General features: G+C 35.3%; 1 protein-coding gene across 4 annotated transcripts; it reads right to left on the bottom strand.

Annotated features, from left to right (window-relative positions):
* Positions 1–21,319: 21,319 nt before the first annotated feature.
* On the bottom strand, positions 21,320–41,806 carry LOC131045469 (exocyst complex component EXO70B1). 4 transcript variants are annotated; one of them, XR_009105813.1, is made up of 3 exons: positions 39,376–41,806; positions 38,883–38,939; positions 38,616–38,763 (listed from the first exon to the last, which is right to left on the bottom strand). XR_009105813.1 is itself a non-coding variant. In XM_057979053.1 (2 exons), exon 1 carries the CDS (start codon positions 41,367–41,369, stop codon positions 39,378–39,380), a length of 1,992 nt encoding a protein of 663 aa, XP_057835036.1. In that variant the 5' UTR covers positions 41,370–41,806; the 3' UTR covers positions 21,320–21,336; positions 39,376–39,377. The 4 variants fall into 4 exon arrangements, 3 of the variants coding, with proteins under 3 accessions (XP_057835036.1, XP_057835037.1, XP_057835035.1); XM_057979053.1 differs by lacking the exons at positions 38,616–38,763; positions 38,883–38,939 and adding an exon at positions 21,320–21,336; XM_057979054.2 differs by lacking the exons at positions 38,616–38,763; positions 38,883–38,939 and adding an exon at positions 38,296–38,313.
* Positions 41,807–72,089: the final 30,283 nt, after the last annotated feature.

Raw genomic sequence — 72,089 nt, 5'->3', positions numbered from 1 at the left:
CTAGTCACATTAATTTTAAGCACACCACCTTCCAAACCCTCGCCATTATTTTGGTCCCATCCAAAATGTCTGGCTTCTACTATTTATCTCATTTTGCACAAAGTAGGCACAATTCATACAAAGAAATACACTAGGGATAGGCTTCTTGGCTTGTGGTTGCAGCTTCATCAGCTACCAAGACATGCTTTATGTGCTCTCCTTTAGTCAGTTTTACAGGGAATATGACATCTATGACACTCTAGATTTTATATGCAGAGACTCATAGTGGTGTTCCAGGCCTGCAACATCCTCACCAAAAAACCCTCAATTGATTCAAATGAAAATATATGAATTTATTCAATACTTCGCCAGATTTGGCATCAAATAAGAGCTTTTCTTAAAATTGGATTAGTTTGTGTAAGATGTTGTAATGGAACTCTCACTCCATGCAGTCAATTACCTGATCTTTTTAGGGATGTTTTCTTTTCTTAATGCATACATTCTAAATTTGTATGTAATCATCATAGTAACTGTAGACACCTAAAAATGGTCAACGCTTGCGGGGATCATACTTTAACATTTGCGCATTGCCTCATTTTAGGTTTTTGCGTCGCATTAACATTTCTCCTATGTCACGCACTTGGTTTTTATCATTTGCGAGCATCGAGTCATTCTTCTACATTCTTCATCTGTCTCGCTTTCGAATTTGGTCTTGTCGATAACAATCTTTAATCATGATTTTGGTCGATCTTGTCAATCTCTTATCAACTTGTCAATCTCATCGTTTTACGATCGATTTGACATCGATCGTCATCCTCTTCAATCATGTCAATTTGGATCAATTTGTCATTGTTCCTCGGTGCATTTATCAATCAAATCATTTATCAATCCAAAATCATGATCGAATCGATATCAAATCAATCTTACATCAAGACCTAATTGTCGTCCTTGCATTTCTAATTCATCTTCCAAGGTTTTATGATTTATTTATTTAATCTTGTTTGGCATTTTCCCTCTAGGTTAAATAATTTATTTATTTATCCTAAGTCTTCTTGTCATAATTAAATGTTTATTTAATTGGCTAATTAATTCCTCCTATTTTTGTAAATTAATTAATGAATGAAAAATTATTAATTAATTTACCTAATTTGCATCAATTTCCTAATTTCCACCTATTTTCTAATTTGTCAAAATCAATTTCCACCTAATTAATTTCTCTCTAGTTCTCCCTATTTTTGTGCTTCGGTGGAAGCATGAATTTCTCATGCGTCATACTTTTGGCATAGCAAGATGTCATAAGCCTCTAGTTCTCTAACCTTTGCATTGGCAATATGTCATAATCAATGACATAGAAGGTGTCATAACCTTCTTTCTTAAACTCAATTTTCCCATTTTGAAATCAATTGCCTTTAATATCAATTTCATGCTAATCTTGTCATCTCTCCAATTTGTCTATAAATTGGATGAATTTCGTCAATCAAATCCCCTTGATTCTTGATCCCTAATCAGATTATTGAATTTCTAATCACTTTGTCAAATCACGCTTCTAGTATTCTTGTGTCAATGTCAATCTTGCTTTCTCAATTAGGTTTATGCACTTGAAGGTGAGATCTACAACAAAACTATTTGGAGAAGAAAGAAGAACAATGGAGCCGCATGAAGGGAACATCTGGTTTGCATAATCTTTTTACATGTTTTATCTTTATGTCTCTATTGAGTGTTGTTTAGGATAGATCATTGCAATTTGCTTTCGTGATTGAGCTAATGGTTAGTTTTTATAATGCTTGTGATGATTTCCGATTTCCTAACGTAAATTAATTGGTGAACCCGATGTGAACACTAACCATCTAACCTCTTTATGGTGTTTTTGAGTGCTTTCAAGTTGATTTGCAGGCCAAAAAACCCAAAAACAGGGTCGTGCAGGGTTTTCTGGAGACTTCTGCGCCTGTGTGAAGCAACCTGCGCCTATGTTGAGCATTATGCGCCTGTGTTGAAGACATTCTGTGCTTGTGTCCTGCATTCTGCGCCTGTGTCCTGAGTTCTGCGCCTGTGTAAAGTCTAGAACAGGGGTAAAAATGCAGTGTTTTACTTGAAATTTGTTTAGTTTTTGCATTCTGTTTTCTGTGCTTTGGATTTTCGTACTAATTATCTGTGCAGAATCTTGGCATACGCATGGCAAAGACAATAAATCAAACTACTAACATGTGTTATGCAGAATCGATAGTCAAAGACAACAAATCAAACTTCTAACTTGGGTTTTGCAGGTTGCCTTGGAGAAACAACTAAACTTGGTGTTTGTCTTTAAATGTTTTAGGCACCTAGTGATTTCTAATAGGTTGGAATGAACATGTTTTTGCTTTGATTGTTGAGTGTGACATTGGAGTAGGAGAGTATGCTCTCATCCTTTTAGGGTGATCAGAAATCCAGATCTTCGATACCATGCTTTTGTCTTTGATTGTGTGTCTCCTTTAGAGGGCCTGCCTTCCCGACCACTTTGCTTTTGCAAGCAAGTGATAATCGTGAGAAGGGAACGACCCAAAGTGAGTATGGCTAGAATTCCTTGGCATTCTAACTCACTATAAAAAAATACCCGATGAGCGAAAGCTTTGAAGGAAGTGTTACGTGGGAATTGCAGTTACTTGGGAAGTGATGACCCTTGAACTCTTTCTCATATCAACATCTAAGTAGGGCCTCTTGGTCTAAATCGTGCTTGCACGACTACATTTGTTTGGTATTTTGATGGGCTTAATGTCTCAATCATGCTTGCGTGACATCAAGGAGTAACGCTTAACAGAAATCCTTACTACACACCTTGTTTTAGAGGCCAAAAACCCTTCTAGTTGCTTGAGAAGGACAAGTTCGGATACTTGGAAGAGATACTAAGTTCGCCATGGGGAGATTTCCATGGGGACTGATGCTTGGCTGCCCTGAGAAGTGAGTGCCGTGGAGGGGAGCCCGTGGGGTCAAGCATCTATGTATTCTCCTTGAATCTCATAATGAGTCTACCTCTCAAGTACCTAATGTCTTTGCCTACCATAAGAAATGTGGAAATGAGCATGATTGTCTTGAGTCTAAGTTGAAATATCTTGTATTCTTTGCTTGTCAAAAGTTGAATTGCATCCCATTTCAAAAAAGCAAAACAAATTGATCCAAAACATAAGATTAAACACAAGAGACATTCATCCAACAAAAGTTTATCAAGATTCAAAACTCATCTTCAAACATGGTTAGCAAACATTGTTCAAAATCTTATCTCAACAAGCATGTCACTTACATTTAGGTTCATCCTAGGTTGCATTTTGCAAGATTCATTATCAAGTACCAAGGTTAGGTTTCACCTAAGTCATACTCTTTTCAATAAAAGTCATCCATTTGCATATGTCCTCTTGCATTAAAGTCATATCATTGTCATACATTGCATACCTTAGGTCTCTTCATTAAGCTTAGGTCATTATCATATCATATTAAGGTCATTTGCATAGTAATTGTCCCTTCGCATTTAGTGTCAAAACTAAGTTTTGCCATACTTGAGTAATCCAAATCTTTGATAAACCCTAAGTCATTGTTAGGAGATCTAGACCTTATTAAATCTTTTGTCCTTTTGTCATCAATATCATTTGGTCAAACCTAGCTTAGTATCCAAGCATATAGGGGAGACTTTGTCATTTTGTCCTTTTGTCACTTAAGTCCTTTTGTCCTTTGAGGTCTAGATATCATTCCAATTTCCTAAGGGTCCCTCTCTTAGATTTGCATTCAAAAAGTTTGTCAAAATCTTCAAAAACAACCAAAAACATAGTTTGCATTTAGTTGCATAGCATATATTATCCTTGAAAAAATTCCAAAAACATTGCATTTGCATAAGTGACATGCCTGTTGAAACAAGATCAAAATCTAAAAAGATGGGCGAACGAATGTATCAACCCATGGACAACATAGCAAATTCACAGTTTCAAACTAGTCAAACAGTACAAATTGAAGGATCATCAAACACATCTCTATCACCATATGGAACGGTTCAACTTGGACCACCTCCATTATATGAACCAGTGTTTGTACCTATGAAACCAGGACATGGGAGTGTTCCACCAACTCCAAGAGGAAGTGCGCCTTTCAATTTGAATCAACCACAACTGCAACATGACATTCAAACTCAAACATTATATGAAGAACAAACTCTCTCACAAGGATTTGGTTCAGATCAAGGCTTTCACCAAGAAACGAATCCAAATATCCAACCAGATTCTTCATCTGATTCCGATACTTCTGATGATGTTGACATGTTCCTTCAAGATCCGAAGATAACAAAAAAGATGGATAAGTTCTTGAACAAGGTCTTTAAGATGTTTCCACAAAAGTATCTTAACATGATGAGTAATGTGACATCTTCAAGTGACCAAATCAATGTGCATGAACAACAAAGCGGGGAGTTGTTAAGTTTTTCCCTGCATCCAAATGAAGAAAATGCACAACAAGCAACTCAACCTACATTGATGTTTAAATGTGCTTCAAAGGCATTGACAGTGACTATTCCTCAAAAGTCACCATTTGAGACAATAAATAATCCACTATTCAACACGACACCTGTAACACAAGATCAAATGAAGAACACCCAAATATTGATAGCTGTCCCTCAACAAGAAGTGGTTCCTTACATGCATAAAGTGGGATCAAAATCTAAGATGCAGGAAAGCTTCACAACTGGAATGCCTAATGTCACCAATGTCCAAAATAATTTCATGATGCAACAAAGTTCTTATGTCCCGTTAAGTTCAATATCTTTGCCGAACACTATTGCGACAAATCCTTCGATAATGGCGACACAAAGAGCTACAGATAGTGGTTTGCACCAACAACAATTGTTGCAACAATTGAGTAATATACAAAAGGTACAATCGAATGTGCAAACAAGTAATGTGCAACAACAACAAGTTCGCATTCGGCAACAAATTGCAGCGCCTTCGGCACCATTACAAGTTAATGCAAACTTGCAACCATCACAATGGATTGGACAAACAACACAGCAAGTTAATGCAAGTGCTATACCCCATCCTAAGGAGAAGCAACGAAAAGCACCTAAACAAAGTTTTTTACAAATGATGGGATATACACCACGACAACAATTGGCACAAAGTCAACAAATTCCAATCCGTCAGCCTCAACACCAACATGTGCCACAATATGTGCCAAGGCAAACAAGCTATCCTACTTTACAACCGCAATTGGCGCCTGTGCAATATCAACAACCTACTCAATTGCAATATCAACCTAGGCTCCAAGAAGCACAACAACAAGGTCAATATCAAGGCATAGCACAACCGCAGCAACAAGCGATGTACCAAGAACTTTATATGCCGGAAACACCAAAAACGGCCATTTCAGAGTATCAACAACCGATCGGAAATGCGATGTATTGACAAAGCATACCAACTGGGATTAATGATGGACCTCTAAATTTTGATACAATTGCGCAACAACTTGAGAAGTTGCAACGAAAAGTTGACGCATTAGAAACTAAAGGAACAAAGAAGTTGTATACAGATCAAGATTTATGTCCTAATCCATTTGACAAGAGTGTACACATGCCTCCATTCCCTAAGCATTTTGAGGCACCTAATTTTGAGAAATATAAAGGGAATGGCAATCCAAAAGATCACATTCGAGCATTTTTCGTGGCATGTACTGAGGTAAGCTATGAAGAGACGTATTTAATGCGCTTATTTGCACGAAGTCTCAGGGGACAAGCTATGGATTGGTATTCACATCTGCCAGGAAATATAAAGACTTGGTCTGAATTGGCTCAAAAGTTTTTATCTCATTTTGCGTTCAACATCGACAGTGATGTGACCATGTCAGATTTATGCAACACCAAGCAAAAGCAAGGTGAATCATTAGTGACTTTCTTGCAACGATGGCGAAGCTTGTATAGTCATTCTTCTCTTGATATACCCGAAGAACAACAAGTGAATCTGTTTATCCAGAATTTGGTCCCATAAATGATGTATGAGCTAAAGTTGAAAATTCCCAGTACTATAGAGAAACTCATGAAGAAGGGAATGAGCATTGAAACGGCTCTGGTAGCTAAAGGAATTATCAAGCTCAATAAAGACAATGACAACACCAATTATTCGGGGGATAGAAACAGATCTTGGTATAAGAACAAGAATGTCACTAATGATGGAGTTGTTGATGCAAGAGCAGTGAATGCAAATCAACCCCCATTCACGATCAAGAAATTGAGTGTTCCTAATATGTCAACTATGGAACAAAATCAAGCACCAATGAGCAATGTTACTCAACAACCGCAATACCAACAACATGCTCAACAACAGCATACTCAACAACAAGGCCAACAACAAGGCCAACAACAAAACCAGCAGCGCAAACCCTTCCGATCGCGGGATGGGCCTCCTCGACAATTTACGCCATTGGGAGAGCCTATTGAATCAGTAATGAGACAATTGATACAAGCAAAATTTATTAAGCTACCAGATATCAAGGTAGAACCAGCGGTAAAATCGCATTGGTGGAATGATAATGCATACTGTGAATATCATCGGTCCAAAGGACACAAAACTGCATCATGTTTTCAATTGAAACACATGATTCAAGATTTATTAGAGCAAGGAGTAATTGAGGTAGATCCACCCCATCCGACCTCTAACACTGATCATACTATTTTCAAAACTCCTTTGCTTGATCATGACAAGGGTAAAGCGTCTTCTTCCAACTCTACCCAAATGGCCAATTATGCAAATACTGGTTATAATAATGTCATTAATTGTTTTCGCGCATCAACTGAGTATGTTTCTACCCTGAGAATAAAGGGACAAGATCCTTCTTGTGCAGTCACCACTCGTCGATCCAAAATAGTCCTGAAAGGAGCTCCTGCAGCTCCTCCCAAGCCAACTCCTGCAAGTCAGTATAATCTTTTGGATCACCTAGGAAAGACACCTGCACAAATATCAATCCTTGAGTTATTGAAAATGTCTCCCATGCATCGTGCAATCCTGGATAAAGCTTTAATTGAGTCCACTGTTCCGACAGATATTGATGTTGACCAGTTTCAAGCCCGGATTGGACATTTAGCCGTTTCCCAAAATGTCGCATTTTCTGACAATGATATCTCACCTGATAAGCTCCCTCACAATGATCCTTTACACCTTGAAGTCTTTGTTCATAACTGCAAAATCCGACGAGTCTTGATAGATGGCGGAGCAAGTCTTAATATTTGTACTTTGAGAGTGGTTATTGGCCTTGGATATACAGAAAATGACATTGATGCTTCTAAAAGAATAACAATCAAAGCATATGATGATGCTGAGCACCCATCCAAAGGGATAATTACATTGCCTATCAGAGTTGGTCCAGTGACAGAAAACACTTTCTTGCAAGTCCTCGACCTTGATCTCCCTTATAATATGATCCTTGGTCGTCCATGGATCCATGCAATGAAAGCAATTCCATCCACCTATCATCAATGTTTAAAATATCCTTACAATGGAATTGAGATAACAATTCCGGGAGATCCTAATCCATTCCAATTTTGTGCTACGCTAAAGGATACCCCTCAGCAGCAAGTCCCAGTCAACAGAGAGGCCAAATCACATAGCTATGTGGATCCTAATCAATTGTTAGATGCTGTCAAAGGAAAATTGAAGATACAAGACCAAGGATGTGGAGAATATTCAATGGATCAGACATTCCTCATCGGGAATTTGCCAATATCTCCAAAATCATATGGCAAACCGCATTTATTGCAAAAGGAACCTAAGGTCATTATTCAATATCAGCCTCCCACTACATTTACAAGATGGGGAGAACTTGACAAAGAAACTGTAGATGATGATGATGTCATAGATTGGCTTTATAAAGATCCAACTGAGACCCCACTTGTCAGATTGCCGGTGGAACGATATGGCAAAGGATTTACTATGCTGCAAAAGAAAGGATATGATGGTTGCAGTGGCTTAGGCCTGAACAACAATGGAAGGCTAGAACCTGTCATACCCAAGAGGCGACCTCCAACTTTAGGGTTAGGTTTTGTGCCGTTGCGAATTGGATCCACATCTACCAAAGTGCTCAAGTGTCGAAAAGGGCGCGATTCTGACGATGACATAACACCTGAGGATACCTGACCCGAGACTGATTCCAATGAATGGGAGTGGAGTTCTTTTTCTTCTAGCTCCTATGCTCTCGACAATATTTTCATTGACCCTGATAATTTGCCTATGGAAGACAAACACGAAATAACTCTGCTTCCTAAAACATGTCCTCATGCTTGGATAGAGACATTTTGGGATCCAAGCTCCGAATTCGATACAAGCAGTTCGGATAGTGACACCACAAATGTTCATATCTTTACCATATCAGCCCTCTCTCTCCTTACAACTGATGATGACATGCCCCTCATCTACCCCCAGCTTATCCAACTTGACCAACAAGAACCGCTCACATTGGATTGTTTTCAAAATGACAAAGCAATTGCAGAATTCCTTGGACTACGGGAAGGCATACCACAAGGTGATCATAAGGCAGGATTTTCTATTGACCTAGATTCCACAGCATATTTTGGGGAGTCAACTCCCTCTTCCAGTCATCAAAATAAAAAAAGAAAAGAAATAGTAAAAAATCAAAAGAATAGATCTTTGGGTGAAAACCGTAAGGCACTCTCTAATCATACAAAAGTCAAAATAAAAGACGTACCTGCGGGTGAAAACCTCTCTGAGGCGCCCAAAGGTGGAAGAGTGGACATACCCCTATCAAGTCAGGACAAATCAACATTGCTTGTGGAAATGACTGAGGAAATCAATTTGGGTACACCTGACAACCCTAAGGTCATTCATTTTGTTGCTTCCTTATCACAACAGGAAAAAATAGATTTTGTCAATTTCTTTCTTGAGAAGAAGATCAGCTTTGCATGGTCCTATGCAGATATGCCTAGCCTCGATCCAGAATTGGTTCTTCATCATTTGCCACTAAAAGCTGATGCCAAGCCTGTCAAACAGAAACTTAGAAAGATGCATCCTCAGGTGGCTCTTTTGGTCAAAGTGGAACTAAAAAAATTGCTAGATGTGGGCTTCATCAGACCCATTGATTATGCAGACTAGATTTCAAATTTAGTACCAGTTAGCAAAGTAACTGGGGGCATCAGAATCTGCACAGATTTTAGGGATCTCAATAAAGCATGCCTTAAAGATGATTTTCCATTGCCAAACATAGACATCATAGTGGACATGACGGCTAGATATGAGATGCTCTCATTAATGGATGGTTTCTCCGGCTATAACCAAATTCGCATTGCTCCTGAAGATCAGCATAAGACAGCATTCACCTATGCTTGGGGTACCTACTATTGGAATGTGATGCCCTTCGGTCTTAAAAATGCAGGCGCAACATATCAAAGAGCAATGACGACAATTTTTCATGATTTCATGCACACTTTGATGGAGGACTATGTTGATGACTTGTTATGCAAATCTGTCACCAGAGATAGTCATCTGGCCATCCTGGGCCCAATCTTTGACCGAATGGAGACCTACAAACTTAGGCTCAATCCAAAGAAGTGTGTCTTTGGTGTCACAACTGGCAAGTTACTAGGATACATTGTTTCTCACCGAGGCATTGAGGTCGACCCTGCCAAAGTCAAAGCAATAATGGATATGCCTCCACCTTCAAATCTCCGGCAATTAAGAAGTCTGCAAGGAAAGCTCCAGTCAATCCGCCGCTTCATAGCTCAGTTGGCCGACAAATGTCATCCATTCTAGCATCTATTGCATAAAGGTGTCGCTTTCAAATGGACTGAGCAATGCCAATCAGCCTTTCAAGCTCTTAAAGAATATTTGCTGTCGCCACCTATTCTAATGCCTCTGATAGACGGAAAGCCATTTTTATTGTATATTTCTGCAACTGAAACGACATTTGGAGTTCTCTTGGCCCAACAAGATGAGAATGGCAAAGAGCAAGCTATTTATTATATCAGTCGGACACTGGTAGGCTATGAGCTAAATTATTCAACTATTGAAAGGGCATGCTTAGCAGTGGTGTTTGCAACGCAAAAACTCTGACATTATATGCTAAGCCACCGCACATTGTTGGTTGCAAAAATTGATCCCTTAAAATATTTGCTTAGCCGAGCAGCTTTGACGGGTCGCCTAGCAAAATGGGTCATGATTCTCAGTGAATTTGACATTGAGTATATGGAGCGAAAGGCCATAAAAGGACAAGTCATAGCAGATCAACTTGCAGAGGCTCCTATTTCTGATGATCATCCCATGTTGACCGATTTTCCAGATGAATCAGTCTTTGCTTTCACATCCTCTAATGAATGGAAGTTATACTTTGATGGGTCTCATACCAAGTTCGGGTCCAGAGCAGGCATCTTGTTTGTCACCCCTCAAGGTGATGCTATTCCAAAGTCTTACAGAATAACTTTCCACTGTACCAATAACATTGCAGAGTATGAAGCACTGGTCACAGGACTCCGAGTAGCAGTCCACTGGAACATCAAGCATTTGCAAGTCTATGGAGATTCTCAATTAGTCACCCGACAAGTAAATAATGACTACGAAACAAAAGATGAAAAGCTTATTCCCTATAAGCATATGGTAGATTTCTTCAAGACCAAATTCACGGCTATCCATTTCAGTCAAGTTCCAAGAATGCAAAACAAGTCGGCAGATGCAATGGCTACGATTGCCTCCATGTTAAATATGCCAAACAATATGGACAAATGTGAATTTTTAGTTGAACAATTGCTGGTTCCTTCTTTTGACATTCCGACGGCGGATGTGATGTGCGTTCTTGTTTGTCCCAACTCCCCATGGTACAATGATGTCTATCAATATTTAAAATCCCAAACCTTACCACCCAACCTTTCCGCTAACCAACGCCGAGCCTTTATTCGACAGATAGCCAAATATGTCATCATCGCCGACACCCTTTACCGTCGTTCCTTTGACCATACCCTCCTCAGGTGTTTGGATTCTGACGAAGCACAAACGGCTTTACACGAGGTTCATGATGGTATATGTGGGGGCCATTTCAATGGTCTAAGCTTAGCCAAAAAGTTGATTCGTGCTGGGTATTATTGGCCCACTCTGGAAAAAGATGTTCATGATTTTGTTAAGAAGTGCTACAAATGCCAGATTCATGGAAACTACATTCATGCACCAACCCAAGGGCTTCATTCTGTCATATCTCCGTGGCCTTTTTCTCAATGGGGATTGGATCTTATTGGCAAGATTCACCCGACCTCTGCAAATGGACACAAGTTCATCATTACAGCCACAGAGTATTTACAAAATGGATCGAGGCTATCCCCATGACCTATATCACGGGTGTCCAAATTTCAAAATTCTTGCTGAATTATATCATATGCCGGTATGGGGTTCCCCTTGCCATAGTCACAGATAATGGTCGTCCCTTCAAGAATAAAGATGTCAAGGAACTTTGTGAAAAATTTCATATCCAACACCGTTTCTCCAGTCCATACTATCCACAGGGGAATGGTCAAGCCGAAGCATCAAATAAAACCATTATCAAGATCTTGAAGAAGGTTGTCAATGACGCTGGTCGAGATTGGCATGTACAGTTGAATCCAGCACTATGGGCCTGTCGCACTTCTATCCGCACACCTACTGGCGCCACACCTTATTCCTTGGTGTATGGTGCGGAAGCTATTTTACCCTTGGAAGTGGAGATTCCTTCCTTGCGTGTTTCCTTGCAACATCTGATTGATGAAGAGACACACAGAGTCTCTCAGCTGCATCAACTTGAGATGTTAGATGAGAAACGTCAGACAGCTCTGACACATTTGCAAGCATATCAAAACCGTCTTCATCGCTCTTATAATAAGAAGGTCAAAGGGCGACACTTCGAAGTGGGAGACCTGGTTTTAAAGGCAAACCCTAAGAATGCACAGTCTACTGACATCATCAAAGGTAAATTTGAACCTAATTGGGTTGGTCCTTTCATAGTAACTGCAGCATATGGCTCGGGGGCATATCAGCTTGCTACCCCGGAAGGTGAACCTCTGTCCGATCCTATAAACAGCATGCATCTTCGCAAGTACTGGGCATAATTTTCTATCAGTACTTTTTCAAATATGATCCTGAAAAAATACAAAAAAATGAAAAAAGAGAAAAAATACAAAAAAAGAGAAAAAGAGAAAAAATACAAAAAAAAAAAAGAGGAAAAAAATAGAGAAAAAAAAAGAAAAAGAGCAAAAAGAGCAAAGAAAAATGATTCGCCCTCTAGTGAAAACCTGGCAAACAGGCGCTTAGGGCAAGTACCTTGGTGAAAACCTGGCAAACAGGCGCCATGTGTAAAATGAGATCGTTGCTCCGTCATCTATCATGACCTCTAAGCTATGCTTTTTCTCGGTCGGTTTCTCACGTCTATCTTTGTCTTGACCCAATGTCCTATTCCAGGCCTGTTATTGGTCAACATCATTGTCTTGCATATTCTGGTTGCTTGTACATATGTTTTGCTCCCAGTCTATGCATGTCCTTCAGATGCGCATTGGGTGTGTTTCCCTTGTCATGATCGCTCACTGGAACTTTTGCATTTAAAAATGTCCTAAAAAAATCTCAAAAACATTTAAAAATGTCCTGAAAAAATCTCAAAAACATTTAAAAATGTCCTGAAAAAATCTCAAAAACATTTTAAAATGTCCTGAAAAAAATCTCAAAAACATTTAAATATGATCCTGAAAAAATCTTCAAAAAAAATCGAATAATGTCCTGAAAGAAAAAAAATTGAAAAATGAAAATCCCTAAAAATCATAAAAAGTCCTGAAAAAATGAACACAAAAACATTTCAAAACATTAAAATCCAAAACCAAGCATTTTGTCAATAAATATACTCTTTTTGTGAATCAGACAGATCACTGAGTATACCTCCAATGACACGCAATCAAACACTACGCTTTTAACTGAAATCGCGCTTAAACAGATGAACTTTTCAATCAAACCAGACATTCAAACTGATCAAAATTGTCTTATCAATTGAACGTTACCATCAATGTCCTTTGACCTTGTCACTACTATCATGGGTCTTATACAGGGTGTGGTATACTCGAAACCAGACTGTGTCCTGTCTTAGACGGGGTATCGCATGTCCTGAAACTAGACAGCATGATCGTCCTATCAGCACTTTCAACTTTTGACAATGAAGATCAAGATGTTTGTTTGATTTGTTGGAATTTGTGCATCTTATCTTTTTATTGATTTATCTTTGGCTTCGATCATGTTCCTATGTTGCTCGATGATGTCACTGAGTGATTTAGAGTGACCGGGATGGTTCATGGTCCTTTTCTTTTTGGTTGTGATTGTTGTTTGTCTGTTGTGTCTGTCTTTTGCAAAAAGGGTTGCATTTCAGCTCTGGCCTTCAATGCCATGATGCTACACATCCATTTTGCCATATCAAATAAAGGTTCTCACCTACTTATGTGCATTTGTGAAAGCAAGTTTTCTTTCATCTCTAACTGTCCTCTGTTTAATTTCTGCTTACTAACATTTCTTCCGTCAGTCTTGTCAATCTATTTGCTCCTATCATTTTCTATCATTCTTATCGATCAATTGGCCTCTTTTCTGGACATTTCCGGCCAATTCCTCGAGGGGGCATGCATATGTCATTATCATTGTCTGGGGCATTTTCATTATTGTTCTTTGAAACAACGCTTAAAATCGCATTGTCTCAAAGAGGGGCAAAATGTAGACACCTAAAAATGGTCAACGCTTGCGGGGATCATACTTTAACATTTGCGCATTGCCTCATTTTAGGTTTTTGCGTCGCATTAACATTTCTCCTATGTCACGCACTTGGTTTTTATCATTTGCGAGCATCGAGTCATTCTTCTACATTCTTCATCTGTCTCGCTTTCGAATTTGGTCTTGTCGATAACAATCTTTAATCATGATTTTGGTCGATCTTGTCAATCTCTTATCAACTTGTCAATCTCATCGTTTTACGATCGATTTGACATCGATCGTCATCCTCTTCAATCATGTCAATTTGGATCAATTTGTCATTGTTCCTCGACGCATTTATCAATCAAATCATTTATCAATCCAAAATCATGATCGAATCGATATCAAATCAATCTTACATCAAGACCTAATTGTCGTCCTTGCATTTCTAATTCATCTTCCAAGGTTTTATGATTTATTTATTTAATCTTGTTTGGCATTTTCCCTCTAGGTTAAATAATTTATTTATTTATCCTAAGTCTTCTTGTCATAATTAAATGTTTATTTAATTGGCTAATTAATTCCTCCTATTTTTGTAAATTAATTAATGAATGAAAAATTATTAATTAATTTACCTAATTTGCATCAATTTCCTAATTTCCACCTATTTTCTAATTTGTCAAAATCAATTTCCACCTAATTAATTTCTCTCTAGTTCTCCCTATTTTTGTGCTTCGGTGGAAGCATGAATTTCTCATGCGTCATACTTTTGGCATAGCAAGATGTCATAAGCCTCTAGTTCTCTAACCTTTGCATTGGCAATATGTCATAATCAATGACATAGAAGGTGTCATAACCTTCTTTCTTAAACTCAATTTTCCCATTTTGAAATCAATTGCCTTTAATATCAATTTCATGCTAATCTTGTCATCTCTCCAATTTGTCTATAAATTGGATGAATTTCTTCAATCAAATCCCCTTGATTCTTGATCCCTAATCAGATTATTGAATTTCTAATCACTTTGTCAAATCACGCTTCTAGTATTCTTGTGTCAATGTCAATCTTGCTTTCTCAATTAGGTTTATGCACTTGAAGGTGAGATCTACAACAAAACTATTTGGAGACGAAAGAAGAACAATGGAGCCGCATGAAGGGAACATCTGGTTTGCATAATCTTTTTACATGTTTTATCTTTATGTCTCTATTGAGTGTTGTTTAGGATAGATCATTGCAATTTGCTTTCGTGATTGAGCTAATGGTTAGTTTTTATAATGCTTGTGATGATTTCCGATTTCCTAACGTACAGTAACTAATGAATGATGGATGTAGCCGGCTGGAATTTGACAAGCTATATGGTGGATCATATATATGACACTTAAAATTATTAATAAATCTTAAAAAATTATAATAGGTAATATATATTGATATATATTATTTTAGGTTGTTTATTATAAATATATGAATTTATTTAGAATATTTTAATATGGTAGGATTAATATATAATTGTTTGTAATTTTATATTATTATATGAATTTTTAGTATGTTTTTTTTAATATAAATTTAGAAACTTTGTCAATTTTTTTTTTAATATTTTTTATAAGATTGTACAAGATTTTTGGGTGTGAATTAAGAAACTTGCAAGTAAATTTAAGATTTTTTAGTGCATTTAAAATTTATCATTGTTTTTTAAAATTTTACATTTTTTCCATGGAATTATTTCTTTTCACTGCAATTGAATTTTACTATTGAAAACAAAAGGCATTAGAATGACTAAACCATCATAAAAAAATCATATGACAGAACCATTATAAAAAATTCATATAACAGGCAGGGTGACGTCAAATTTCAGACCTAACTGTTATAAGTGATGCTTGATGATTCAAAGTTTCTCATAAATCAATCAAGAAATTAGATAGATAATTGGTAGATTTAAAAAGAAATAGCTTAAATGCATATAGATTATCAATCATCCAGTCCTTGAAATGTGTTGAGAAAATAAATCCCAAATATTCGTTCTTCACCTTCAGTTCTTTAAGGCCATGTGAAATCATTGTAGATCGATGCTTCAATTTAGGGCATCTTGATGTCTTGAGAACTATGTCATTGAACGAAGGCTAGGAAATGTAAAGCCTTTGGCTTTTTCTCATCTTAGAAATGAATTTTTATGGATGATTTTCAACCTTAAGAGGAAAAAATTTCACCAATATCAAATTTCACTTAAATTGGATTTCAAAAGCCATTTGAAACAATGCTTTTTTTATTTTAGAAATGAAAAAATGGAATTTCTTTTTTTCACGAATCTACTTACACTTGATTAAGCTATTACTAGTTAATTTCTCTTAAATTGGATTTTAAATATATACTAGATTTGATGGTTTAATATGTATTTTAAGGTACAAAATTTATAAATTTATGTAAAGGTATTAATTTTGTATTTTTTAAATTGTTTTGGGTATTTAAAGAAATCTTTAATCTTCTAAATTTTTATTTTATTAATATATTTAATAAATGTTATGAAATTTTGTTAATAATAAATTTTTAATTATCATGTGTACTAAATTTATTGTTATGTATTTTTTATTGACTAAATTATTAAGGTAATTACTAATATATAATGTTATCCTATTTCTAATAGATATTTAGTTATAAGATATGTAAGTTTTTCTTTTGTCCTTTGAAATGTTAAAATACATTTTATCTAATTAGTCACAAAATAAATAAGTCATCTTTAACTTCATCTATATATATATATATATATATATATATATTACTTCGTTTACATTACAAAGAATTATTGCAAATAAATGCAATTTTTCCATTCTTGATTTTGTACCCTCCAATGTATTATTCAAACTATATTTTACTATAGACATAACCATTGCACCTTTTTAATGCACTACTAGTAATACTTAAATCTAAACAAAGATCTTACTCTCCAAATCTTAATAATCACACCCTAAAAGATGTTCTATATTAATAAATACTTAAATGTTGACTTCACTTGTCATTTAAATTGGACCCATGATGAAGGGAGAACCATTTATGACCTCTAAGCCTACGATGACCCAAATACGAAGGTAAAATGTTGAGGTTCAAAATGGGAATGATAAATTTTTTACACTTAATCATTATGCTTAACCTATAAGTTGTCAAAGCCAAAAGTACTATCTTAACTACAATTTTAAAATGTAATACATGATACAACACCTTGATCAAAACCTGATGCACTCTAGCCAGTCTAAAGGCTTGATCAAATAAATAGAATATAAACGAGAGTAACAATAGATTATGCCATGGCTTCTAATATGTGCTATACACAGACTTGGCTTAGGCACCGAAATGCCAAGAAGATCACAATGTAATTAGTGATGTTAATGATATCATATCTTGGAATTTCAAAGGAAAAGATTTGCACCATGAAATTTTCAATAAGACAAAATGAAATTATGCAAATATCATGAACCACAGTTTGATTTTAGAAAGGAAAAATCTTTAAAAAAAAAAACAATTACATATTTCAGTTGTACAATATTTTTATGATGCGATTATAAATTTGAGTTCATCGGGACATGCATAGAAGCTACAACTATTTGTGAATTTGCAGGGAGTTGGAAAATAGTGCATTTGAGTCAAAGGAAGACAACTGTTTGTTGTAACACTGCTGCAAATACATTCTTTAACCAATGCATACAAATAGATGAATGAATTGTTAAATAAAATTTTCTATGTGCACATCGCAAGGATCTTTCAATTTAAATTAACAAGATAAAAAATTTAAATCTTTTTATTTTGGTTAGGCTTCCATCCAAAGTGAGTATTTTAATGTTATGACAAGTGAATGGTCTATATAATGAGTTTATATCTTTTCTTCTTGTTCATACTTCATATTTTGTGTCTACTTTATCATGGTTTAATTTTATCTATGTTCATGCTAGGATTTTTGTCAATACCATCAATGCATTGTCACACATGGTTTAGTTTTGTGTCTACTTCTTATCTATGTCGAATGCTAAATAGATAAAAAAAAATGTGCATATCACAAGGATCTTTCAATTTAAATTAGCAAGATAAAAAACATTAATTCTATTTTATTTTGATGAGGCTTCCATCCAAGGAGAATGTTTTACTTTTATGAGAAGTGAATGGTTTGTATTCTAAGGTTATATTTTAGCTCAATGCGTCGACTTCATATTTTATGTCTATTTTACCATGGTTTAATTTTGTGTCTACTTCTTGTCTTATATTTTGCACAAATAAATTGTTATTGTGAAGATTTTGATGGTCTATCTCTTAAGAATTGGCTATGAAGGTAGCCAACCTAGATCTAGAGACCAAATGGAAAGCACATAAACAAGAGAGAAAGAATGTGACAAGAATAAACTATGTTCATATCAATGATGCAATAGAATAAAATCAACTCGATTTCATGAATCAGATGAATAATACATAAGAGACCCCTTGGTTGTATAGCCAAGGTGAGAATATAAGAGTGCATAAGATTATGACAAATGTCGTAATCTTATGACATGAGACAAAAAAAAAAACCTATCATGCCACCTAAAGTGGGAAAGTGATCACATGATAATACCACTAAAAGTGGATCACCCACCAAAGGTAGAAAAGTGCACTAAAAGTGGATCACCCACCAAAGGTAGAAAAGTGCACTAAAAGTGGACACCATATAAAGTGGAAATGATAACATGATAAGCCCATCTAAAGTGGAGATTCTCCAATAGCTCCTATGGTTCTCTAAGTAAATTTAAGTGACGTGTAATTAGGACCTAGGTGAGAAATAACCAAGGTAAAATACCTTAATTATACCAACAATCTCCTTCTATAGTGATTACCTTGTAAATTAGTTCTCTAGAAAGAAATAATCCATATTCTTGACTAAAATACTTGAATTTAATACTAATTTAGGCTCTCTATCATATCATTGCTTTGTTTGATGAAAATGACAATGCTATAGTTTAATTTTTTAACAGTCTTATTACTAAAAGTGAAGAGGTAATGCGTAGGTCACTTTGTCTTCATAGTATTTTATCGTTCAATCAAGTTGTAGTACAAAAAGCCTTGGAGCCTAAATAAAAACATCAGCCTAATGTTTATATGTAACTCAATATTGAACCAAAATGTCCAATCGTTGTGACATCAAAATATTGGTCATTGTGATTTTGTATGCTTATTCTGATATTGTGCATATTTATCCTACACGTGTTTTGTGTCTATATTCTACTTCTACTTTCTATGAGTCAGTACTTTGACTACATTTGAAGGTTTAATTTAAAGAACTTTTGAATGTGAGTTGGTTTTGTACCTAGAATCTTTGAAAATGTATGTTTCGTCCCCATTTGATCTTACTTGTTATGAAAAATGGTTTTTCTTTTATCGATTGATTACATTTTTATTTCGATGATACATTCTTTAAGTTTCCTACTTGAAAGTTTTGCAGTGATTTTATTTTTTTATTTTACAATATTGGGTTGCCAACATGTTTAATGTAGTTGTTTTGAGGTCTTGCTAAGTTTTAAAGTTTGTTATGATATTACAGTTTCTTGATAAAAAACTTACCAAAGAATCATTTATTAACAAAGCCTACATGCTACATTGCATCTAAAAGCTCTATTTTATTTCTCCCTATCCCATTTTTTTCAAAAAAAACATATACTTTTTAGTCTCTCAATTTTTTCCTCGAAAGATTTTTGCTGCTATGGTTTGATTAGTTAAAAATAGTATTCGAACATTGGAAACTTATAAAGCTAAATTGATATTGTATGTTAGGGCTAACGCTCAACTCTTTTGAGTGCAACAGGTCAATTAACTAACCTCAAAGCACATTGGGACAAGCAAAATTGTGGGCGAAGACCGTTTGTTCTATTATGCCCTATCCTTAATAATGTGAGGAGTAACCTTCTGAAACTTCAAAATTCGACCACCACTTCAAAACCTCTTGAATCTTACACCTTCATCTCTGCCATGCTCAAACAGAGAAATGATATTGTGAAAAGTATAGTCTTGTTTCTATTTCATAGTCTTGTCTCAATTTCACACATATATTAATGAATAATAACCATCCATTTTTATTTTTCAGGGCACTTCATAATCACACTAATCAAAATCCAAAAGAACAAAACAAAATAAGGAATGCAACATTGATGGCAATCTTTACAATGACACTTCTGAAAAGTTAAGAACGTGGACAAAGATTGTGATAAAATCAATAGCAACTTCATTGATTTATCACAGAGAAGTTAAAGAAAATTTACAATGAACATCTAAATGATGTATTTTGATAGGTCCTATTGGTCTAAGGGATGTTAAATTCATCGTTAGAATCCAGCTGTGGTCATAGCTACATATTTTGATGGCTATACCACAGTACAGAAATCCCTCAATGATTAGAAACTACCTCTACACAAACTCACAATCAAAATTGTCCAATATCATCAGATGGAGGAAAACCAAGAATATTTCTTCAGAGGCCTGTGAGAGGTCTTCAGGCAGCTTGCAAGCTAAAGCAGGTCATTGACTCTAGGGTGTAGACTTCACAAGTAAATGTTCTGATCTGTAAAAATTACTTCAGTTGGAGATATAAAGTCGGATGCCAAGCTATGTAAAATACCTTGTGTCCAAAGATTATGCAAGAACAATTAGAAGTGTGAATACATCTTATTCTTGTGACAATGCACCATGAATTTGTGTGAAACTAGACTGTTTTAATATGGCAATCCTGAATAGGTAATGTTGGAAGGTACTGTCAGACATGTTGTCTAATGTCAAAGGTGGGCATTCAGTAGCTGATCAATTGCTAAATATATATATAATGAATTTCAAGATTTATTGGTGTCAGTGTATTGCACTGTTTTTGAAAGATGGAACCAAGGAGATGGATGTATACGCTCCTGCATCATTTTTCAGACCTACTTAGTTACAAGATTTTAAATCAATGCCCAAAAGCATGAGAATCCTGGCTGTATTGGAATTGAATGTTGCAACAAAACAGAAATACTTACTTAACAGAGTGCTGCTGTTGATAGGCAATTCGTTGCAGCCCGACATGGCTTTATATATTTTCATATTGCTTCAATGGAGAATGTATTCGCTTATTCATATTTTAGCCATTCTGTCTATGTATCCATCAACCTTAATAAATCTTCCAAGATTTTAATTGAATGCCCAAAAACATGAGAGAATCTCAATTCCTGGCTATCTTTGAGTTGAATGTCACAACAAAGCAGAAATACTTATTTAACAGAGTGCCGCTGGTGATAGGCAATTCATTGCAGCTCAACATGGATTAATGATTTTTATATTCCTTCAATGCTATGTTACTGGGTATGCTGGTAAAGCCCAGGTATGCTACTGGAATGGTCCTGGTTCGAATACGGCCCCAAGTACAGCCAGGGTACTGCTTGGATGCCTGGGTTCACTATGGGTCCTTCTGTGAAGGAACCACAGCAAACTCGGGCACCCAAGCAGTACCTGGGCTGTACCCAAGCATAGTTTGATACATTAAAACATCAGTTTCACTCTTCATCATTTTGGTTATGCCATTTCCTTTATCCGTCCAGTCCCAGCTATATCATAACTTTGTAACAGCAATTTATATCAGAATATGCCAGCAAGCAAGCAATTAAAAATCATTTCGGTTGCCTTTGTAAGCTGTACCTGTAAACACAAGGTTAGTAAACTTTATATCAGCATTAATGATATTGATTTCAGTTGATTTGCATTATGCATATGTAGCAGCTGTTTGTTTATGTCTTGTGAAATGACTTTCCTTGTATTGTTAAAAATTTGGCATTTTGTCAGATGTTTGCAAAATGAAATTGAACCAAATGTTGATGTTGACCTTGATGCTTCTGACGAAGAAGAATATGAATATTAAATATCAATCGTAATTTGGATCTTCATTGAGTAATGACATTTTGAGACTTGAGTATTTTCATTTTTGCAAATTATGAATATATATATATATATAGTTTTCCATACCCGTACGGGTACCCAAGGGAAAAATTTGCCATACCATCATACCAGGTTCCAATTCCCATACCCAAACCAGCGACTTAGCTTCAATGGAGGATGTCATCAGTTAATCATATTTTAGCCATTCTGCTTGTGTAACCTTTGACCTTAATGAACGTTACAAACCAACAGCTACAGAGTCATCAACAAGGAAGTCAGATGCTATTGAGACATTTAAAGTAGCTATAAGAGTTTCAAATACATCATTCCTTTCCAGGCTTTAGAAGTAAACAACCCAAAAATTCTAGTAACAGGTCAGCATCGATTAAATTATCTTTTCAAAATAAAGCTCCAGGGGTTAGATTCTTATTCAGGAGCTTAGTTACACATGTAGCAATGTGAAAGCCTTCTACAAGTGCGTGCCAAAGGATCTATATGATGCACACATCTGAACTAGCATCATAATTGAATAGGGGATGATAGGTGAGGAGCCCTGTGATCCCCATTTGTCAGTCTCAAGATTCTTTTAAGACGGGATGTTGGCATGGTTAAGACTCCACCTCGGGTTGGCTGTTAAGGCAAGGTTCACAAAGCTAATGTTAAGTTCTTTATGTGGAATTTGTGGTAGAAAGTAAACCTGGTCATGCTTTTTGCAAATGCCTTTCTCCCAAGCCTTTTTAGCCTTAACTTCTATGATGAACCCTTGCTGGTTCAATTCTTCAATCTGCTGTAATTTAATATTTTTTCTGTGTTTTTTATTATTAGAGATGGTCTTTCAGAATTAGACAAAAGTTGCAGAAGGGGTTTCTTTAATTTTCAATACATATTGAAAGAATACATGAAATTAATCAGCTGAAACAAGAAATTGGGGAATTTAAAAGCATATACGTAGGTCCTTAGCCAATTTATTGAAATTAAAATATTCAAACCAGCAACTGACAAAGTTCTGATTTTTTTTCTGAAAACAATTCAGATATGTTCTTATTTAATAATAAGATGCCCAAACAGTAAGGAAGATGGCGCCAATAAGTGAGCAAGCTGTGTGTTTGGGAAAGAAACTTCCAAACCACAGAAAATTACCAACAATAACAGCAAATAGAAAACCTACAACAAATCTGCCTTGTAAGAAGCCAAATCTTGCCCCAATTTGATTCAATTTGACTTCTGAATGAAGCCAACCAAGCTGCAACAATTCGATTGATCTTTCACAATCTCAAAGCTACTGAATTTTGAAGAATGCATGCTCTTCAAAACAGGTCCAAACCCTAGCCACCATAGCCAAGTGCTTAGAAGAAATGTCAAATGCTCAATATCCAATTGATGAGGTCTAATTTCATCTTGGCCCCTAAATACCCAAATGGTGCGATTTTAGCTTTTAGGGTTTTAAAAATAATAACTTGCTTTTAGGGTTCCCCACTTAACCCAAAAAGGGACGCCCAACTTAGGAGACATAAAATTTTCACTTAAATAAATTTTAGTGATGCACTTTATGATTTTATTTTAATATTTCATTAAAACATTGATTGCCTGCGACAACCATTTAAAAATTCATATCTCCCTCATTATCGCTCAGAAACTGGGGCCACAGTTCGACATGCCAGTGAAAATAGGACCATGTCCATTTTTAGCAATTTTTCCCTAAAAAATAGGAAACCCTCATGATTTCAAAAACTGATGAAATGAAGACCAGAACTGAACTCAACACTGAACTAGACCACATAGACTGACCACTCCTCAAGATACTGCATCATTGACCCCCTTATCCATACCCTATCAGCCTACAAGGGTCCAAAAATAAGCTAACTCCTCAAACTCTGATGCTCACGAAAACGGGGACATTACAATCCGCCCTCCCTGAGATTGCTTGTCCTCAAGCAATCTCTACTGCGAAGCAACTTCACTCTACCAGAGGTCCAAAAGATGAACTGTAAAATGTCTCACACATCTCCAACCGACTCCTGTAGCACCAACATAAACACCACTGTGCAAGGACAAAAACATGCCAACTATCCAACCCCTGTGCATAAGAATAGTGCATCAAAAACAAAACATATTCAAGAAGGCCAAGGATGAACCGGTATACTCTCAGCACACTAAACATGCTACAATGCTCAACTGTAAACCCTGTATGGAATCTCGATGTACCCAAAGAATCCCAAACTCTATACTCAATGCTCGGTTGAATGCTAGGATCCCAAATCACTCTGTAGAGTACTCCCTCCAAACCATGTGGCATCAACATGATACCATTGTATAGTGCAACTAAGTCAACCCCAACAGAAGGAAGAAGCAATCCACCAGCTAGAACAATCCTTGGATCCCATAACCAATATTGAAGTCTGCCATGAGAAACACTCCCAGACCTTCGCTGCTCAAATTTGATCTCAACTTCACCATGCCAGAAATGGTGAAGCCAACCAATGGGACCCATCCAAACCGTAGTGCCAACCTTGTCAACACCCAAGTCCCAATGCAAACAATACACACATCCATCTACTCTGTGGAGATAGGAATAACTGAGAGTACCCACAACACAACAACAATCTCCACCCTTCACTGAATTGTCCTGGATGTGCTGAATCCCCCCATAGGTGTTGAATAACATGTAATCTCCCCTCTTATGTTGCTGATATGAAACCAAACAGCACCCTCAAAACTGCAAGACCGACCTGAGGGGATGCTAAGGATACCAACAGGTACATAGGATGATATAATATCATCCCCATACTGCTCTCGCATGACGAGGAAATGATCTAACTCTTTCCCAGCCTCACGTGTAGCAATGACATTAGTGGCTGATCCACTAAGTGTGTATTCAACGTGGTCACACATCTCTAAGGCTTGAGCATTTAATGGCCTCTCAACCAAAGATAACTCATGGGTCTCAAGATGCAATTTATGTGTACCAATAAAATTTTCTAAATCATACCTCTTCTCTTGTTCACACATAATTGCATATTCTTCATGCTTGCTTACCTCAAGAAGCTCCTCCTTTGTATGCTCAACTTTAATATGCTCTTCCCTTGGAAGAATTAGAGATCTAAGGTGTGACTCCCCTGTTGAGACATGGACCAGCTAAGACTCAAACCTAGGACATTCCATACGATACTGGAGTGCTCTACCACTGAGCTATTGGCCCCTCTTGAACCAGTCCATCGTCGGTCCAGGTGTGGCTTATTTCCAACACCAACACCCCCCCTTAAGCCACACCTCTCGTGTGCTTGGGGCTCCTAGCCTGGACCTGGCTCTGATACCATGTTGAGACATGGACCAGCTAGGACTTGAACCTAGGACCTTCCATACGTTGTTGGAGTGCTCTACCACTGAGCTACTGGCCCCTCTTGGATCAGTCCATCGTCGGTCCGGGTGTGGCTTATTTCCAACACCAACATCCCATTGCTTCTTTGCTTGATCTAGCTGGCTGCAACGTTCTTCAATTTCTTGCAAACGCTGTTTCGCTTGGGCAGCCAATAACCTTGCCTTTTTAGCTCTTTGCAACCATCCATCACACATGACGTGTGTCTTGTTCACCTCTTCCAAGGTCTAATATACAAAAACAAACTTGCTGTGACTTGAATTTTTAACACCCAAATCTTGAGTGTCATTGCTAGGAGTCTTCATACAACCTTCTTCCACACGTGGAATGGCTATTATGTATTACCTCATGATAGTGCAAAGAATTGTGACTGCTGCTACAAAAATCAGAACTGTTAGAGCTTGTATCCTTTGCACATTCCTCATCTTTGACACTTCCAACTCGCGTGCCAACATTGGTAGATCCTTCCGCAACATTTTCGTTATTTACTAACACAAATACAACATGATTATGTGCTGATGTGTGTTTTATGCACATAACATTTCAGAATAAAATACCAAGGTAATTTACCCTCTCTTGAACAAAATCACCTCAGATGCTAAGAATGAGATCAACTAAAATGATTCTAAGGTTTCTACATGTCAGGTCTTGACGAGTGGGTAACTCAATGGTCGATGTGAATTGTTGTGTTCACTTGAGGACTTACGCAAATGTTTGGATTATCATGAATGATGCAAAATAGGTGTGCTGACAACTTAAGATTTATCAATATGGCTCTGGATTTACTTCTTGCTAAAAAATGGGCAAAAGGAATAGGGTTCAAGAAATCTATTCTAAGCCTAAGAATGTAGGAAATGATGAACAGATCTAGTGGAATCAAACTAGGCAAGGTCTCACAAACAGGGATTGACACAAGCTTAGTGCAATCGTCTAAGGTATACTTAAAGATTTTCAGGCTATCACCATCAAACGTTGACACCATCCAAGTTGATGCTTGTCAAGGGACGCGTAATAGTTGAAGTTAAGCTTACTCAATTTCCAGTTGACCACACAAAGCGCACTTACCAGTGGCAAGAGGTTAGTGATATGGACTAAGGAATCTACACAAATATACTTAACAAATCTTTCACTCAATTTAACATACATGAAAATAAATTCTAATCTAACTTGGAGGAATTGAGAACTATGAATGCAAAGACAACACTTGAAGAGCAAAATCACCAACAATTGAACAATGATTATGATTCAAATCGCTGCAGCATATACCAACAATTCTACAAAAACTCTCTTACAAATGAGAGACGAGGCATATATAGAGTCTCTTACAAAATGGATGGCCCAGATTGATACAAGATCAACGGCCGAGATCATGCCAACAAAACCCTAGAATTGCCCTACTTAGGGTTTACATAAAAAATGGCGCCACCTACATATGGCCCAATGAAAAGATACCTAGTCATCAAATAAGGAATCTTCTAGAAGATTCCTCCCTACATCTCTCTCTCCTAGCATATTCCAAGAATCTAGCCAATACTGAATCTAACTCCTCCATGGAAATGCTAGGCAAGGTATCCTGATGTAAATCAATCACATGCAGTGAATCCGAGCAAGCATCCAAAGTGTTCTCCCAATCTGGCATGAGCTTTGCGAACTATGAACATGAATCAACAAAGAGACCAAGTCGTCTATCTGACTCTTCTTCAAAGAGTCCAACTGGCAAAAATACATAAATTTCATCTTGTCTCTTAATTCGGTTAAGTGTAAACCACTAGCATCACTAACATCAACACCCAATAATTCCTCAATTGAGGTCTTCATCTAAATGTCCTGAATCAATCCCTCCATCTCCATACAGCTCGATTGGGTGCTCTCATAAGTTGATTTCTTCACGGCTAATGCACAATACTAGCCATGGAAATCATATATGTCTCCACTGTGCACAATGTTCTCGTTGACCAAGGTGGAATTAGGAATCTTCTTCAAAGCCTAGAGGCGTGGAATAGTCTTCTCTTGAATAGGCTGGAATTCTTCCCAAACTCCCTCCAAATACTGGATTCTAAACACAAGCCCTGTTGTCCTATCATATGTATGGACAAACTGAGTAAGGAAATCATTTGCCTGCTTTCTTGTACTCTCAATCCACTTTTCCACCTCCAAGAGTGTATCTCGCTGCCTCATAGTGTGAATGTATTCCATGGTCAATTGCAATAGGGGAAATAAAGGTGGGATTTTCATGCCTTATCCCTGCAATATACTCTCTAAGTTTGATATTCTCTTCTCTGTACCTTTCTTTCTTCGCAATCTCTCTATCTAACCTTGCATCGATTGCCTTGAGGTTTTCACCAACCTCCTGAAATTTTTGCTTTCTGGATGTACGACCAAGGGCAACTGAAGTGATCTAGAAATCCATAGGAGTAGCAATGTTCACTGTCACACCTGCAATAGGAACAAAAATCTGTGCAATCTACGTTCCTGTCTCATCTCTAGCTATGTGTGACAAAATCTCCGCTCTCTTGGGCTCTTTCTCCTTAGCACTCATAGCTAGGTAGTCATCAATAGGCTGTACCTCTATCATCTTCTTACTTTTCTCCATACTTCTCATCAGCCAATCAAGAATAGCGGCCATCTCCATACCATCATTGAGACGCATTTCCCGATCAAGTCCTCTCAATGCCGAGATAACATCATCATCATCATCATCATATCATCAGGATTATTCCTGGTCAAATCTTATATCTCATTTCCCAAACTAACTTCCAAAAGGACAGTAGGGGATCCCAGCTAATCATCATTCTCATTTGGAGGTGCAAATGTCGATGTGGCATGTAACTCCTGAGTATTCTTTGGTAGTATCACTGTGTTGGAACATTGTTGAGTCTCCTTGTTCTGTTCTATTACTTCGATCACTTTGATTGATGAGACACTGAGAGGTGGTCAAGGAGTGATAGGTGGAGGAATGATAGTCTTATGTTTCTTCTTCACCTCCTCAATCTTCTTCCCTCTGGCCTTGACTTCTCCTGGCGTGTTCTTCCTTCTCTTGGGAGCTTGACTCTCTTCGTCTAAATGAACCCTGACATCATTGATAGACCTTTGATCATCCTCGGAAGCAGACTCTTCCGACTTCATCCTTTCGTAAGTGAAGGGAACATCCATATCAACTAACTTATTCATCTGTATATCTACCCATGCATGGGAGAAATTCAAGACCTCTCTCATCAATACATTCAGGGCAATCTCTTCTGACTCTGACCAATTTGGCAATAAGTTTGCCTTCTTCATTTCACTCTCATACTGTGGATGCGTGTGATCTTTGTCATCTAACACTTGATCAGGAATGAGGAAAAGTCCACACTTCCTCATGAAATCCACTAACATTTTGGACCACATTCGTCTCTTCACTGTTTGCTCATCCATCAGGTTGGCCCAATAATCTTCTATGTCAACTTTGTAGATGAACTTCTCTCCCTTGATCCTTCCTACTTTCTTATTTGGATAAAATCTTTCTCTTTTCTTATATGTAGCAAATCGATAGAATGCAAGCTCCTCACTCGCAGTGCCAACGACTATGGTAGACTGGCAAACCTTTGACGTCTTCCCAACTGAAATAAGGAATGTCATGCATGCCCTATGCTTCTCTCTTTGAATGACATTGAACTCTAGAAGTTGTCTTACCACTTTCAACAAGATCATTCTGTCGGTCGGATACCTTGGAAGTCTGTAGGGTTTAGATTGAAACCCATGAATCCTGAGGTACATGTGAAAGTGGGAAACTGAATATACCACGATCCATGTTTCTCTATTAACTCTATTGCCTCCTTGGACAATCTTATGTGGATTCCGTCTTGCAGCATCTATGTGATGTACATAGTGAATGCATCATTCACTCTCTTATAGTCTTCAATTCTATACATGCTCTGGGGGTAGCACTCATGACTCCTGAATTGTTCATGCCCATTCCCGACTTCACCTTTGCATATCAATCCTTTGTATGAAACAAACCGTGCAAGCAGGTATACCAGGTAAGAAGTCATGGCGAATGACTTGGACCGCTCTACATTCCTCAGCTGAAAGTCCAGATTGTCACTTATAATCTTAGACCAATTTACCAATGTCCCTCTAAGACAATCCTGGATGAAGTAGAACATCCATCCATCCATCAAATATTGCTCCCTACGGCATCCCCATTATGCTGTTGAGTAGGAATATTAAGTTGCTATACTTCTCTTTGAAGTCTATGCACATGAGTGTCTTGGGAGCCTTGGAATGATGAGACCTAGGTTCAATCATCCACTCTTTGTTTATCATATTCTTGCATGCACCCATCTTCTTCGTGTATCTTTCTGTATATTCATCCTTGGTCACATCCTTCATATCTGTTCTGTGTGGAATTCCGAACACCTCAGCAATAGCATCCTTAGCAAGGTAGGCAATAACGACGCCCATAAGAGTTTTGATCATTCGCGTGAACGGATCATAACACCGTGCACACTCCAGGATAAGCTCACTGCACTGTATGGACTGTGGAAATCCAGCGGCATGAAAAATACCACTCTTCATAATGTTCGCATATGCTGAGGAAGGAACCTGATTTTTGACTCCAAACATCCGTTGTCACATCTGGTCCAAGTCTAGGAAATGCATGTTTGTATCTGTGATCTCCTTCCATCTGGATGAAATCTTGAGCTTTGGATAGAATCCACTCTCTAGTATCTTCAGTAGTTCTTTCCTTTCCTTAAATCCGGACTTCGAAATTGCACCTATACGAAGCTTGAAGTTAGACTTAGAAAAATAAATAATGTTCTTGATAAAATTCCTGACTTTCTAAATATTTTAGCTAATTAGAGCGTAAAGTCACGAGAATAGTCCATACACTTTGTAGATTTTGACAATTAGATTCAAAGTGTGACAACGCTAGGGCATGGAAATCCTCTATAAAATTCATTAATACCTCCTTATGCTTAGAAATTATGCAGACTAAAGTGCAAAGAGTATACCGGATCAACGATGACTAAGGAAAGGTGTGAAAGGTTGTGTTTTCACACAAAGGTATGTCTGAGGACACCTTCCGCAGTCATAAATCTGAAGACAACCTACAACTAATAAATTAAATTCAAAAAACATGTTGCAATCCTTCAAAATATGCACAAACTCGATAAAAATCAGTTTTGATGATGAAAACAATCATATCCAGGAATGTAAGTGTGGTTGGTAAAAAATAAATTTCTAAGGACAAGTCTGAAAATTAATTACTTCATACTTACCAGCACCTTGCCAAGTAGTGAAAAATCCCTGAAAATGATAGAAAATAACTAAGGAATCAGCTCCAAGCAAAATCGCCAAAGTAGTTAGGTGGCTGGAAATGAAGATTTCTGAAAACAGCTGCCTACAATGGAGTTTTCAGACCTGCAACAGCAATGACATGGTTTGAAAAATGCACTAGAACTCCACAAAACGCCTCCAAATGCAAATCGCCTAAGTTGGAATTGATTGGGCAATGAAAATTAAAGTCTGAAAATTAAGCGTGCAGCCAACAATGGAGGTCTGGATCTGAAGCAAACCTTAGATCTGAAGCAAATGGCAGCAAGGGGGAGGCAAAAATGACATCAAGCATGCAAGGAATCCACCAAAGATAGCTCCCAGCACTTGCAAAATAAAAATCGAACTTTCCCAATTATAGCGCCATTTTTTGAAATTCTGAAAATGTATTCAATGCAACTCAAATCTGCAACAATGGAGGTCTGGAACAGCAAGCAGCAATGGAGGAAAAATATCGCCAAACTCTCAAACACTAAAAATCGCCACCTTTCACCAAAAATCGCCAAACTTGGGAAAATCAATAAATCTGAAAATGGTCTTTCAATGGCAACAAGGGAATGGATAGCCAAGCTGGAAAAAATGGAGGAAAGAAATCTCGATCCAACACTTCACTTCAGTACTTAAACAAAATTCGCCAATAAGGGAGAAAAATCGTCTTTCATGGAGACACCTGGCAGACTTAAATAATAAAATATTGCTGGAAACTCCTCTCTTATACTTGCTTTTGCCTCTTACTTTCACCACACAAGCAATGTGGGATAAAACACTTGCTTATATACTTGTTTGGTAAAACCAACTTGCTTCTAGAAGGGTAAAAACCTTAAATGCTTATTGCAAGTTATTTAATTTTTTGCTTTTAAAATTTTAAATAATCGCTAATCATCATTTAAAGGCAATTAAATGGGGCTCACTTATTCAATATTTCAATTTTAAATAAAAATTGAGCCTCCAGGAGAAAATCGACTTGGGTTGGGATTAAAAAATCCCATTAAAATCACTTAAAAAGTCAAAATAATCCCCACAAGGGAAAATTGATCTTAGCTTGGATAAAAATCCATGCAAAATTTCATCAAAATGCATACAAAACAGGCCAAGGGAAAATTGATGGCAGTCTGGACAAGGAATCCACACTCCAAATTCACTTCATTTGCAAAAAACACTCCCTGGTGGAAATTCGACCTCAGTTTGGATGAAAATCCGGACTCAAAACTCATTAAAATGCTCTCAGTGGAAAATCGACTTGGGTATGGACTAAGAGTCTGCAAAAAAATGCGCATTAACTTGTCACAAAACAGCCTGGTGGAAAATCGACCCAAGCATAGAATCATCCTTAACATTGTCCGCACTATAGTTCGCACTCCTGGTGGAAAATCGATGGTAGTCAGGAAAAATCCTGACACTTAGACAAATTTTAGCACTTCCAAGGGAAAATCGTTCCAAACATGGACAAACAGTAGTGGAAAATCATAGCCAGTATGGATTTCAGGGGAAACCCATATGTAGTGTGTATTTTGAGTGGGGAAAAGGGTGGGTTGTCTGGAATATGAGGGGGAAAAACACCTCTAGCATGGAATTTGACCTTCTAACCCTTGGAATATGGATTTCCCTTAGGAATTTGGCATTTTAACCACTCAAAATCACTTAGAAACTTTAAAATTAGACTGGACTTAAGCAAATTTTCCAAAAAAAAATGAGCGAAACGCTAGGAAATTATTGGGATAAAGTGCGAAATCAATTTAAATAATACCTAAGAGCGAGAAAACAACTCCAAAAGGTCTGGGAATACCTTAGCACTTTAAAATTACCGATGCACGTGTTTAAAAACACGTTAACACTAAAGAAGGTCAACACTTAGACAAAATTTAGGATCATTAAAATATCAACGTTAGCAACTTGATCCTAACACCTCAAAAACCCTAGACGGCACTAGGCATGATCAAAACTCCGAGACTCGAGCACGGGAAACACAAAATTGCCCACTAAGCAGCCAAAACCCTAACCTAACAACACAAAAAGCAAGAAAAGAGGGGGTCCCCGTTAGCAATGGGGCGATGTGTGAAAAGGTCACAACATTATGCTCAATAGTTTGGCTACAGTTGCAAAAATCAGAATTATTGTCATACCTTTGTGTCATGTTTTCAACATCTCCAAAGGCTTCCTCCTTCCCTAATGCATCTTTTGTATTGGTAAAATCCTAAGATACTGGTTCTTGACATTTTAGGCTGGGTCCGAGTCTGAGTCTTGGTTTTTGCCCGGTCCTGGTCCTCCCCGAGTTCTCCCTGGGTTCCACCCGGGTCCTGCCCAGGTGGATGGTTCTTTGTGGGTCCATCCACCTGGGCAGGACCCGAGTGGAACCTAGGGAGAACCTAGGAAAAACACAGGCCCGTGGGTTCCCAAAAATGGGGCCCACGGGTCATAAAAACACAAAAACCAATTAAAAAATACTTTTTTAAATATTTTTTTAACATGTAAACCCATGTCTCTCTAATCTTTTCCAATATGCTTCACCAGTCTACTCTAAATTTTGTTCTTATCCTCTACATAAGGCTGCTCATATATTATCTCGTTCTATCACACCAAGCTGTTCTAGACTGTTGCAGATCTTCTTTTATTTATATCCTTATTTTGTTCATCCTTCTGTCCTAATGCTATTCTTATTCATCTCTGTCGTGCTCTAACTTAGGATCTTTTTTCGTGGTTGAATGATGTTGTATTATATTATTCTCTGTGATATCTATGTTTATAACTGTTGTGATATATCATTGCAGCAGTCCAATTGTATATTTCATTTTTGTATGGATTGTATCATTGTAATAATCAATAATGGTAGTGATAGTTTATAAATTATATAATTATATTTTATAATTTTGATGTTTGAACATATATATGTGTGTGTGTGTGTGTGTGTGTGTGTGTGTGTGTGTGTGTGTGTACGGACGAACCTGTACCCAAGAAAAAGAATTTTTTGCCAAATCCGCAAATCCGAACCCGAACCGGTAACTTAGGTAAAAATCATTTGCATTAGCATGTGTTTTCCTTTCTTTTGCAAACAAAGGATCCAATATCTCTAGATGTTGTAGAAGTCTTGTTAGATTCTTATCATAGTTCTGAAAAGCCTTCATGAGCTCTAGCATGAGATCCTGTATAGACTTCATTTTACCCATACTAAAACAATGCAAGAGTGTTGGTCATTCAAATGTCAACCGTGTGAGCTCAGTGATTCCCAATGGAATCTCTACAAATTGATCCTAGTTTCCCTGTAAATCGAATCTCCTGCGGATATTAAACCTGTGATGCCCAAACTATTGGTGATGCATATGAAATCCCCTAACCCTCGAAGATGGTAGGATCAAAGCTCTGATACCAATGTGATGAACCCTTGCTGGTTCAATTCTTCAATCTGCTGTAATTTAATATTTTTTCTGTGTTTTTTATTATTGTAAATGATATTCAATTCTCAATTCAATATGCAATTTATATTCTAGTTTATCTTCTCTTTTATCTATGTATTATCTATTATATATGATAAGTTTGATTATCTTCTTTTATATTGCAGGTGAGAGGAGCATTTATTAATTTCGATGTCCTTCTCACAAATGCCGATTGGTATGTATATGCAAGTGGGGAGGATCAAGCAATGCCTTGACCGGTCATGTCTAAATGACCGATCAAGACATTACTTGATCGCACCCTTTGACTCATCGTTACAATTACCAACCAGTGTATACTTTAATTAACAGCCCGATATTAATCGGTGTATACTTAACATGCTACCCGATACCAATCAGTGTTTGCTTAATTAATCATCCGATACCAATCGGTGTATGCTTAAGTTGCCACCCGATAACAATTGGTTAATCCCGATAACCATTGTTTCATTGTTTAATATATTGACCGATATAAATCGGAATAGGTTGGCCCGATAATAATCGGTGATCTCAGTTATAATGTAAACCGATTTAATCGGTATTCTATGCTATGATATGATTATCGATAGTTTAAGCATTGATCGAACTAAGTAGATTGAACATATACAAAGAAGAATGATCATCAAATGAAGGAACAATAGCTTGAAGTTTTTCCTCATAGTTTAACGATAGGATAAATGATTGAATGAGAGACTTCATATATCTTTCATTCAATCATTTATCTTACCGAAGCTATAATGTATTCACAATTATTAGAGATGGTCTTTCAGAATTAGACAGAAGTCGCAGAAGGGGTTTCTTTAATTTTCAATACATATTGAAAGAATACATGAAATTAATCAGCTGAAACAAGAAATTGGGGAATTTAGAAGCATACCCGTAGGTCCTTAGCCAATTTATTGAAATTAAAAGATTCAAACCAGCAACTTACAAAGTTCTGATTTTTATTCTGAAAACAATTCAGATCTGCTTTTATTTAATAATAAGACGCCCAAACAGTAAGAAGATGGCGCCAATAAGTGAGCAAGCTATGTGTTTGGGAAAGAAACTTCCAAACCACAGAAAATTATCAACAATAACAGCAAATAGAAAACCTACAACAAATCTGCCTTGTAAGAAGCCAAATTTGCGCCAATTTGATTCAATATGACTTTTGAATGACGCCAACCAAGCTGTAACAATTCGATTGATCTTTCACAATCTCAAAGCTATTGAATTCTAAAGAATGCACGCTCTCCAAAACAGGTCCAAACCCTAGCCGCCATAGCCAAGTGCTTAGAAGAAATGTCAAATGCTCAATATCCAATTAATGAGGTCTAATTTCATCTTGGCCGCCTAAACACCCAAATGGTGCGATTTTAGCTTTTAGGGTTTTATTGCTTTTAGGGTTCCCCACTTAACCCAAAAAGGGACGCCCAACTTAGGAGACATAAAATTTTCACTTAAATAAATTTAAGTGATGCACTTTATGATTTTATTTTAATATTTCATTAAAACATTAATTGCCTGCGAGAACCACTTAAAAATTCATATCTCCCTCATTATCGCTCGGAAATTGAATCCGTTAGAAGCTGGGGCCATATTTCACCATGCCAATGAACATAGGACCATGTCCATTTTTAGCAGTTTTTCCCTAAAAAATAGGAAACCCTCATATGTTGTCAGAAACTGATGAAACGAAGACCAAAACTGAACTCTAACACTGAACTAGAACAAATAGACTGACCACCAAAACTGAACTCTAACACTGAACTAGAACAAATAGACTGACCACTCCTCAAGATACTGCATCGCTGACCCCCTTATCCATACCATGTTAGCCTACAAGGGTCCAAAAATAGGCTAACTCCTCAAACTCTGATGCTCACAAAAACGGGGATATTACAACTTCAGGCAAAGTTTTATTATGTATTTATTGCCTCCCCTTTGACTTGGCAGGTGCCACTCCTTGAAGACAAGTCAATGATAAGGGAAAGCTACAACTTCCACAGTTAGGCTGACTCTTGATTGGATTCTTGAAGAAGTCAAGGTCCAAGGCCACATTTCATGTGGACCCATCACCTATCAGTTTAGGTGATCCATGGAATTTAAACAAGAGCTCAGCTTGTAAGAAGTTGAATTCCAACGTATATATAAATATGTTAGTCACTGCTTATTGTAGCTGAGGATCATATGTCTTAGGACAAGAGTTTCGTTGTAACCCTACTATTAGATTTAATATTTTTTTCTGTTCCATAAAGTAGTACAAGATGCATTTCTTTTGTGCTCTGCCTTTAGTCACTTTCAAAATCTAAGATGTTTTCATGTTAGAACTTTAGTAATTCTCTTTTATACTAGACTTATTTTCTGAGTATTATCAGCCTCGTTGGTTATTTGTGGACATCGATATTTTTCTTTCTTTCTTCTTGTTAAAAATATTACAATAATGATAACTATAAGGTGACGATAAAGACATTGATAGAAAGGTAATACTCATAGTAACACGGTTAAAGAGACAGTGCTACGTGCTCTTGACTTTGACCTTTTAGAACTTAGAAAGTGAGTCTATTGTTGCAAAAGAAACATCTCATAGAAATGGAAAACTGAATCTACTGTGACAAAAGAAGCAACAAGCAATAGAAGAAATTTTATAGATACCATATCATCAATATGCCATTATATGATTTGTTACCTTATTTGCCTTTTTCTCTTAATTTAATACTTTTATGTTTTTTGTAGTAATGAACTTATTAGTCATGGTTGAAATTGGAGAACCAGCAGAAACCACAAAGTATACAAAGAAATTGGCATTCTCTCTTTGGGCACAAAGATCTCTCAAATCACTTGTTTCGTCCATATTGTATGGAAGTTTTTTATAACTTTTGCAGGTATCAACCAATCCTCCAGAACTACAGGCTGGACTTGGCAAAATCTAGAGAGAACTTAAGATTCCTTCTCTTGTATTGGTAGATGGGCAATTGCCAAACTTGTGACTGATAGCTACAAATTGTGAGGTGCTTCATAAGTACTGTCCATGATAGAAATACAGACCTTTACCAGATTTGATAATTTCCATCCTGTCATGAATGCGACTCCAATTTTTACAATATTCTTCTCAGATAATACCTATGGTCTATAATAGATGTTTTGTTAAGTTCTCCACAACTAGCAGTTTCCAAAATCATTTCTCTACCTTAGATACACCTGCTTTTTCAACAATTGAAATGAAATAGAGGATTGTCTCCATTGTCACAACATTTGCTTCTCATGAATGTATTGTAGGAAATTCTTTAGCCTTTGTTCTATAGCATTTTTGGCTCCTACTTAAAGAGCAAAAATCTGCAGAACAACAGTTATCGCAGTTTCAGAATTTGCTTCCACTAATAGCATCTTGATAACCTTATATGGCTGCAGTGTTATAGAGGGATACAGAAACATATCATCTGCATGATACGTCACATACGCCATCTTTTGGTTAACTAAGAACCTTTTGTCATAAAAGATTCTACTCAAACTGAGTTTGCTACAAGGGAAAAGGTGAAGCTTTACTCTGGAAACAAACATACAATTTCATGGCAAATTTCCATTACAGGCTCAACACAATCTTGCTGTAAATGCAGCAAAAAGAACTGTTGAAACAAGAAAGTGCACCCCACAAGTGAAATTCAAGAAAAAAAATATGGTGCCTACGCTTTCTTTAAAGAGGTCATGGCTGGCATATACTGGAGGTTGCTCACAGCCTTTTATATTGTTCTTTCAGGAATCTCTTTCCCAAGGCCTTTACCAGCAATAACAACTGTAAGAGGATGATAGGCCCCAGAATTTGAGCAAATTTTCAGGTGCATCTTTCATTTTTGGTCTGTGTTTATGGTTTTGTTTTTTGGCGTCAAATTTATGAAGGCACAAATCTTTGGCAACAAACCATTCTCAACCTTGCTGATGGTCTCAACAAATTCTTCAAGTTCCACTCACTAGTTTATTTGATCTTCTTTGTAAACTTATTGAGGAAAGGAGAGGCCTTGAGGAAGTCCTCAGCATATGATAGCTGTAACATTTATGTATTCATCTAAAATAGGCAACAGATTTACTACTTCCCTTTGGAAAATATCTCTCACTGCCAATATATCTCCAACAATGCTAAGAACATGGTTTCAATACCACCATTCTAAGTCCAATCAGAAATCTGGAAACGTTATTGAATAATCCCTACAGAAAAACATAGATGTCTTGAAACGATACAAGGAAATGAGTGCTAATGGCTTAATTTCTTGCAACACAAAAGTAATTTCGATAACCATGGGTTGATTTCACTGTAAATGTCCAATCTACTTGAAAAGACGACAGTATTATGGTGGTAGCAGCAGATTTGCCTATAACCACAGCAAGATTGGTAGTGGCATCTGTAAGAATCAGCTTAATAATAATAATCTACACACTAATTAACTTAAATGATAATAATTTCAGTAACATAAGCCCCTTGTAACTGGAATATATCAAGGTTAGGAAACTTTCCTGTGAAGGTGTGAAGACTAGCTCAAGCCCAAAATATATACAATAACTGTATGGACGCTGCATTGGCCACCAAGGAATTCCCCACAAACTATTACACAAGAGGAGTCCCAGACACGCCCAAATTACTACCTGATAGCCAATTATAGCTAATCTATCAACTTAGATCATTCATTTCTTTTACCGAAAAGTAAACTTTACAGAAAAACTACATTAACTAACAGAAAAGTACAACTGGCTGAAATAAATGTTAACAAACATAAATGATTAATAAAAAACATATATTTTCTTAAGTAATATTGAAGCAGATCATATTAATAAAATTCATAAACAAATGGTAGTAAGTCAAAAATATCCATACTATTTAAAGCATGTATTATGTTATAAAAATTATCAATTGATAAGTTCTTGACTATCTGTCAGAAAGAAATCTTCCAACGTCTGTAATAGCAAAAGCCCAGCAAAATATATTGTTAACTCTCTCATTCTCCATGAACTAGATAGAATTTCTTCATTTTTTCCTCCTTTTATTTTAGGGTAAATAATCGATACCTTATTTCTATCCGGCTCTGCATTGCTCAACTGCAATACATATCCAAATTTTGACAAACGTTAATCCTTTAGTATTAAACAAGTGCTTAAGTTAACTATAATTGTTATGGAAATGGTGGAAACCAGAGAGTATTAAATGTTTGAAGTACCTAGAGCACCCCAATAAATTTCAGAAATGCTTCCAAAACTGCTATATAATTTTACCACTGTAATAAATTAAAGAGAATCAGAGATTATTTGATACAAATAATGAATAAGTTCACATCACAATCAGAGTATTATATGGATAATATCTTTGCAGGGAAACAACTATTTTCTGGTGCATAATCCATAATTTCCACAATAGAAAACTAAGAACCGAAACTAACTTTGGAAAGGATTATTGCAATCACAAAATCACTATTCTGTTACATAATCTTACATTTGATTACAATGGAGATTATGTACAAGCAAATAAGCTACAGCAAATGGTTTGTTTATTCAGCTATCAATGGCAGATTCTATTTGTACATGAATAGGTACAGAACATCACTATTTGTATAAAGATCCTGCCAAAACTAATTGTTACAATCATATGAGAACAAGCAAAACCGAAAAACACAAAAAAGACATAAATTTTCTTGCAAATGAGGGACAATAGACCTTCAGTTTGGAAAAGATTTTCTGCGGGTCATGGAGCTTGGCCCTTCAAACAATTCATTGATGTAAGCCTCTATATCTTCTGGTCCATATTTGATGTATTTTTCTGAATGTCTGCCATTTTCCAGGTAATGTTGAAACCGGCCTAAAAATGCACGATAAGCTGGAATAACCATCTCTGCAATAGAAATTCGTAACTCAGTTTGAAGTTGTTCATCTCCAATAATCCATGCTGACTGTGTCTTATGAATTTCTTCAAATAAAGCATTAAAGTTCTTGAATCTCTCTTTCAGCACAGGTCTAGAGACACCACTGGAGAAGTTTCCACTGACGTGAATGCCTTCATCTTTCAAACAAGAAAGAATCTTTCCCCAAGCAACTCTCTGATAGCCTTTATGATACTGACGGACATTAGATGAATGCTTACGAACCCAATCATCACCCAATAAACTGTGGATTTCTGAATTTTTAACTTTTTGCACAATATAACGTCCATTGTTCATGAGAAAAACATAGCTCAGAGCTGGATCCCTATAAAGCCTTGACTTTGCATCTAAATTGTTTTCTAAGAGGTCCATAATTGCAATTGTCTGGATGGATAATGGGGACAGGTCATCCCTGTTGGTTATGCCCCTTTCAGAAGAAAAATCATCAGAGCTGTCCAAAGGGCTGTCCGCTGATCCTGCAACTTTAGACATGTCAGGTTCTTTGAAAACCTGCTCAAGTGTTGCTCTGTAATCACATGCAAGCCTCATGTAATTCATGACATACCGGGTGAGAGGATGAATGGCTCCTCCAGGTACAGGACTCTTGGCTACTTCCCCCCGGATTGCAGTTTCAAGCTCCACAAATGTTCCCCGGGCTGCTTCCCCCAACAGCATCCAAACTGCAAAAGCTTCTGACCTCACTGCCGAACAAATTTCACCAGAAAATACAGAGTTTATTTCAGGTATAAGATCCCTCAATGTCTCGTACATATCCAAAATTTTGAAGAGCTTTTCGGGAGCCCTCCGACTGATTGCCACGGCCTCACCAAAACTGAGAAGTTCAAACATTGTTCCCTTAGCAAGCTCCCCGAAGCATGTCTCCGAAACAGAAGGAAGAACAGCAAAAATCCTTTCACAGAGCTTCCGCTCGCTTGCAAAGAAAACATTCACTGACACCTTCAGCGTCTGCATCCACTTCGAGATCTCAATCTCAAGCAGCTCCCACTGAATCTTCTGAACCTCCTCGATACTCATCTTCTCGAACCCCAACCTAAAAACACTCTCCTCCAAAAACACCTTCCTAATTATCGTATATTCCTGGCGGCATTCTGTCATGTACCCTGCTCTCTCCATGCGTACCACAATTTCCCCCAACAGACTCACTACCTCAGCAGGCAGCAAGTCGATGGTAAAATTCAGATCGCTGACAGGCTGCGCAACAGGCACGTTCTCCTCATCCTCTTCCTTCTCCTTTTCCTCCTTTTCTTTCACCTTGTCCTCCTCCTCCTCTTTCTCATCAGAATTCCACGAAGCCCTGTCATCATAATTTGACCTGAAGGAAGGTCCAGACTTGGAATCATAGAGCCAATCGGGATCCACACTCTCACTATGCTTCTCCAAAAGCGCCTTAAACCCCTCCTCAAGATGCGCCATAGCCTGATGTAAAATATTCTCCGCCCGTTGCAAAGATGTCAAATCCTTACCCTCCTCCGGCATCTCCAACAACCCGTCAACCAAATTCTGCACATCATCAATCGCCTTCATATACAAATCCACCTCCTTCGTCTCCTCACTCCAAATCAAACCCTCGCCCTCCCATTTCTTCACGATCCTCTCCTCCAGACACCCTAACACTTCCTCCACATTCTCAGGCACCACAAAACCCTCATTCTTCCGATAATTCTTAGAACTTCTCATGCAGGAAAACGGACTGTCTAGCTTCGAAAAGATTCGATCCATGTCGTCCGTTATGGCATACACTTCACCAACTTTTCCATCCCCCTCAGCCATGGCGTACCGTATAAGTAATCTTAGCTTATGCTAATTTTAACTACCGTGTCTACCCCGTTTTAGATAAAGATTCATCTTCCATGAACTATTTTCCAATTAGTTAGGGTTTACAAAACATCCAGGAAGCTCCGTGTCTTCCACAACACGAGAATTATTATAGGCAGAAGAATTTCCGAAAATCAAACCACACCTAATCATCAATTATCATCTAAGCCTCTTTCCTATTTTCCATTTTTGGACAAACTTCAATAGATTCACAAGTATTTATGTACCTTTCTTTCAGAGATCATGTGCAGCGTAGACGATTCAAACCCTCGTTGTTCGCCGGCCTCGTTTTCAGTATCCGCTTATGGAAGAAAGATTCAGTGGGATTTTCGCATTTTGACCAAACGTTGATCCTTTTCTTTTCTTGTACCAACACTTTTTTTTTCATTAGCTGGTAATTTTTTCCGAAATAAACGTAGTAATTTGAGATTTGTTCTTCAGGTTAAGTTCAAATCGATTGAACAGAATTTTACGTAAATTGACAGACTCGGAGTTTTGCTGCGCTAATTTCGAATCACGTTAACTAACCGAATTTGCATGGCACGACTAATACGACGTCTTAAAGTAATATTTTTCGTTTTATGTTGCCTTTTTGCTTTGAAGTACTTAAAAATATATTTTAAAAGGAAACTTGCATATTAAGCAATGTTTTCTATGTTTTTGTTGTTGATGAGATGAGTATATTTATGTTATTTATTTTTGTATTTATTTTGGTGGAATGTTTTAATGGAATAAGTGGCATACATTAATGTATTGGATTTGATTCATGGCTAGATCCATATCTTTCTTTCTTTAGATGAATTTCATAAATTTGTCATCTATTCATTATTATTTCACTTTTTTCGTACTTTCATACATTGATTTCCTCCCTTAAAATAATGGTTTAGGCTTAAGGTTCATTTCCAAGTGACTTGGGATTAACCTAGTTCAATCTTAAATTGCATTGAAATGAATTTGAAATTGAAATCATCGTATTCAAATTCAATTTTCTTACCTGATTCTATTAGTCATTATGAGTCAATTTAATAGGCTTGTATGTGACTTGTTGTTAGCTTGTTGTATTTAAAAACATTCTATATGCTCTTAATTTCATATAGAAGAACCATTATAGCACAATTTGATTTTTGAAGCACAATAAAGAATTGGATCAACATCATCATATAGGCCATCTACATGTCTATGTATGATGTCTTCAATGTTTTTCATCAATATTCATCCAACTTGAACACCAAAGGGGTTTGACCTAAGAGAACTTGTTCACCTATTGAGTCATCAAACTCCTAAACAATGCCCCTACACCACCTTAACAAGTTAAATGATCTAGAGGGCAAAGGCCAATAAGCTATTAGGTGCACATATTTTCAAATCAATCTTACAAAACAAAGATCAAATATATGCATCAAATCACTTATGTAGCACCTGAGATCGCACCTACAACACTCAAATTTGAATCGTAATATTTTTAGAGACCATACAAACTTTAGTTATTTATTAGTTTGAGGGTATCAATTTTTTAACTATGACAAAAAAAAAAATTACGCAACTTCAACATAATTCTTCCATCATAAATTTTAGAGCTAAGTACAAGCCCTAGCCCTCACATAAAATTTTCTTACACTTTAATGTGATTATCCATCTCAACTCTATTATATTAGTTAACTTGTGCTTATTAAAGACATTTATTTAATAAGCCCAGATGATCTCATGTAAACTAGTATTTTCTAATTAATAGTATGTGTTATCATATCAATATGATGGTGTAAAGATCATTATTTAGTGAAGTGGTCACAAGTACTAAATTTAAAAAAGAAATAATATAGTACAATAATGGTAAAAATTGCATAACTTTCACTTGTCCCCTTTATTTCGGGCTCACTTGGTCAAATTGTTCCTTATGCAATGATAAGTTTACAAGTGAAGTGAATTCTACAAGAGATTGGCAAATAACCTAAGTCTTACCTAATCTCATCCACACTCGCTCACAAGAGTCGATCTTGATTCTCTTTTTTTTTTCATTTTTTGTGTAAGTTCAAATCTATAATTTATGTGATTAAACCGAAGTCAATTCCATGGTTTTTAGAAATGAACCCAAAAAAATAAATTTAAAACTCAAATATGAGGCCATAACAACCATCCTTACCAGTCATTATGTTCTAACTTGAAGCATGAAACAATTCACTTGCCACCTTTAGAGTTGTATTTATGAGCTAACCCTAATTCATTTTTCACATCCATCTAGCACTTAGAGATCCAATACACTTTTGAATATTCATTCGCATTATTAGATCATTCATTATAGCACTATCGATTTGCCTTGAAACATTTATGGAATTATTTTCATTATTGCTTATTGTTTTTTATCCTTTATAAAAATTACTAAATTAGTATCCTAGGGATTTAACTAATGTAGAATACAACTTGCCTAGAAAACTCCTCAAAAGTGTTCATAAACGCCACCAATCCAACATAACAAATCAATAGCACATAGATGAACTAATAAGCACTCATCAAAGTTTTACAAAGATGATATCCATAACTAATATCCACAAACTTAGGTTGAATTCACAATCTGTGTAGACCAATTTTCTATTATCACAAAAGTGACCCACAATGATAGATGGTGAATTTTTAGGTTCGAAAGAACTCATTTGATCAATATCAATTTTCTCACACTATCAAATAATCAACTCGTTTATCTTAGCATATGTACATAGAATTTCTAGATAAGTACCTTAGAATTTATTTAATATCCATATTTACTTTTAAAACTTTACTCCAAATAGTTCCTTACACCAACTAAACTAATATTAGGGCAATTACCTTATTTTTATTACTTAGTTATTTTATATAAATAGGATTTTATTTTCATTTTAGTGAGCTTGGTTTCTCTTACACCCCACTAAGGGTTTATGTTCTAATTTTCATTGTTAATTTTTTCTAATCTAAAGTTAATTGTAATGTTAAGGTTCAATATTCTATTCCACCCTTGGTTTATTTTAATTTATCTTTCTAGGATTTTGTTTATGTAAAGAACTAGCTAAAACCCTAATTTATCGCTAAGGAGTGGTCATCTAAACCTTTATACTTATTAGCATGGCTTCTCACTTAGCTAATCATGAGATCCTTATTGGATTTGAGGCTAATATTAATCAAGAGCAATTTGGTTTTCATCATGACAAGTATATAAATAATTAGGAACTTTCCTTACTACAAAAATCATTTTCCAAGATCTTTCTAATGTTGCTTCTCCTATAGAATTACATAAATATCTTCATAATTTATATATTGATATATCATATAGTTATGAAATCCTTGAAAGATTTAGTATTAAGCTCACCCCTTTTAGTTTTTTTATAGTGTTTCTTATCCATTATATTCCTTCTCTCTCACAATTGTCACCCCTTCAATCTTTAATATATTTCATGTCTCATCCTCTTAAGTTTCATCTACCCCTTTCTCCACTCATATTACATCCCCTTTCCATATCCCTAATACCATTCCCTCTTTGTATCTTGCCAGTGTTCCAATTTCTCTTTTCCTTGAATATTTCTACCATTCCTCTTTATGCACCTCATCCTCTTTAAGAAACTATAATATCGTAAATTGCATCCCATGCAATTTCACATTGGATGAGCTTTCCCTTTAGTTATAATTAAGATAGTTATGCATCCTAAACCTTAATCTTGATCTAAAATACCTCTATTCACCTTGCATGCTTAATTCCTTGATTGTTAAGTCTAGATGGTGCTTGGACATTTGTGCACCACAGAGACATATGTACTTTGCACTAGTGTCCTACAAATATCCATGACTGAGTTGGTCACTAGGGCGTTACCCTTGCTAAATTTGGTAGTGCAATGCCTCTGTAAGCCTACACTAATGTCAAGGATCACTAGTCATCGATAAAATTTCCCATTTTTCTTCATTTTCTCTCTCTTGGATCTTTTGAACAATATTGAACTTCATTCTTCCTATTCTCTTTTTTCTTGATAATCTCTATATAAGTAAACATCTATGTTAATATTATCATAGATGTTTAGAGAAAAAACTTGTTTACTTGTGAGGTAATGTGAAGGTTAAGGTTAGGTAAAGGGGTGTCACCATTCACTGGTAATATAGATTTATTGATTGCAAGATAATGTAGGTGGAATAATGAAATTTTTCTATGGGCATTTTTAATAATTATTACATTATTGGTTGTGAGGATCAAGTTTTATAAACAAAAATGTACAACATGGTCCTCATGAATTGGGATGTAGTATGCTAGTCATATTAGTCATGGGTATAGCAACTTTTATCTAATTACTTTTACGAGTATCCATCAAAATGTAATTATACAAATTATTTTACCATGCTGATTAATCCTTACTAAAACACTAAAAAAGTAATTGAATTGTAAAAGTAAATGTATTTTCGAATAATCTTAAAATTGGACCCCTATTAATGGTGCAATTGATAATTACAAGGAAAGTGTTGTTACTAAAGGAAAAAACCTTTTAAATGATTTTTTGTATCTCAAATTTGATGGAGCTTCTTGTAAGAATCTTGGTCAAGCTAGTGTAATTGTATTCTAAGAATTTATCTAAATTTGTTTGTCAAAGGTGTTGCTTTTTCTTCTTTTGCAAATTAGATAATGAGATAGAGATGGAGGCTTTGCTAGAAGGTCTAAATCGAATGATCTTGGTTGGTTGCAAGAAAATTATTAAATAATAAATTTGATTCCATGTTAGTCATTAATAGAATGATGAAAGGGGACAACTTGAATTGAACATCGATTTGTTTCTTTTTGGAAGCTTACAAAATCGGTGAAGAATTTATGAAAATAATTTTGGTGCACTATTTCACAAACTATAAGAAATATGCAAAGTTATTATCAAATGCAAGAGTAGATCAACTCCCCTTCTCAATTGTGATTAGTGATAAAATATATGTCCTGAGATATTTTCTCTCCCTCTTCTCTAAAGAGAAACCCCCTTGATCTCGAAGGGCGTGATTCCTTGAAATTAAATTATTTCCCCAATGATTATAATATTATGAGAGTAAATACATTAGGGAATTCAGAAAGGTGAAGGGATTGTATTCTTTTTAATCTTATGTTTTATGTCTACACCATTGATTTCAACAATAAAAAACTTTGATCAATAAAAATAAAAATTGCAATGTTAATGTCGATAATACATCAAATTGAAATGATATTTAAGTAAAATTTTATATATCAATAGTTTGAGTGACTCATCACAAAGCATTGCTACAATTTTATCGTCTTTTCCCTCTTTTAGAGATTTTCAAATGAGAGTATGAGCTTCAAAGCATGCAATTTCCATGCCCAATGTTTAGCTTCAGGTTACAAATATTTCAAATTTGAAATGTGTCACAAAGAGGAATATTATGCAATTTATTTAAATTAGATTGAAATAGTAAGAAATCCTTTTAAAAGTATTCAAATTTTGTTAATAAATGGTTTAAAAGTATGTTGGGACAATTTCTTGAAAATATTTTTGAAATTATTGTTATAGTAATAAGCATTTTAAACATTTTTATTAATCAAATCTAATAATCAAAATTTTGTGCAATTTTGACAAATTAATCTCAGTAAGCCTCTATTTCTCAAATAGAGACCTCACTAATTTTATTAAATTATATCTAAGCATTAAGATGGATTTCTAATTGTATGGTTTGAAATAATATATAATTTTTCTCTTTGATTTAACATTATCTCTTCAAAACAACACTCAATACCAAAAGGGAGTTGGGGTCGATGCATTGATAGTAATGTTACAACCATTCATTTATAGTGTTATAATCATTCTTTTGTAATTATAGTCATATTTTATAATGAATAAATATTTAATTTATAAAATTATTAAATATGTGATATAGATTAAATTATTAAATATTTTATACATAATATTGAGGCTAAAGTGTCATTTTTCAAATTAGAAAAATGTAAAATTAATAAGTGAGAAAACCAATTATTATATTTTAATATTTTAAACTATGATAGCTAATATGAGTGATCAACCATTAGACTTTGAGATTCATGATTTATTTATCCATGGTTTCCTTCCAATTATCAACAAAAAATGGCTTTTAGTACTTGCAATCGTTGAACACACCACATGACTGAGAGGGAGGGGCAAATCAGTCATGACCTTAAACAACTTACTTATAATCCTTTAAACTTCAAACCATAATTAAATTATCTCTGCATTATGAAGCATGAAAGGATAAAGCACAACATACACAAAACACATTAGATTTACATGGAAAACCTAAGGAGGGAAAACCACGGTGTGAGTCACACTCACAATATGAATAACCGATTACAAAGTTTTAGGCTCAAGGCCAAGGAGCTCATTGCACCTGATTGGACTTTTAAAACTAAGGTGGACTAACTTAGGGCAAGATACACACAATGTTAGGGCAAGATACAAGGAACTGCATAGGCTATCAAAGGACTCACTGTCTTTCAATAAGTACAGGAAAATAATGAATTGTGATGAACAAGATCTCTTGATCATGAAACTATCCTAAATCACTATGTAAAGCAAACAATATCATGGCAAACAACTCTGACTTCATTCACTATCTCAATACATTATCACACTAAAGATATGATCATCAAAGCTCATCACAAACTAAAATTTGCTCCTCTGCTAGTTGCACAAGATTCAGATCCAATTCACAACAATCCACACAATTGAAAAACATCAATGACAACACAACACAACATAAGTTTCAACAATATTTATGTAAGAGTTATTTGCTAATACACCTCATTATGAGCTTACATAATACCTTAATAAAAAAATATAAATCAACCTTACATAATACCTCTAAAACTAAATAACGTTATCTTTCCACAACTCATTCACAACTCTCCTTCACTATATTATTGCAACAAAACAAGTTAATCCCCTTCACAAACAACTCTACTTCATGAGCCATTGTAATAGTTTTTACATATACACAAAAAATAAACAACATTTCATCACACAAAATAAAGAAAAATACCATACATATATTTATAAAAATAAGTTTTACACATTATATCCAACAAAGAAAAATAATGGAAGCTTATCTATATAATAATAACTTCAAAGATGAATTATTTCAATAATATTCTTCCCAATCCTTTCGAGTAGCTCCAACTCTCCCAAAAATGAAGCCAAAGAATGAGGAAAAGGCCCCTTCCAAGAGTCATAAAAGGAGGCTTATAAGAAGAATTCCATTTCAACCATACACACAAAACCCACATCCTCCTCTATTCTCCAATTTCCTCAAAGAAAACATTCTTTACATATGCATCCACATGAATAGACTTGGTTGAGTGGACTGTAGAGCACTCTAATATTTTATAACAACCCCCTTGGAAAGAGATATACGAGGTGGTTTTCCAAATCCACTCTCATCTCCTATTTTCCAAAGAATGGTTTTCCCTCTTCCCAAGGAATTAAATGAGGCAAAACCCACAAAAAACCACAAAAAAACAATGCAAGAAGATGCCTTTCCCTAGGTACTTGTCTAAGGTGAACTTTTAGGCTGTAAAATAAAAAATAAAATATTCTTCTACACTCAAAATTCCCATAGAGTACAAATCCAAGTTCACATTAATAAGAGGTCTTTAACCCTTTATTACATGCCTAAACTAACACATAACACTAATCAAAATCATCATAAATAATGTTGGCAACAACAATGCAGGAAAACTGAGAGGGGGAGGGGGGGTGAATCAATTTTCACCAAACTTAAACAAATTAACCTCAACTTAAGATTTGATCAAGAACGACAATAAAAAAGATAAACACCACATCAACAACACACATAGCACATAGATTTTTGACATGGAAAAACCAGTCAAGGGAAAAAGCACGGTGGGACCCTACCCACAATATGATAATACTATGCAGTAGTATGTGAAATATTACAATGGGGAATGCACATGCATTCAGGCACACTGCCTAGAGCTCACTGCTCAAAATAACAACTGGATACAACTGTGGGAAGGCTCATTGTCTTACAAAGATCGGACAACAATCCGGATTACATGAACTCAAAGAATAACATTTCCAAATGCCCGATCACAGTTTCGGTTAAGCACATTGTCTGCCCTACACCACTTCTTTGCTCTTCTTCACACTTCGAAAAGATCAATTCGCTTGTTCGCACATACAACACTCTCAAAGAATGCAAACACACATCTTACATGATTATTACTCTTATTTATACAAATCATCAACCTTAATTTCAAGATTGGCTCAACTCATAAGACCTAATTACAAAATTACATCACATGATACATAAATAAATATGTTGACCAATACAATGTCAGCAAGGACATAGCATGGACCTAAATCAAAACCTCGAACACACACCACCACCGAATATCTCATAGATCATTTGCAACACGCAAGAATCATTGGGTCGGCCAGAAGGTTGTATAACATAAAGAATACCACCAGACCAATAAAATCTTCAATAGCATGCACAACGATCAATGCAGACCAGCAATACAAATACAACATGATCTAAAAACATCAACAAGCAACGTGAAATCTACCGCAACAAATCGGATTACTAGAATCAGCATCATCTCCCTCCCGGAGCTCAGGAACACCAACTTAACTTACTGACAAACTAAAAGATACACTTGTGAAGTTTCAAACCATGAACCACTAAGACTAAGGATAGACATGAATGTCCTAAACACTCTCCAGGATCCGCTCAACATAATGAATCAATTCTGGAGCATTACAAACCAAAATCATGACTTTGCAATACAAAACCAATAGAAAAACTAGTCATCACATCAAACCCCATATCTTGATCAAATCACCTTCCAGAACATTGAAACTTATGCTGAATCAACTGAAGATACTAATCTATGAATCCTTAAATTTGCATCAATATATCTACAATATACCAACTAAACCAACTCTCTGTAACACCGAAGCACAAGAGCACAAGAATATGTTGACTTCAATGACAACAACACATTCCAACAACTCTAATATCCAACAATCTCCCCCTTTAGCATTTATGGCAACATATGGATGTGAAAAACAATCAATGCAAACAAAGAAATCAACTCCAACAATCTCCCCCTGAGATCATGCACACATAACTCTCTACCTTAGATAGATAAAACAATTTTTCATATGCTTCTCTCCCCCTTTGACATCAATGCAAAAGGCTCTCAAAACCGAATAACTCAACCTCACGTAATCACAAACTGAACCACATAGTGACTACCCCTTTTGAGCAGCATCACCCACTCATCAATCTGGATATCAGGATAAGACTATGAAGTCCACTGAATTGATGTACCTCAATGAATCTAGCTCACATCAAGAGGGGCAATCACCCCTAACTTCTCTCTCAGATATACAAATGTATCTGTAGGAAAAGGCTTCGTAAAGATATCTGCAATTTGTTCCTTTGTAGATACATACTCCAATCCGACTTCTTTCTCATTCACCTTCTCTCTCAAGAAATGAAACTTGATTGATATATGTTTTGTCAAGTGGAATGCAACACCAGATTCTTAAAAATATTGATAGCACTTGAATGGTCACAATATATAATAGTAGGCTCACTATAAATAACTCTAATATCCTTCATCATCTACTTCATCCAAAGTACCTGAGTATGATTGCTAGAAACAACAATGTATTCAACTTCTGGAGTAGATAAAGAAATAGAATTTTGCTTCTTACTTGTCCAAGAAACTAACTTCTTTCCCAAAAAGAATGCACCACTTGTAGTGCTCTTTCGGTCATCAACATCACTTGCCCAATCAACATTTGTATAAGCACTTAAAATAAAATCATCATTCTTCGGATACCACAAACCATAATCAACTGTTCCCTTAAGATATCTAAATATCCTTTTCACATCAGTAATATGACTTTCCTTAGGATCGACCTGAAATCTTGCAATAAGACATACAACATTCACAATGTCTGGTCTAGTTTGGTCAAATATAGCAATCCACCAATCATAGATCTATACAAAGTCTGATTAGCCTTCAGAGATTCATCATCTTTTGTCATCATGCATCCAATTACCATAGGAGTTCCAACAGGTTTGGAATCACCTAACCCAAATTTCTTCAGCAATTCCTTCACATACTTTGCTTGAGCTATGAAAATGCCTTTATCAGTCTATGTAATTTGCAATCCCAAAAATAATTTCATCTCACCTATCATAGACATCTCAAACTCTTTTTGCATATCATCGGCAAACTTCTTACTCAAATCATCATCTCCTCCAAAAATAATGTCATCAACAAAAAGTTCAACAATCAAAATGTTACCATTATCAATCCTGAATTATAAATTACTATCAACAATACCTTTACAGAATCCCAACATCATCAAATACATGTCTAATATGGCATACCAAGCTCTAGGGGCTTGTTTAAGTCCATGCAATGCTTTCTTTGATATGCATACCATGTCTCCTTCATCTATCAATGAAAATCCATCTGGTTGTTCAATGTAGACTTTTTCTTCCAACTCACCATTCAGAAAGGCTAAATTCACATCCATCTGATATACCTTTAAATCCTTATAAGTAGCACATGCAAGAAATAATCTAACAACTTCAATTCTAGCTACTAGAGCAAAAGTCTCCTCAAAATCAATACCTTTCATTTGTGAATATCCTTTAAATACCAATCTTGCTTTGTTTCTAATAACTTCTCCATCTTCATTCAGTTTATTCCTAAATACCAATTTAGTACCAATTACATTCTTGTTTTTAGGTCTTGGAACAGGTTCCCATGTATTGTTCTTCTCAATTTGATTTAACTCTTCTTCCATAGCTTTTACCCAATTTTCATCTTTACAGGCTTCAACAACATCTTTAGGATCAATCTTAAATTAAACATGTATCTTTAGTAGCAATTCTTCTCCTAGTCATCACACCTTTATTTTTATCACCAATAATTTGATTCTCTGAATGATTTAATCTTATATACCTTGGGGTCTTCTGATTGTTCTGATTTTTAGTCTCTTGAACTTCTTCACTATCAACAACACCTGGATTTACTGACTCTTCTAGATCACTTTTTCTTATACTTGCACTTGCTTTGAACTAACATCCTGATCATCATATTCATATCTGCATGCTCTGATTTGTTTCTCATGACACTCATCAACCTTCACATTTGCGCTTTCCAGTATTTTTTTGTCTTTTGTTGTAACACTGATAGGCCTTTCTCTTAGTAGAATAACCCCAAAAGATTCCTTCATCACATCTTGCATCAAATTTTCCTATATCTTCATCTCTTTCGATATAACATTTGCTTCCAAAGATTCTGAAATATCTAACTGTAGGAACATGACCAAACCATAACTCATAAGGGGTCTTACCGGAATCACCTTTGATATGGAACTGGTTGAATGTGTACACAACAATGCTAACAAATTCTCTCCAATAGACATGTTGAACATTTCCCTCAATCATCATAATCCTAGCAACATCCAAAATAGTTATGTTATTCTTTTCAACAACTCCATTCCGCTGAGGGGTTCATGGATCATATAACTATCTCCTAATTCCATGCTCTTCACAAAAGGAATTAAACTCACCAGAAGTGAATTCTCCTCCTCTATCATATCTTAGACACTTTAGCTTCAATCATGTCTTTGTCTCCACTCTAGCTTTGAATATTTTGAATTTCTCCAATGCTTCACATTTCTCCCTTAGAAAAGTGACCTGCATCATTCTAGAATAGTCATCAATCAGCAACATAAAGTATATGTCACCCTAGAAGGGCCACATAAATCAATATGCACAAGATCTAATATCCCATTAGATGTATACTATTTTCTCTTGAATGAAATTCTTGTTTGCTTTCCCAGATGACATTCTTTACACACCGGATTAGTAGGCTTCACTATCTTAGGCATATCTCTAACATCTTGGATAGAACTTATCTTAACCATGTAGTCAATATTAACATGACACATCCTCTTATACCACAACCAACTTTCATCAATCTGAGAAATCAGACAACTTTTCTCACCAACATTCAGATGAAAGATATTACCTTTAGTTTTAGTTTTTGATGCATTTTCTATACCAGAGCTATTCAAGATTTTACATTTCCCATTCTTGAATTGCAATTCATGTCCCTTATCAACCATTTGTCCAACACTCAAAAGATTATGCTCCAAACCCTCAACATATAAAACATCATCAATATTATATTTACCATCAAGAGAAATAGAACCTCTACCACAGATTACACAAGCTTTGTTGTCTCCAAATCTTACTATACCACCATCATACTTCTCTATATTCACAAATTTACCTTTATCACTTGTCATGTGATGTGAAAAACCACTGTCAATCACCCATTCATCTTTCTCTTCAATCTTAGCAGCCAAGGCTTTCTCTTCAACAATGCCTTGTAGAATCAACAGATACCAGATCATCTTCCTTAATAGCAATGAACACAAAATCATCTTCTGAATTCTCTTTCTCAGACTCATCATCTGTCACACCTTCATCAGCAACATAATAACACTTCTTCTAATATCTATACTTGTGATTGGGCTTGCAAGGCTTATCATTCTTTGACACTCTTTCCAAACACCCAGAAGCAAAATATCCTATCTCATTGCATGAAAAAATTTCAAGGGTATCTTCCCTTCATACTTATCGGCTCCCTTAGGAAATCTTCTAGAAATGAGTGCTTCAAGCTCTTCCAATTCTCTTTCTTGTTCTTCCATCTCTCTCATATCCCTTTCATATCTAGAAACCCTAATTGAACTCTCTCCTAGATCATACTTCTTCTTCCCAAATATAGTAGTTTTAACCGCAGTCTCAGTTTTGGCATGTAATTATCCAAGTTCACTTAATTCAAAAGCAACAGCTTACCAACCAAAATGTCTCTTATCATAGAACTGTCAAAGTCTCGATCTCATCAATAGTAGCAACTTTGTGTTTGTAAGAAGGAGGCAAGGATCTCAACACTTTAGCTACAATCTCATCTTCTTCAATTATTCCATTGACACATCTGATGTTCAGTACAAGATCATTCAATTTAGCCATAAAGGATGAAATATTCTCATCTTCTCCCATTCTTATCAACTCATACTTTCCTTTCAAGCTCTGCAATTTAGCAACTTTCACATGTTTGTCTCCTTTATACAAGGTTTCTAATTTCTCCCAAATCTCATGAGGAGTCTACGATCCCATCACATTAGTCATCTCTTAATTAGTCAAGGCACTCAACAATGCTTCTTTGGCTCTTATGTTATGTTCAACATCCTTGATCTTATTTGTAGTAATAGGACCATTCTGAGGAACATTGTAGACATTCTTTGTGATCTTCCAATAATCTTCTCCAAGACATTTCAAGTGACACTCCATCTGGTTCTTCCATATGGTGTAATTAGTTCCGTCAAATCTCAGACTCTCCTTGAAAACAACAATCGCCATCCCAGAGCTTTTCAAGCGGTCAAGCTTCTTCCAAAGGATCTAGCTCTGATATCAATTGTTAGCAACAACAATGCAGGAAAACTGAGAGGGGGGTGAATTAGTTTTCACCAAACTTAAATAAATTATCCTCAACTTAAGATGTGATCAAGAACAACAATAACAAAGATAAACACCACATCAACAACACACATAACACATAGATTTTTGACGTGGAAAACCCGGTCAAGGGAAAAACCACGGTGGAAATATGATAATACTCTGCAGTAGTATGTGAAATATTACAATGGGGAATGTACATGCATTCAGACACACTGGCTAGAGCTCATTGCTCAAAACAACAAAGGGCTACAACCCTGGGAAGGCTCACTGTCTTACAAAGATCGAACAACAATCCATATTACATGAACTGAAAGAATAGCATCTCCAAATGCTTGATCATAGTTTTGGTTAAGCACATTGTCTACCCTGCACCACTTCTCTGCTCTTCTTCACACTTTTGAAAGATCAATTCTCTTATTCACACATACAACACACTCAAAGAATGCAAACACACATCTTGCATGATTATTACTCTTATTTATACAAATCATCAACCTTAATTTCAAGGCCGGCTCAACTCATAAGACCTAATTATAAAATTACATCACACAATACATAAATCAATATGTTGACCAATACAATGTCGGCAAGGACATAGCATAGACCTAAATAAAAACCTCGAACACATAACACCACCAAATATCTCACCAAGATAATCTGCAACACACAAAAATCATCGGGTTGGCCAAAAGGTTGTATAACACAAAGAATACCACCAGACCAATAAAATATTCAATAACACATGCAATGATCAATATGGACCAACAACATGGATAGAAAATGATCTAAAAACATCAACAAGCAATGTGAATTTCACCACAACAACTTGGATTACTAGAATCATCATCATCTCCCTCTTGGAGCTCAAAAACACCAACATAACTTACTAACAAACTAAAAGATACGCTTGTGAAGTTTCAAACCATGAACCACTTGAACTGAGGACACTCATGAACGTCCCAAACACTCTCCAAGACCCGCTCAACATAATGAATCACTTCCAGAGCAATACAAACTAGAAATCACAACTATGCAATATAGAACCAACAGAAAAACCAGTCATCACACCAAACCTCATAACTTGATCAAATCACCTTCCGGAACACTGAAACTCATACTGAATCAACTAAAGATACTAATCTCTGAATCCTTAAATCTACATCAGCATATATGCAATATACCAACCAAACCAACTCTCTGCAACACCGAAGACAAGAACACGGGAATATGTTGACATCAATGACAACAACACATTCCAACAACTCTAATATCCAATAAATAATCCTTCACATTTTATTTGATACAAAACAATCAAAATCAAAATAAGTAATTCACAATTACAAAAAATTCAGATAATAAAGTCTTAATCCTCTCATGTGTTAAGGCTAAGATGTAACCCAAAAAGACAATAGAATTTTAGAAGACTTTTAGTATTCTCATTGATCAATAATATCCACTTACAATTCAATGAACATTAAATATATCTAAAAATAACTGAAACAATATGTAATAATAATATCTTAAACGCATCAATTTGTAATAGAAAATTCATTCATTTATATAAATTTTGAAATACATCCTACTAAAAACATTAACTAGTATAGATATCTCAAATACATTTATCTAAAGAAATTCCGAGAGATGTCAATTGGAACTATTTTATTTACCTTAAAATTATTTTATTTCATTTTAAATTATATTTACTGTATACGAAAATATTTAAGTTATATTGTATCTAGATTATTTATTCTTTCTTTGATACAATTTTTTTATTCGACAATTGACATCTAGTTTTTTATATTTAAATTTAAACTTATTATCATTGTTCAAAAAAATCATTAAAAAGAGAAAATTTATAAAATATGTTTTTTAAAAAGAATATTGTAATTATGAAATAATGGATTATTTTTAAATATCTTTGTTTTTATTTTATATTTATATATCTATCCAAAACTTATAATTTTGTGTCATAGCTAAGGATAAGTGTAAGAGACTGGTTCTGAAATTGATCTACTAAGGATGCTATAGCTCTCAAGGAACCTATTTCCATTGAGGAGATCAAAAAAGACATTTGCTCTTTTAATAATGATAAGGCATCTGGCCCAGATGGTTTGCCCATTGAATTCTAGAAGGCTAATATTGAGTGGATTAATTAAGATCTACTTTTAATGTATAAGGAAGCAGTTGATTTGGGTTCTCTTGGTCTGTACATCAACAAGGGGACTATTAAACTCCTCCCCAAAGATGAGGATAAATCATTAATTAAGAATTGGAGGCCCATTACCCTCCTTAATGTTTCATACAAGATCCTTGCCAAGATTTTGGCCCTTAGGCTCATGGATATTCTACTTGGCTTTATAAGCTCCACTTAGTCTGGGTTCATCAAGCAAAGATACGTCCTTGAGAACCTTATTACAAGTTGGAAAGCTATGAGCTAGGCAAAGACTACAAACCAAAATATGGCTATGTTCCTCCTGGATTTTGAGAAGGCTTATGACCGTGTGGAGTGGGGTTTTCTTATGATGATTTTTGAAGCCTTTGGATTCCCCAAAGAATTATATCATCTAGTTTAGGTCCTACTTAGGGATGCTTTTGATCAAGTGGAAATCAATGGGTCTCTCACTAAAACATTTAAATTGGAAAGATCCATAAGATAAGGTCGCCCCTTGGCACCCACCCTATTTGTCATTGTTTCTAATGCAATTTCCTACTTGATGAGAGATGCTACTTTGTCACCAAGAGTTAGAGGAATCACTCTACCAATTAAGGTTGACTTGTTAAACATACAGTTTGCTGATGATACTGCCTTGTTTGTTGAATTGAAGGAGCAAAATATGGATTCTTTGATAACTAAGCTCAATATTTTTGGTGAGGCCTTTGGAGCTAGAGTTTCCCGATCCAAATCTATATTCTTGGGTTGGCTTGAGAACCCCCCTAATTGGGCTTTAAAAGGTATATGTTGCTTTAAAGATATTATCATTAATGACTATTTAATCTCGTGGGCTGAATTGTCTCATAAATTTTAAATTCTTGCGTCTAATTGGAGGACCTACTCTATGCTAAGAGAATCATGTAATGTACTTCAACTTCCTAAATCTTGTATGGATAATAATTACAGGTTTCTTTCTTACACTTGGACAGATGGCATTCCTCTTACAAGGACCAAAGAAAAGCTAGTTTATAATACTTTATTTTCTAATACTAATCTCATTGCTCATATTAATGCTATGTGGTGTACAAATTTTTCTAACAAATAATGAAAAAATATATTTACCAGACTTTGGAGTAGTAACACTGCTCCTAAGAAGAAGTGCTTCAAATGGGTACTTATTTTAAATAGACTTCCCTTCAGGAATGACCGACATGTGGTTGATTTATGTAGTGCATGCAAAGTAGCAGAAACTACTAACCATATATTTTTTGAATGCATCATTGCTAAGGAGATTTGGCTCCTATTTTGAATTACTATTAGTGATATTGTTAATATTATGGACATTGTCACAAGTTTTGTTCACGGCTTAAAAAAATACTGTAATCTATTTTGGTTTATATTATCCAGTGAAATTTTATGGTATATATGGAAGATTAGGAATGGGGATAAGTATCAAGGAAAAGATAGGATGCTTACTAATTCATTAAGAAGACTCACTTTTTACCATATTGATGTGCAGGTCACTATTGTAATGAGATTGGTAGATAAAAAGTTCGAGAGATTCTTGGAGGATGGGCATACAAGAGTATTCACCTCAGAAATCTCCCATGGGTACACTTGGAGCAGGTTCAACATGGAAATAATCCCTTTTGTTAATGTGTTAGCAACCTTTATGCATGAGATTAATGAGGGTAAAAATATGGAAAGGGAATACTTATCTTAGCTAGCAGCCCATGGAGCAATCCCTATCAGAAATGACAAAACAATGATATGGATAGAAGGTCCCCTTGGCTGGATAGCTTAGGTGGACCAATGAGTCTCTGGCTTGCAGTAGCCCCAAAATGATGTTTTGTAAATGACATATAGTTGTAATAGAATGTTTTGTCTCTAGAGGAAAGATATGTTGTATATACACATGTGTAGAGTTACTGTATTCAACAATGTTGTATTGAGACCCATACATATGGCACAATGACAATTAGTTGGTCCAGTCCTGTATAGAAGTCAGACATACAGTATGGTCATTTTGATAGTATAGTATGTTATTTTTGACAACCTTCTGCATGATAATTGTAATGCTCTCTCTCTCTCTCTCTCTCTCTCTCTCTCTCTCTCTCTCTCTCTCTCTCTCTCTCTCTCTCTCTCTCTCTCTCTCTCTCTCTCTCTCTCTCTCTCTCTCTCTCTCTCTCTCTCTCTATATATATATATATATATATATATATATATAAACTTATAATTTTGATGAGGGTATATTTTGTTTTATATGGTGTTTATTTAAAAATATTAAATTTACAATCAATATTAACATTAACACACTCACGCCATTTCACTCCACCCCTTGCTGCCATTGTAGAATGCCTCTCAACATTAATTATGCAAATAAAAAAATTCAATCTCATACAATTCCTAATATTCATCTTGGAACTAACAAGAAGGTCGAAGTAGAGGCTTTACCTTGTCAAGTCTTGTGTTTTAGATAATGTCATTATCAAGGGTGACTTAATGATGTTCTATAGTGCTTGAGAAATAAAAATTCAAACAATTTGAAGCTTGTTGACATTTTAAGGGCAGACTCTTTCGTCGTGGATGTCTTACCAAATTTAGCGGTTAATTTTCTTTCCAACCAAAAATAGTTGAGGATATTTTGTGCTAGCTAAATTCATAAGGATATTGTGTGCTATATAAATCATTGAATGTTCTAAGCATAGGATGGTGTTGTTCCTCCATGTAGCTTTGTCAAGGGTTAATGTTTAACTCTTATATATTGAGGTTTTTTAGCATTTTGCTTTAGAAATTTGGGGGTTTTTGTCTAGTTTATTGATAATGACTTATGCTACTATCTCTTTGTATGGTCATTTGTATGGTTTTGTTTAATGGTTTTATTGTTTGGTAAGGTGTTTTACTCTTATATATTGAGGTTTTTCAGCATTTTGCTTTAGAAAATTGGGGGTTTTATTGTTTGGTAAGGTGATTTAAGTTGTAATATTTGTTAAAAACAATATGGTCGATGGTTTGTTTGGTTATTTTATGGATTTCGATTTTTTATAACTTTCTTTGGTAAATAGAAATAAAATTTAGTTTTGGTATTATTAGAGAAAAATATTAATGGACATAATTCATAGTGATGTGTTTGGTATTGTGGGTCTTTCTTCTATTACAAAATATCATTAAGTTATGTTTACTTTATCAATGATTGCAAGCATTTTACTTGTATTTAGTTTCTGAGGTATGAATGTAAAGTTTTCAACATGTTTAAGTATTTCAAATTTATTTAAAATCAATTGAAAATCAAGTTTAAGGATTTCAACATACTTTTTTTTTCATTTATTAAATAAATTGAAAAACAAAATACAATTTTGATTTTTTAAGTATTTCAAGTTTATTTAAAATCAATTGAAAATCAAGTTTAAGGATTTCAACATACTTTTTTTTTCATTTATTAAATACATTGAAAATCAAAATACAATTTTGATTTTCAATTTATTTAATAAATAAATAAAATTGTCTTGTTAGGTGTTACTTAAGTGGCTAGATAGACAATTCCATATTTGCTTGTAAATATCTTAATATACCACGATTGTACAAAAAATATTGTTTTTTAGTATCACTTTTTTTGTGAGATGGTTGAGAGTGTAGATATGATACAAAGGTTTAAGACCTTGATTAATGTTTTAGATTTTCTCACTGATCTAGTGAGCAAAAATAAGTTCACTAGGTGTAGAGAGGTTGCAACCCTTCCTCTTAAGAACTTTATTTATTTATAATTTCTATTTATGTCATTACAATGTAAATCTCATTTAGGATAATGTTAGGATTAGGTATGCCATTAACCTTGCAAATCTTAAGCCTCATGAATTATATTTAATTATGCGTATGATAAAAAATACATGATCTCCAAACATCATGCAGTGGAAAAATGTCATATCCATGTGAAGGTAGATATATTATTTAAATATTATTTATTTGTCAAGATACTTGGGATATTGTGTAGGAATGAATTAAATAGGGAGTTACATTAAAAAGGTAGAAAATATGAATTATAAAGCATCTTCCCAATTTGGATATTATGGCACAACAATAATTACCTTCATGGAGCACCTAGATTTGAAGGTTGGTGAATTTAATTGATGATAAAATCTATAATGTGTAAGAGAGGTGTAAGATGTACATTAATTGGGTTGCTTGACTGTGACTATGGGATGTTGGACTTTTGCTAATATGGCTCATAATTTTGAATCATATTTTTGGAATACTTCGTAGTGATTTATTGCTTCTAAATCTTGCGTATTTTGGAGACATGGGAAGTATGTTTTTTAAAGTTCTTTCGTAGGTATTCTTATGTTATTAGATTATTCTTAGAGGGGTAATATAAATGGAGTACACATTTGATGATTATTAATATGTAATTTTGGGTCTCTTTAGTAGTGGAGCTTTTTCCTACAAGGGTTTCTTCACATATATATGGTGTCCCTATGGTTTGCATTTTAATTTTTGCTTCTTCATTGCTACATTATAAATTTTTGGTTTAATCACATGCTTAACTAAACTGAATCACTATTTTTAGTATTCATACCAAGTCACTCACTCTATATTTATAAAATGTTAATTGTTGATGCAGTGCTATCAAATACCATTCCTTGATGTGCTCTAGATTCCCTAATCATTCCAATATTTGTGCTCTAGATGATAATATATAATAATAATGAATTAGGATTTGAATTTTTTTATAACACCCTAACATATAGTTTGAATATCTCACACTCAAGTTGGTAGGTAATAACTAGTAGGAAAGTCACTGGCTTGGGGCCATGTAAAATTAATTTTGAAAGTTTAGGGGTTGAAACTATTTATGGGATTGACCTAAGATACTGGATAGGTAGATTGTGGATTGAGACTAGTCTCATAGGATGTGTTAAGTCATAATTGGTCAAGCATTATACTTTAAGTATGTTATACACTAGTCAATTCCATTAAGACAAATAAGTCAAAGTAAACATAAAACAAAAAAGAAAAGTGCAAGGTATTTATTTTTTGTATATCAAATCTTATATTATTTTTGTAACCCAATAATATTGAGGGCACAAATCTAAGATACAATCTCTTTGGAATTGAGGTACATTAATTATGCCAAAGTCACTTAGGGCATGATCTAACCTCATCCCTTGTGTAAGCTCCCAAAACTATAGGATTATTTCCCCTAAGACCACCACTCATAACTAAGATAGGGGAACAAAAATTCTTGGACTTTAGAGAGAATATTTATAGGGGAGGAGTAGCTTGGGCCCAATGCACATGGGTGAGGATTCTCCTCTTCTTCTTCTTCTTCTTCTTCAAGATTTATAGAATCTAGGAGGGTGATTATTTGAGGTCTTTTCATAAGATAATTAAAGAGAAATACAAAGATGAAACTTAGGCCTTGGCTATCATACCTTGATGGCACCCATGAGAAGACCTATTTAACCTAACAACAAGTAGATTTAAACATGAATACATATGCAACCAAACATAAAAACTAGTTTATATCACTAACCATGAATCCCCTTATGCTTTAGATGGATAAATGCTTATTATGGTATCATCTTCACAACCATTTGAATGTTTGTTTAATGCTAGTTTACTAATGATGTTTATTGCTAAAGCATTAGATTGGAAAGATAGTCGGGACACCTACATGCACAAATTTTTGAATATCTCATTCAAGTATGGACTCCCTTAAGATGTGACTAAAGTTATAAAATTAATTTATACATGTAGGGAAGGAAAACTAAGTTGCGATAAAATAAAATGGTGTTTCTTGAGTGATCAAAGTGATGGTAGGTTAGCAAGGGAATCACCATAGACTAGTGCCTTGATCCTATTGGGCAATTGAGCCACTAAACTGCCCTCAAGACCTTCATAATTTAATTAAAAAATAAAAACCAAGCATTCAAGTATCAACCTTAAGTTAGGTTCTAACTAAGGATTGTAGACATCCATATAACTAGATGAACTTATGTAAGGAGAATAATTTAGTATTCCATAATCAAACAAGATAACACCCATATGATATGCTACAAGAGGAAATAAAATACACTTTGAATCATTTTAAAACACTTGTGTAGCTTGAATAATTAGTATGTCACCAAATTAATAAATGTGATATCAAGCATGGACCTAACATATCATATCTTGGAAGCATCTATTCAAGCATGGAGATACCATTACATAAATAAAAAAATCTGCATTGTAATCATTTTCACAAGATTACAACAAACTAAAATTAAGAATCAACATGGTAGGGTATGCAAGAGATGATGCAAAATATTTTTTTAATTAGAGACAAGATTTACAACTTGTCATATTCCTTAAGCGAACTATTTGGCCATCAAATTTATTCCAACATAAAGATAGGTTTATATAACATCACAATTTATTACAATATAGCCATAGTAATCACACAACTATTAGCAAAAGAATTACACTTGCTCAATAAGAAATCTATATCAAATTAGTTGTAGGGTACTAACACTTCTTCATTTAGTGCATAATGATCTCAAAATTTTCTTGTTGGAAAGCAAGAGAAGATAAGTAAAGAAGGCTAATGATTGAATCCAACCAAGAGAGTAGTAGCTTTTGTTCTCCACTAGCCAGTGGGTGGGATAGAAACTTATAGGCATTTGAAAAATAAACACATTCACATGTATTGCTTGAAGCATAAAACATCTCTTCATGCATGAATCTTGTAAGATGCAACAACATGGAGCACCGGTACATCAAGCACAATCCACTGAGAGTCATGCCTCAAGTACATTCAACAACAAATGCATTGCAATGCCTATGAGGATGCATGAATAGTTAGAAAGTCCTCTTCATTAATCTTGCACATATTGTAGTACTGCACACAACCCCACAAGTCAACAACACATCCAATCATGCAATCAAGGCACAAGGAAGAGCTCTACGAGGTCACTACATTTATATTGTTTATAGTTATAGGAAGAAAGTACTACTTTAGTGTACATAAAACATGGTTAGTGTAACCAAAATGGTGCCTGGTAGAGAGAAATCACCATCAAAAGGGTCATAAATGCATTAACAATGACCAAGAGGGGGCATTCATGTCAGTTCTAGTCTAAACAACCCATAGACATTGCCTTGAAGACTAGTGCATTACACCATAGGCCAATAAAAACCCTAAAATGCCATTTACTAGTGTAATTGGAATAATAGTGGGTGGGGTGGTTAAACCTTTTGAAGCTCAAGAGGATCTCAATCATTTGTGTGGAATACCCAAGCATAACATGCTTGGCACTTGTAGCCCAACATGGATGCATACTTAAAAAATTGCTCACTAGGGAGACTTTGGCCATCGATCAATATAAACTTGGCATCTGGTGTATGTTGATAGGGATACATAGTCATGCTGAAAAGTAAGGTTGTGAGAAAATGTCATGGGCTCACTACCATTTCATGTAGTACCACCTAACATTCACATATACATTGCAAGGATAAGGCACTTGCTACTAAGAATAGATTGAGTTTTCTATCATAAAGGCGACATGTGGCAAACACCCATTTGTTGTGGAGTCAACATAAGCCACCAATAACAATCAGACCATAAAGAGTATTCAACATTGAGCCCACAAGACACCATTAGTAAAGAAACACATGACATAATATCATTGATTCAAATGACCAATACATATCGCTTTGCCATTGCATGCATACGCCAAGTTATGGCTTCAAACTTCAAATCTTTGCTCACCTAGAATGCATAAGGGAAACTAGGTCCAAAAATCCCTTGGGCTTTAAACTTTGAATTGGGTGGATACAAGAAGCTAGATATAACACGATTTTCCAATGAATTGAAGTCTGGAGTAGAAAATAAGAAGACTAGAGCCCGCACGTGAGTGACACATGGAGCATGTGGAAGAGGCCACGTGGCAGCACAAAAGTAGACCGGGAGACAACTAAACGCCAAACTATTTAAGAAAACATAGACCGAATACTCACAAGCTTACGTGTATGGGAATCCAAAAGATAAACCCACAAATGTGATAAGCTAAGTTTAAAATATTGGATCAGGATTAGAGCCAAGAAGGAAGAGACACGTGGAGCATATGCAAGATGCCACGTGGCAACATTCAAGCGAGCCCCTTTACAAAAATCATGGTCTTCAAAGCACCATTTGACTAGAAAGCGGAAATTTTGTTTGGTTTGAAAACATTACTTAAAACTTTTGTAAACATGGATGTAAGAAGTCAAACAAATGCTAAGTAGTTTGATGTGTGGTCATTTCTAGGTTTAAACTACAGCTATGCGATAATGGCCAAGAAAGTCATGTCAAAGATAAATTTGGTGACAAGGCATGCAATTTTCTTAAGCTAAATTTGGAAGAATTAGATTTAGCTTGCAAACAATTATGAAAACCTAACAAAATGACAACTTATTTTCAAGGATTTAAACAAGTCTCAAGATGTACAAGTACATCATCAAGTGTTTCTTAGTTTTAAATAAACAGATTAGAGGTAGATGATTTAGATCCGTTGTAAATAAGGGTTTGCAGAGAATGAAAGTATAGAAATTTACGATATTTAGTGGGGTATGAACATCTTATAGTGTAGTTTCAAAATATTTGAATCTTGATAGATGATAAAATCAAGAAATATATCATTTTCATAAATTATAGGGAAAGAGCACCAATTACTCATGTTCCAATTACCATTCACTTCTTGCTCACTCAACCTCCCAATTCCTAACTTTAAAGAAACCAAAAAATGATAAATGTTAATGGGTCCTTGGTTTGCTAGTGAAGTTGAAGGTTCATAATGAGCTCGCTAGGGATCAAGTCTTATTGAGTGCAAGGCTTCGACATAAAAAAAGGGACGAGGTCGGAATTCTGCATTGGGCAAATTTGGCAGAACGAATACTCCTCAGTACTTGACTCTTAGTCGAAGAGGTTCTCGTGCTCCCATATAGGGTAGCAAAAATGAATTTGTGGACAAACCTCCATAAAAAAATGTTAACTAAAAGCCCATTAATAAATTTCACATGGACCAATAACCGCCCACTTTGCCCCTATTGGTTAGAACTTTTGAACTTTAATTGGAGAAGTTGTGCAACTTTATTGGTACCCTTAGCACGTGACTACTAGGGCATTTGTGCATAAGTATTGACCATTTTTGAGGTTGTTGTAGTGCACGATCATTGGACATCTTTAAGTAGGCATTGGGCAACCACTTTTTGACCCTTGCACGCATAACGAATCTCACAACATGTGTCGTTACTACCCAAAAGCAAGAACAATAACTATAAGCAGTTTAATCGCATACAAAAACAACAAAAAAATCGTAAAAATCTGATGTACCATTTACGATTTGTAGATGCATGAAATTAGCTATAACATTACTAGGGGAAGAGCACCAGTAGCCGTCATAGCTAACTTTGTGCACCCACAAATCCTAAACGGTACATCGGATTTTGATTTTGATTTTTTAGTTGTCTTCGTATGCAACTTAACTGCTTATAGCTTTTGATCTGGCTTTTGGGTAGTAATGATGCACGCTGTCGAATCAGTTATGCGCACAAAGGTGAAAAAGTGCATATTTCAAAGTGTCGCCTGATACCTAACTAAAGATTTTCTAGTAACCGTCAACTCAAAATCACTAGTACTTGTTGACAAATGACCCAATAGTGGTGCACAAATGATCCAATAGTGGTATACAAATGGGATAAATGTTCCAATAGTTGTGCACAAATGGGCCAATTAATTACAAAAAATGATCAGCTATTGGTACAAAACAAATTTATTAATGGTGTTTTCACTATGACAACGATTGGAGGGTCCACATGACAATAAGGTGACGGTTATTGGAACTAGGTTATCTATTGGTACTCTTCACCTAGTACCTACAAGTAAAAAGAGAGATTATTGCAAAGTAAGCAAAGACAATTTTAAAATGCAAATTTCCTATAGCATACTTTTTAATATATTATTATAATTTGACTTGTGCTTTATTGGTCCACAATGTAGGTTTGAATATTTCCAAAGCTTCTTTTACTTTTTTGTCCTTCTAAACATTTGTTCAAACACGTTCATGTCCCGTCACACCTCCAAACGCTAGCTCCATATACTTCGAATCTTTGACTGGCAAAGCCGGTACAATGAAATTATTATTAATTTATTCGAATCGTTGACCGGGAAGGCCGGTTGAAAGGAATTATTGTATGAAAGGTATTGTATGCGAAATGCATTTGTGTCCTTCGCTGTGTTGTTCTTTTTTGTCATATTTTTTTCAAACATGCATTTCTTTAAAATTTGGAGTTTAGTAGTTTCATTAGCTTTATATGACACATGGCATATGGGAATGCCTTTTTAAAGTTAACATGTCTAATGGCTTAACTTTTGATAATCATATGAGTTGTTCCATTATAAGTTGGTGACAGTTGGTGAAGTGGCTTATGGATTGTGAGTTGTAAGCATTTCTAATATGTTTGGATTATTTTTTTATTTTTTTTAATTCTGATTTTTAATATAAATTTGAGTAAGGTATTTAGGAGGGAAAACAAGTTTTTGTTTGGATCTTGGTCGGAAGGAGTTCAATAGATTCATTGATGCAATTTTTGTTTTCGTTAAACTGCATATTAGTGAGGAGATCTAATATAAAGTTTCATAATTAATGATGTGGTAACTGGACATAAATGTCATGGAGAGTTGTCATGATAATTACTAGGTTGCACACCCAATATATATCATGTTGTAAGCATAAAGCCACCATAAACAAAATGAAAATCCTCAAATCAACAAAATCAAAAAGTTTGGCTCAGCACAAAAGAGTAAGGAGGGACAAATTACATTGGCCCCCCATTACCACACGTAGATTGTAACTAAAAAAATGTTGAAAGTATATGAAGATTGCTTACAAGACTAATGTTTACCTTGTAGACTAGAGAAAATAGAGGGATTGGGGGAAATTACATAGGTCTCAAAGATCCTTCCTTCAAGCCTTGTATTTTCTTACATTTTGAATTTTAGGGGGAAGAATCTCCACTAGATCCTCCTCTTCCACCCCATCATACACACTGAAAATTCATATTTGAGCCTTCATGGCTTTGGCTAACTCCTTTATATGATTGTGAAACTTTTGTTGCTTTGTCAAATTATCACGATCAAAGAGAGTTTTACATCTATGCTTAATATATTTGATATTACCATGAGAGAGGTAAGTACTTATGACCATTGATAAAATTGTTACACAATTGAGTGATTGTGCTATGTTAAATGCATTTTGCCATCCAAGGAATTTACCTAGGTGTAGGAGGAGGTTTATTATAGCTTCTGTAATTCTAACATAGGGGGCACCATCCATTTATCATGCTAGTTCTCAAATCCTAATAACCCAAGCTATGAGGTTAGGATTAAAGATCTCTCATTCTATATATAACATGAAATATTCCAACATTTTCTTTCCTCCCACCCTCACCCTATGGGCTCTACTACTCTCCTCTTTCCCTACCATGTCTCCAAACTTCAATTATTTACCTTTGGTGGTTTAGTCAGAGGAGGGCGCCATTATTGCAATTAAAGCTTGACTCAACATAAAATATAACATTCATAGAGGCAAATGATGAACATAATTATCAACCACCAACCAATTGATACAATACTTAGATAATTCCTTATATATTTGAATTATTGTTCTACATGCCAATCTAAACTCATGCTTATGGATGAATCATGCCTTAGTGGCCTTTACATAGGCTATCATGGGAATTGAATAAAACTTTCCTTTCCAAATAATTTCAAGCTTTGTCATTAGCTTTTCAAACATTCCTTTCATCCCAATTGGACTTGTCATCACAGTCTTTCTTCCCCTAAAATTCCAACTCTCTAACATTTCCCTTGGTCCATTCCAAATTTATTTTAAGTCTTTCAAACTTTCAACCCATCCTTACATACCTTTCCATCCATCCCCAAAACTCTAAAACTGCACCTTTCCTTTGTTGATATCATTCATCCCAAAGAATCCTCCATGTTGATGTCATCATTCCTTGAAAATTTCAATGTTTCTCATCTCCCTTTCCATGGAAAATAGTTCAAAGCCGATAGATTAATGGCCATACGTTTGATATATAAGTGCTATCAAAATATCAGAGATGGATGTGCTCGCATCCTTGGCCTAACAAGTATGCAAATCAAAGGATCCATGATGACCCAATAGCTTAACAAGGCATGGGTGATAAAGATTTTGTTGGGGTATTAAATATCTTAGTGCATCTCTTTCAAGTTTAATGATTTGACAAGTAGGCAATTCCTTGATTCCCCATCGATAGCAATAGGATCTCTCTAGAGGATGTGTTTCTTCCACCTAGCACTCTGCAACACCATTGACATTTTTACAATGACTATAACTACTAAATTTGATGAAACCATAAATATTTTTAGATTAGTTTTGACATGGATCCAGAGGAGAATGATAGTTCCCACACCTTAGTTATTTCTCACAACCCTTCTTCATTAGAACAATATTTTCTAAATCATATTTTTGATGAATTTCATCTGTATTTTTCCTCTTTTCTACATTTGAAGCCATGAATCATTAATGTAGAGGTGTGGTAGGGCCCAAAGAATATTGTTTCATACCTCCCAGTTAATTATATCAAATCTGTAGAGGATAATAATCTTTTACATGTTAGTGAGGGCTTGCAATTAGGGCTTTCTTTGAGGCTTAGTTTCAAGCACATTTAGAGGTCTTTTAATGGGTATTTAGGACCCAAATTTTAATTAATTTAGAGATTTTAATTTTTCCTTAAGAGATACAAACTAAACAAACTTCTCCATAACTTCTCCATAGTGTTTTCTTATTCTTAGATGTCTTATTTGTATAATGTACATGACTTATAATTAATGAAGACAAAATTTTGCCTCTTCTTGCAATTATCATGCTATGTATTCTTTAAATTTAAGCTATATATTATGGGTATGGTCTTTGGTGGTTTGTTTCAAAATAATTATAGTTGATTTTCCCATCTTACAACTTTATTCTCTGTATCTTTTATCTCTTAATAGTATTTAGTAGGAGTTGTGCAATCGTTTGTCAACGCTGAATGATTGTATTGTCCTATTGGTACAAGGAGAGAACCTGATTAAAGTTCGGTGCATCACCAACCTTTTCCATTTTTGTAAATCTTTCTTTCCCTTTCTCTTGTGAATTACTAGTTTAGCATTATATTTTACTTTACTTAGTATTGAGTCAAGGATCGATTGCATCTAGGTTTAGTAAAGGAGCCAGTCTTCTTTGGAAGTTTGATCTCATAAAAAAGGTCCCACATCTTGAGATATTTACCATTGTATCACTATATTCTTGAACAATATGTTAAAAAAGGGTGCCAATCTAAGTGGTTTTTTTTTTTGGCATGCTTGTTGGGACAAGCTTGATGAAAATTGTATCATCTTGCTAAGAGATTTGTGCAATCTTAGCAATTCTAGTCATTGGACACACGTATAAGTACCTAGCAACTTTGCATGTTTCTAGTGAATCCAATATTTGTCTTAGGACCATGTTGATCATCTCATTCCAAGCATTTAGAGTAAATCTTTTTCAAGAGGTAATTCCAGTTTGTTGAATTACCAACTTTTACATCCAAAAGAATAAATAGTTTATTTGTATCACCAATTAGAAGGACTAGAAGTTATGTATCACTATCTCCCAAAGCACAATCTACACCTCCATTTTTTGTAACCCCTCATACTAGAATACATACTATCTAATTGAACAAAATAATATTTCATTCCTCTCAAATGGATATCCTAAGAAATAAATTTTTGTGACCTTTAATGGAGGCACTCCTCTTGGTCTTGTTAGAGTATTCGGGTATTTACTTGATTAATTAAACATTCTTTGTTTAATTATTTAAGTTCCCTTTATCTCTTTTACACTTAAGCTAACTTTAGGTGCATATAATTAATTATTTTAATTAATTATTATGTGCAAACCTAGGTTTTCCCTTTTTAGGGTTTCTTGACCTATTAAAGGTTGAGTTCTTTCTTTTCATTGTAAGAATCACATTACATATTTTTGTGAATATTGAGCTCTCTCTTTTTGAGCATATTCTCTGTGTTTTGTATGTTCTTCAGATTTTGCTTCATTGCTTCTCCTTGTAACAGGTTATTTGGCTTGCAAAAGATCTTTAGGCTCCTGTGGTGTTGTATTTTCTCAACTCCTATAGGTCTTTGATAGCATGATAAAATGCTAGCCCTAGCTCTAAAATGTATCCTACATTTTATTGGTGAAAATTATACCACCCCCATTGAACACATTCAAGATATTGCAAAAATATGCTCTATTTATCATACTATAGAGGATAAAGTAGTTGTTAGGCTCCTTGCTTCCTGTTGAAAAGGTAATGCCATGTAGTGCTACAAGGGGCTACAATCAAACTATGACCATATTTAAGGTGAATTAGGAGATACACTTCATGAACAATTTGAGGACAAGAGTGACCACCTCTCCCTTATTGAGTAGCTAATGACAATCAAAAGTGTTCATTGTGAGTTCATGGTGGATTTTTATTTTAGCTTCCAAAAGACTCGGGATAGAATCTCACCTCTAGTGAAAGCTTCTCCTAACATTTCTTTCTTGTACTACATAAGAGCCTTGGATAGTGATATAATTATCATGATCCAATCTATGGGAGGGATTTTGTGACTTGATACCTATGATATTGTTGTAAGGGCTAAGAACTATCCAATACAATTTGTAAAGATAGCTCCTAGACATACTATGCTTATTTTTCTAGAGCTTTCTACACCTAATCATCCCACCCTTTCCCCTCTTCTTGAGTATATTTCTACATCCACTTGCACCTCTAGTCATTTAAATGATGACGAGGATATCATAACCTCAATGAAAAACATGACCAATAAATTGACTACCTTATCAAGATCAACACACTAAACCATACTAAAAATACAATCAAGGGTAGCCTACAAA

Source organism: Cryptomeria japonica, chromosome 7, assembly GCF_030272615.1.
Source record: "Cryptomeria japonica chromosome 7, Sugi_1.0, whole genome shotgun sequence".
Lineage (NCBI taxonomy): Eukaryota > Viridiplantae > Streptophyta > Pinopsida > Cupressales > Cupressaceae > Cryptomeria > Cryptomeria japonica.
The sequence above is the reverse complement of the archived record's forward strand: the minus strand, read 5'-3'. Positions and strand labels throughout refer to the sequence as shown.

What these genes read in the sequence shown, in the direction of transcription:
- LOC131045469 (XM_057979053.1), bottom strand. Translation starts at nt 41,369, where the DNA reads ATGGCTGAGGGGGATGGAAAAGTTGGTGAAGTGTATGCCATAACGGAC.